At 48.9% G+C, this 60,948-nt stretch overlaps 1 protein-coding gene across 1 annotated transcript; it reads left to right on the top strand.

Moving 5' to 3' along the window:
- The first annotated feature begins 4,605 nt into the window (after positions 1-4,605).
- On the top strand, positions 4,606-23,665 carry LOC115129205 (neuroligin-4, X-linked-like). Its single transcript, XM_065018106.1, has 8 exons — positions 4,606-5,245; positions 5,386-5,538; positions 7,841-8,026; positions 8,164-8,444; positions 14,594-14,755; positions 14,916-15,277; positions 15,407-15,553; positions 20,841-23,665. Exons 1-8 carry the CDS (start codon positions 4,759-4,761, stop codon positions 21,658-21,660), a joined length of 2,598 nt encoding a protein of 865 aa, XP_064874178.1. The 5' UTR covers positions 4,606-4,758; the 3' UTR covers positions 21,661-23,665.
- The last annotated feature ends 37,283 nt before the right edge of the window (positions 23,666-60,948 follow it).

Here is a 60,948-nt window from a genome sequence, read left to right as displayed (position 1 = left end):
CGAGTCAATTGTAGGGGTACCTGTGGAGGTATTTCAAGGCCTACCTTCAAACTCAGTGCCTCTTTGCTTGACATCATGGGAAAATCAAAAGAAATAAGCCAAGACCGCAGGAAAAGAATTGTAGACCTCCACAAGTCTGGTTCATCCTTGGGAGAATTTTCCAAATGCCTGAAGGTACCATGTTCATCTGTACAAACAATAATATGCAAGAATAAACACCATGGGACCACGCAGCCGTCATACCGCTCAGGAAGGAGATGTGTTCTGTCTCCTAGAGATGAATGTACTTTGGTGAGAAAAGTGCAAATCAATCCCAGAACAACAGCAAAGGAACTTGTGAAGACGCTGGACGAAACGGTACAAAGGTATCTATATCCACAGTAAAAGTCCTATATCGACATAACCTGAAAGGCCGCTCAGCAAGGAAGAAGCCACTGATTCAAAACCTCCATAAAAAAGCCAGACTACAGTTTGCAGCTGCGCATGGGGACAAAGATCGTACTTTTTGGAGAAATGTCCTCTGGTCTGATGAAACAAAAATAGAACTGTTTGGCCATAGTGACCATCTTTATGTTTGGAGGAAAAAAGGGGAGGCTTGCAAGCCGAAGAACACCATCCCAACCGTGAAGCACGGGGGATGGCAGCATCATGTTGTGGGGGTGCTTTGCTGCTGAAGGGACTGGTGCACTTCACAAAATAGATGGCATCGTGAGGATGGAAAATTCTGTGGCTATATCGAAGCAACATCTCAAGACCTCAGTTAGGGAGTTAAAGATTGGTCGCAAACGGGTCTTCCAAATGGACAATGACCCCAAGCATACTTCCAAAGTTATGACAAAATGGCTTAAGACAACAAAGTCAAGGTATTGGAGTGGCCATCACAAAGCCTTAACCTCTATCCTATAGAAAATCTGTGGGCAGAAATGAGCAAGGAGGCCTACAAACCTGACTCAGTTACACCAGCTCTGTCAGGAGGAATGGGCCAAAATTCACCCAACTTATTGTGGGAAGCTTGTGGAAGGCTACCCAAACGTTTGACCCAAGTTAAACAATTTAAAGGCAATGCTACCAAATAGTAATTGAGTGCATGTAAACTTCTGACCAACTGGTAATGTGAAGAAAGAAATAAAAGCTGAAATAAATCATTCTCTCTACTATTATTTTGACATTTCACATTCCTAAAATAAAGTGGTGATCCTAACTGACCTAAGACAGGGAATTTTTACTCGGATTAAATGTCAGGAATTGTGAAAAATGGAGTATAATGTATTTTGCTAAGGTGTATGTAAACTTCAGACTTCAACTGTATATACAGTGCCTTGCGAAAGTATTCGGCCCCCTTGAACTTTGCGACCTTTTGCCACATTTCAGGCTTCAAACATAAAGATATAAAACTGTAGTTTTTTTGTGAAGAATCAACAACAAGTGGGACACAATCATGAAGTGGAACGACATTTATTGGATATTTCAAACTTTTTTAACAAATCAAAAACTGAAAAATTGGGCGTGCAAAATTATTCATTCCCCTTAAGTTAATACTTTGTAGCGCCACCTTTTGCTGCGATTACAGCTGTAAGTCGCTTGGGGTATGTCTCTATCAGTTTTGCACATCGAGAGACTGACATTTTTTCCCATTCCTCCTTGCAAAACAGCTCGAGCTCAGTGAGGTTGGATGGAGAGCATTTGTGAACAGCAGTTTTCAGTTCATTCCACAGATTCTCGATTGGATTCAGGTCTGGACTTTGACTTGGCCATTCTAACACCTGGATATGGTTATTTTTGAACCATTCCATTGTAGATTTTGCTTTATGTTTTGGATCATTGTCTTGTTGGAAGACAAATCTCCGTCCCAGTCTCAGGTCTTTTGCAGACTCCATCAGGTTTTCTTCCAGAATGGTCCTGTATTTGGCTCCATCCATCTTCCCATCAATTTTAACAATCTTCCCTGTCCCTGCTGAAGAAAAGCAGGCCCAAACCATGATGCTGCCACCACCATGTTTGACAGTGGGGATGGTGTGTTTAGGGTGATGAGCTGTGTTGCTTTTACGCCAAACATAACGTTTTGCATTGTTGCCAAAAATTTCAATTTTGGTTTCATCTGACCAGAGCACCTTCTTCCACATGTTTGGTGTGTCTCCCAGGTGGCTTGTGGCAAACTTTAAACAACACTTTTTATGGATATCTTTAAGAAATGGCTTTCTTCTTGCCACTCTTCCATAAAGGCCAGATTCGTGCAATATACGACTGATTGTTGTCCTATGGACAGAGTCTCCCACCTCAGCTGTAGATCTCTGCAGTTCATCCAGAGTGATCATGGGCCTCTTGGCTACATCTCTGATCAGTCTTCTCCTTGTATGAGCTGAAAGTTTAGAGGGACGGCCAGGTCTTGGTAGATTTGCAGTGGTCTGATACTCCTTCCATTTCAGTATTATCGCTTGCACAGTGCTCCTTGGGATGTTTAAAGCTTGGGAAATCTTTTTGCATCCAAATCCGGCTTTAAACTTCTTCACAACAGTATCTCGGACCTGCCTGGTGTGTTCCTTGTTCTTCATGATGCTCTCTGCGCTTTTAACGGACCTCTGAGACAGTGCAGGTGCATTTATACGGAGACTTGATTACACATAGGTGGATTGTATTTATCATCATTAGTCATTTAGGTCAACATTGGATCATTCAGAGATCCTCACTGAACTTCTGGAGAGAGTTTGCTGCACTGAAAGGAAAGGGGGTGAATAATTTTGCACGCCCAATTTTTCAGTTTTTGATTTGTTAAAAAAGTTTGAAATATCCAATAAATGTCGTTCCACTTCATGAATGTGTCCCACTTGTTGTTGATTTTTCACAAAAAAATACAGTTTTATATCTTTATGTTTGAAGCCTGAAATGTGGCAAAAGGTCGCAAAGTTCAAGGGGGGCGAATACTTTCGCAAGGCACTGTATTCAGTGGGGCAAAAAAGTATTTGGTCAGCCACCAATTGTGCAAGTTCTCCCACTTAAAGAGATGAGAGAGGCCTGTAATTTTCATCATAGCTACACTTCAACTATGACAGACAAATTGAGAGAAAAAAATCCAGAAAATCACATTCTGGATTTTTAATGAATTTATTTGCAAATGATGGTGGAAAATAAGCATTTGGTCAATAACAAAAGTTTATCTCAATACTTTGTTATATATACCCTTTGTTGGCAATGACAGAGGTCAAACGTTTTCTGTAAGTCTTCACAAGGTTTTCACACACTGTTGCTGGTATTTTGGCCCATTCCTCCATGCAGATCTCCTCTAGAGCAGTGATGTTTTGGGGCTGTTGCTGGGCAACACGGACTTTCAACTCCCTCCAAAGATTTTCTATGGGGTTGAGATCTGGAGACTGGCTAGGCCACTCCAGGACCTTGAAATGCTTCTTACGAAGCCACTCCTTCATTGCCCGGGCGGTGTGTTTGGGATCATTGTCATGCTGAAATACCCAGCCACGTTTCATCTTCAATGCCCTTGCTGATGGAAGGAGGTTTTCACTCAAAATCTCACAATACATGGCCCCATTCATTCTTTCCTTTACACGGATCAGTCGTCCTGGTCCCTTTGCAGAAAAACAGCCCAAAAGCATGATGTTTCCACCCCCATTCTTCACAGTAGGTATGGTGTTCTTTGGATGCAACTCAGCATTCTTTGTCCTCTAAACACGACGAGTTGAGTTTTTACCAAAAAGTTATATTTTGGTTTCATCTGACCATATGACATTCTCCCAATCTTCTTTTGGATCATCCAAATGCTCTCTAGCAAACTTCAGACGGGCCTGGACATGTACTGGCTTAAGCAGGGGGACACGTCTGGTACTGCATGATTTGAGTCCCTGGCGGCGGAGTGTGTTACTAATGGTAGGCTTTGTTACTTTGGTCCCAGCTCTCTGCAGGTCATTCCCTAGGTCCCCCCGTGTGGTTCTGGGATTTTTGCTCACCGTTCTTGTGATCATTTTGACCCTACGGGGTGAGATCTTGCGTGGGGACCCAGATCGAGGGAGATTATCAGTGGTCTTGTATGTCTTCCATTTCCTAATAATTGCTCCCACAGTTGATTTCTTCAAACCAAGCTGCTTACCTATTGCAGATTCAGTCTTTCCAGCCTGGTGCAGGTCTACAATTTTGTTTCTGGTGTTCTTTGACAGCTCTTTGGTCTGGGCCATAGTGGAGTTTGGAGTGTGACTGTTTGAGGTTGTGGACAGGTGTCTTTTATGCTGATAACAAGTTCAAACAGGTGCCATTAATACAGGTAACGAGTGGAGGACAGAGGAGCCTCTTAAAGAAGAAGTTACAGGTCTGTGAGAGCCAGAAATCTTGCTTGTTTGTAGGTGACTAAATACTTGTTTTCCACCATAATTTGCAAATAAATTCATAAAAAATCCTACAATGTGATTTTCTGGATATTTTTTCTCATTTTGTCTGTCATAGTTTAAGTGTACCTATGAAGATAATTACAGGCCTCTCTCGTCTTTTTAAGTAGGAGAACTTGCACAATTGGTGTCTGAATAAATACTTTTTTGCCCCACTGTAATTCAAGGTTTGTCTTTCCATCTTTGTCTGTCTCTATCTCTCTCCCTCCAGGCAGAGCAGTGTGACTGTGCGGAGAGAACTGGGAGGTGAGTGGCTGACCCAGGGAGGAGAAAGACATATTCTGAAACCATCGCTGTTTGAGTGTGTGCTAGACTCACAGTCGGAGTCCTGATCTAAACCAAACACCAACGCTCCCACCGTCCCTCCCACATGTCTCCCCCGACTCCCCCCATCCCTCTCCTCTTTCTCCCCTCCTCTCTACTGTGTGTCCTCTCCATGCTCCTGTCCCTGTCCAAACTGAGGGGCATCCTCCCCCCTCTCCTCTCCCTTATCCTGTCCCTCCCCCCTGCTGCTAGCCAGTCAGTCATCACCACGTCCCAGGGCAGACTGAGGGGTCAGTTGACCCCCATGCCCTCTGACCTGCTGGGCCCTGTGGTCCAGTACTTGGGGGTCCCCTACGCCCGCCCCCCCACCGGGGAGCGACGCTTCCAGCCCCCTGAGCCCCCCCTGTCCTGGCCGGGGGTGAGAAACGCCACCCAGTTCTCCCCCGTCTGCCCCCAGCCTGTAGAGGAACACAGCCTGTTGACAGAGATGTTACCTCTCTGGTACTCTGCCAATCTGGACATAGCCAGCGCATACCTGGCACAGCAGAGTGAAGACTGCCTCTACCTCAATATATACGTCCCTACTGAGGAAGGTATGTAGTATGTACAAACACACACACACCAATGCACTACATCTACCTCAACTTATATTATGCATGCACCCACATGTTTCTTTGCTATCTGCAAGAGCTGTTTAGCGCTCTGAAAATATGGCTTGTGTGTGTGTTTCCAGACATCCATGATGAGGGCGGTCTGCGGCCGGTGATGGTGTATGTCCACGGAGGTTCCTACTCAGAGGGGAGCGGCAGCATGATGGACGGCAGTGTCCTGGCTAGCTATGGAAATGTCATCGTCATCACAATCAACTACAGACTGGGAGTACTGGGTTAGTCACTTTCATCATCATCATTGTCGTCATCATCACCATCATCACATCGTTGTCATCATCATCATCATCATCACCGTTAAATTCTGCCTAATCACCTTTCTGTTACTCTCTCACTGGTTGAAATGTCACATTTCTGTGTTAACACTGGAAATCTAGCAGCCTGTACACAGCCAGATTCATCTCTTGTGTGTGTGTGTGTATGCCTGGTTAGAGGGGAGCCATCAGCTCTGTGTTTATGGCTCACAGTAGGTGGAGTTCAATTAAACTTATGAGAGAAGGATGAGAGAGGAGAAGTAGGGGTGAGAGAGTAGAGGAGAGAGAGAAGAGAGGCAGGGTGAGAGGCAAGAAGGTGAAGGGAATGGGAGAGAGGGTGAGGGAAGGGGGAGAGAGGAGTGGAGAGGAAAGTATAAACTGAAAGAGGTAGTGAGGGAGGGGAGGAGGAAAAGAGGGGCGGAGGAAAAGAGAGGAGGGGTGGGGTGGGGAAGAGGGGGAGGAGGAGGAAAAGAGGGGCGGAGGAGGAAAAGAGGGGAGGAGGAAAAGAGGGGAGGGGAGGAGGAGGAAAAGAGGGGCGGAGGAAAAGAGAGGAGGGGTGGGGTGGGGAAGAGGGGGAGGAGGAGGAAAAGAGGGGGGCGGAGGAGGAAAGAGGGGCGGAGGAAAAGAGGGGGAGGGGAGGAGGAGGAAAAGAGGGGCGGAGGAAAAGAGAGGAGGGGTGGGGTGGGGAAGAGGGGAGGAGGAGGAAAAGAGGGGCGGAGGAGGAAAAGAGGGGCGGAGGAAAAGAGGGGGAGGGGAGGAGAAGGAAAGAGGGGCGGAGGAAAAGAGGGGAGAGGGGGAGGAGGAGGAAAATAGGGGCGGAGGAGGAAAAGAGGGGCGGAGGAGGAAAAGAGGGGCGGAGGAGGAAAAGAGGGGAGGGGAGGAGGAGGAAAAGAGGGGCGGAGGAAAAGAGGGGGAGGAGGAGGAAAATAGGGGCGGAGGAGGAAAAGAGGGGCGGAGGAGGAAAAGAGGGGAGGGGAGGAGGAGGAAAAGAGGGGTGGAGGAAAAGAGGGGGAGAAGAGGAGGAGGAAAAGAGGGGTGGAGGAAAAGAGGGGGAGGGGAAGATGAGCAAAAGAGGGGAGGGGAGGAGGAGGAAAAGAGGGGGGAGGAGGAGGAGGAAAAGAGGGGAGGGGAGGAGGAGGAAAAGAGGGGCGGAGGAGGAAAAGAGGGGAGGGGAGGAGGAGGAAAAGAGGGTAGTGGAGGAGGAGGAAAAGAGGGGGAGGAGGAGGAGGAAAAGAGGGGAGTGGAGGAGGAGGAAAAGAGGGGAGGGGAGGGGAGGAGGAAAAGAGGGGCGGAGGAGGAAAAGAGGGGAGGGGAGGAGGAGGAAAAGAGGGGAGGGGAGGAGGAGGAAAAGAGGGGAGGGGAGGAGGAGGAAAAGAGGGGCGGAGGAGGAAAAGAGGGGAGTGGAGGATGAGGAAAAGAGGGGAGGGGAGGAGGAAAAGGGGATGAGAGGAGGAGGAAAAGAGGGCAGTGGAGGAGAACGAAAGAGGGGGAGGGGAGGAGGAGGAAAAGATGGGAGTGGAGGATGAGGAAAAGGGGAAAAGGAAGGTGGGGAGAGGAGGGTTGAAGTGATCTGACATGATCATTTAAGGTCACATGTATCTTGTGGCACAGCCCTCAGTGACACCCACACGCTCCAGCTCATCATGTATATGTCTGTTAGTGACACACTCATGTCCCTAGTGTGGTGTGTGAATTAGTGACACACTCATTTTGCGTCTGTGCATGTCTTCAGTGACACGCAGATGTTCTGGTGTCCCAGGTCTACCCCAGGTCTGACTGAGGGTGGTGAGCCACGGTCACATGACATCATTAGTCACTGAGTCCTCAGGGTTTGGCTACACTGCAAAACATGTCTGTCAATCTCACCAAGTTTTTTCTTGTGTTAAGACAATGAATATTGTCTACAGTAAGGCTTCACAACTGCAGCCACATACTGGGTTAGCGTTAGGCTTAGGTTGTAACAACATACTGTAATACTTGTTATTATTGATTTATTAAAATCATTAATGAGAGATTTACAAGTATCTGCCGGAGTAGCCAATCCCTAGTGAGCCGACTACATGTAGTCCCCGTAAGGAATAAAAACCTAGTGTTTCCCTTTAGTTCCTAGCCCATATTTACATCCTGCTGTTCATATCATTGATGAAAAGTATTTTTAAACATGATATTCCTGTTTGATGTGTTATTTTTAAATATAATTTTACTTTTGATATTTACTAGACTTTCCTTTTATATTTTTGTGTATTTTTACGTGTTATTTCTTCAGGTTTCCTCAGTACGGGTGACCAGGCAGCTAAAGGCAACTATGGTCTGTTGGACCAGATCCAGGCTCTGCGCTGGGTGAAGGAGAACATTGCTGCATTCAGCGGAGACCCAGACAGAGTCACTGTGTTTGGCTCTGGGGCTGGAGCCTCCTGTGTCAGCCTGCTAACTCTGTCCCACTACTCTGAGGGTAAGTAACCTCTTACCCCTGAACCCAACCTCTGAACCCTTACCCATGACCTCTTAACTTCTGTCAGCCTGGTCACACTTCTCAAAGAGTCACCTCCAATTCCTGACCTAAAACCTCTGAACTCTAACCTCTGTCAGCATGCTGTGTATCAGATCTGTTCCAGAAGGCGATCATCCAGAGTGGGACAGCCCTGTCCAGCTGGGCGGTCAACTACCAGCCAGGGAAGTATGCAAAGCTGCTGGGGGACAAGGTGGGCTGCAGCCTGGAGGACTCATCAGAGCTGATCGTCTGTCTGCAGGGGAAGACCTACCAGGAGCTGCTGGAACAGAACATCACCCCAGCTAAATACCACACCGCCTTCGGACCTGTCATCGACGGTGATGTCATCCCTGATGACCCCCAGATACTCATGGAGCAGGTGAGAAAACACTCTATGGTTTATATACACTGTGTATACCAAACATTAAGAACACCTTCCTAATACTGAGTTGCATCTTGATACACACAGGAAACCGTTGAGCAGTTGCAGTTCTTGACACAAACCGGTCAAACCGCCTGGCACCTACTACCATACCCTGTTCAAAGGCATCTTTTGTCTTGCCCATTTCCCCTTTGAATGGCACTCATACACATCTACACTGATTGAAGTGGATTTAAGTGATATCAATAAGGGATCATAGCTGTCACCTGGATTCACCTGGTCAGTCTATGTCTTGTAAAGAGAAGTTGTTTTTAATGTTTTGTATATTACTCAGTGTAGATTATACATGTATTACAAGTTATATGGTTTATTCGTTTTGGCAAGATTTCATTTTGGGTTCTGAGATGAGGGTTAAGGATGCATTATATATATATACAGTGGGGAGAACAAGTATTTGATACACTGCCGATTTTGCAGGTTTTCCTACTTACAAAGCATGTAGAGGTCTGTCATTTTGATCATAGGTACACTTCAACTGTGAGAGACGGAATCTAAAACAAAAATCCAGAAAATCACATTGTATGATTTTTAAGTAATTAATATGCATTTTGATTTAAGGACATAACTCTACCAATCCAATTTACAATATCATTTAAGAACAAAATACCCTTTTCAAATAACTTTCCCATAAATACAGGTATTTTATCAACCAGCACATTTGAGTTCAGCCATAATATTTGATCTATCTTTTCAGGGGGATGAAATTGAAATTGTAGCCAGCTCTGCAATGATTGTTTGAAAAAGACAGATACTTTGAAAAAAGTATTATTTTCAATTAATCGAAAATGAGACATGGCAATCTGCACAAAGGCAAAATGGATGAGCTTTTCTTAGTAATCTACTTGAGAACCATTTAGGGTTCAAATAAAACTTTTGAATTAATAAACTTTTGAGTGAAGCTTTTAGAGAGAGGTTTAGTGCTTTTGTCACGATTGTTGTTGTATGAATCGGACCAAAATGCAGCGTGGTATGGTTCCATCATCTTTTATTAGAAGTGAAACACACAGAAAACAGTAAAGCACAAAAACGAAACATGAAGCTAATGTAGTGCTCACAGGCAACTATACAAAGACCATATCCCACAATGCACAATGGGGAAATGGCTGCCTAAATATGATCCCCAATCAGAGACAAAGCTAAACAGCTGCCTCTGATTGGGAACCATACCATGCCAACATAGATATATAATAACCTAGATAACCCACCGTAGTCACACCCTGACCTAACCAACTTAGAGAATAAAAAGCTCTCTATGGTCAGGGCGTGACAGGTTTTATATTTTATCATCTCAACCCACCCAATTCATATTCATTATATAGATAGGCACGTTATATTTATCTGGTTTAGCATCCCAGATAAAGCAAAATAGTTTTCGCTCATATGATTTGAAAAACGAATCCTCGGGAGTAAGTGAGTAAACTGAGATATGACTATGGAGTTAATCAGGGCAATTTTTCCATAAATAGACAGGTATATATACCTCTCCATGGTTGCAGGAGCTTGTCTATATTTTTTACAAGTTTTCTATTGAAATTCATTGCGGAGAGCTTATTTATATATTTTGTGATATGAATACCGAGTATGTCTACTTCACCATCAGGCCATTTTATAGGTAAACTGCAGGGTAATGTAAAAGTTATATTTTTTAAGGATCCAATACGTAATATTGCACACTTATCATAATTAGGTTTTAGTCCAGAGAGTACAGAAAAGTTATCTTCAATGAGACATTGCAGGGATCTAGCTTGCGGACTTAATATAAAACTTGAGTCATCAGCATACATGAACACCTTTGTTTTCAAGCCTTGGATTTCGAATCCTCTAATGTTGTTATTGGATCTGCTTTTAATAGCTAGCATTTCGATGGCCACAACGAATAGATATGGTGACAGCGGACACCCTTGTTTAACTCCTCTTGGCAATTCAAAACTCTCTGAGAAGTAGCCGTTATAAATAAAATCCAGTCCTACTTTATCAAATGCCTTTTCAAAATCCGCTATAAATACCATTCCAGGATAGTTATATGTTTCATGATGTTCTATTATTTCTAGTAGTTGTTGTATATTATCGTAAATGTATCGTCCATGTAAAAAACCTGTCTGATCAGGATGAACAATACCTGTTAAAACTGTTTTTAATTCTGAGTGCTATGCATTTTGCTAGTATTTTTGCATTACAACATTGAAGTGTTAGGGGCCTCCAGTTTTTTAGATAGACTGGAAAAGACCCATATCTGCCATCTGGGTCTTGTTTTAATAATAGAGAAATCAGACCTTCCTGCTGAGTACCTGACAGACTACCGTTTCTATGGGAGTAGTTAAAACAATCTAACAATGGAGCTTTTAGTATATCAAAAAATACTTGATATACCTCTACCGGTATGCCATCAAGCCCTGAGGTTTTTCCAGACTGAAAGGATTTAATAGCCTCAAAAAGTTATTTCTCTGTCATTTGGTCTTCTCACTGATCTTTCTGTACATTTGTTAATTTTCCATTTTTTATGTTATTTGGGAAGAATTCCTTACCATAATTTTCATTCAGTGGGAGAGGATGAGACGGAAAAGAGAACATCTGCCTAAAATAATTATCTTCCTCTTTTAAAATATCATTCGGAGAATCATAGATGACTCTGTCTTCAGTAACGAGTTTGTGCAAATTATTTTTTGTTAGCGTCCCTGTATTGGAGATTCAGGAAGAATTTTGTCCATATTCCATCCAGTTTGCTTTATTTTTGTAATAGATTACATTAGATCGTTCTTGAATAAGTTCCTCGAGTTCTTTTTGTTTTTCCTCTACCTTATTTTGTATCTCTGTAGTATTGTTTTTATTGCTATCTACCTGTACTATGAGTTCATGGACTTCCCTTGTTAGTCTTGTCTCTTTAGCCAGAAACTTTTTTATTATTGATGAATATTGAATTGAATGACCCCTGAAGGTACATTTAAAGGTATCCCAAACAATAAGGGGATTTATATTATTATACCTATATTATAGGTTCAGTTATAAATTATTTTGTCTTAGTTAAAAATAAGTTGTTCTCCAGTAAACTTTGATTAAATTTCCAATATCCCCGTCCACGTTGAAAATCTATAAGAGTTATGTGAAGGCCAATTAGATGATGATCCGATTGCATTCTGTCTCCTATTAAAACTATTTTAACCTTTGATGCAAGAGAGAAAGAGACAAGAAAGTAGTCCAGACGACTAAGCTTGATTAAGTCTCCTCCATGTATATCTCACTAGGTCTGGGTTTTTTAGTCTCCAAATATCCACTATTTCTAATGTGTCCATAATATTTGTGATTTCCTTAAGGGCCCTGTGATGATAGTTTGTAGAGTGATTACCTTTACGGTCCATTGAGGTACTTAACACTGTGTTATAGTCTCCTACCATAATGATTAGATCATTTGTTGCCTGTAAGTTCAATAAATTGGTATAAATGTTTTCGAAGAAGTGTGGATCATCCTGGTTTGGATTATATAGATTAATGAGCCAAATCTCTTTTTCATCCACTTGCGAATCATTCCTGACTATTTGCACATTCAGATGGAAATTTGTGTTAATTAATATCATCACACCTTTTGAGTTCCTTTGTCCATGACAGAAAATTATTTCACCACCCCATTCCTTTTTCCATGCAACTTCATCTCAGGATGTAGAGTGAGTTTCCTGTAAACAGTATATGTTATATTCCTTTTGTTTTAGCCATGTAAAGACTGATCTTCTTTTATAATCTGCTAAACCGTTACAATTATAACTGGCTATACTTATTTCACCCTGTATCATAACTAGATACTATTCTCAGGCTAAATTGACCATAATTAGTGCTTGTAAAGTTACTGCCATCAGAGGTATTATGAAGGTCAAAACTAGAGCTTTCAAATGTCTGATATTTAGAATTCAAGAAATAGGTTCTAGCAATATTTGTTTTATTCCCTTGCCTGTGAGCCAATGCCACAGATGTTAGAACATTGTGACAAGATATTATGTGTGTAGCAAATCTGAATCTGATGTGTATGATATTGGATGTGATATAGGGAGAGTGTGTACGATGTCTGTAAAGTGTAAGGCTATAATGTGTGATGTCCAAATAAATAATAACTCTGTCCATTTGCATGGTTGAGTGTCTATGTGTGTAACATGTAGTGCGTAGAGCCTTAATATTCATGATGATAATTGTAATCCATATCGTATCACCATCATAGTTGCATCATAATTATCTTTAACATAATTGAAAAACACATCCTAGCATTTCCATAGCAATTGACGTTTCACATGATCATGAAAAAGACCTTGCATTACTCTAGAGACGGCTTCACTACAGTACAAATGTGTTCCGTACAATATATTATTATTCCCCAATGCCCCTATTCTGATATCTTCCCCTTGCTTGTTGTAAACAAATAAACTTGTAGACAAATACATAAAAAGATAGACAAACAATAAACATATTAATGGGGCGGCAGGGTAGCCTAGTGCTTAGAGCGTTGGACTAGTAACCGAAAGATTGCAAGTTCAAATCCCCGAGCTGACAAGGTTCAAATCCCCGAGCTGACAAGGTACAAATCTGTCATTCTGAACAGGCAGTTAACCCACTGTTCCTAGGCTGTCATTGAAAATAAGAATTTGTTCTTAACTGACTTGCCTAGTTAAAAAAAAATAGAGGAGAGAAAGGGAGAGCGAGATCAGGTGTGTGTGTGTATGTATAAGTCCCTATGTGTAAGCAATCATGTAATTGAGTATGTGTGTGTTCATATCCACTTCATAATGTTCTGGTATTTTTACAGTTTCCATTCCTTCTTTTTTTCGCAACCTGAAGTCCCTGTAGAATTTAGTACAGCCACGGTGTTATGGAGCTGTCTGGGAATAGCTGTACATCTATAAAGAGTTTGTTCACAATGATAAAGGCACGCCTACCATCCTCCCTTTGTTGTCTTTGTACCGGATACAGTCTCTTACGACGTTTGTTTATCTCCCTTGGAAATTGGTAATTGAGACCGAATTTGGTCCCTTTAAGCTCCCTTCCCCTGCTTTTGAGCATCTCCTTTTGTAGGTAGTGTTCAAATGATCGGTTGGGGACCCCTGGTCTTGTCGCTCTGAGCTCCAAGTCTGTGTACTCGGTGGAAAGCCACCTTGTTTACAGTCTCTGTAGGAAGTTTCAAGTCGGATTGCATGAATGTTCTGATCGCGCCTGGATTATTGGATGCGTCCTCAGGAATCCCAGAAAAAAAACGATTTTCATGCATGCCACGACTTTGTATGTCTACTAGTGACTCCTTCATCACCCTGTTTTTCCTGAGTAGACAATCCATGTTGGAATCGTGTATTTTTACCTTGGCTATGAGTGTCTTGTTTTCTCTTTGGAGCGTGAGAATGTCACTCTGGCTGAACTCCAAACTCCCCCTCAGCCCTGCTACCTCCTCACACAACCTTTTACAGTGTTGCATGGAGTCCAGCCCTGCTACCTCCTCACACAACCTTTTACAGTGTTGCATGGAGTCCAGCCCTGCTACCTCCTCACACAACCTTTTACAGTGTTGCATGGAGTCCAGCCCTGCTACCTCCTCACACAACCTTTTACAGTGTTGCATGGAGTCCAGCCCTGCTACCTCCTCACACAACTTGTCCAGTGTTGCATAGATTCCAGCCAGAGCACTAGCCTCTACCTCAATGGTAAATCGTCCGTGTCTGTAGATTAGTTTTTCTTTTTTTTGTCTGGTTAAAGTTATTTTGTGAGGTGGTCGGGTCTTTCCATGATGGAGTATGTTGTTCCTCCATAGCGTAAAGCTGTTGGTACCTGTCGATTTCCCTCAGGATGAGTCTTTCCCACGACAACGACAGGTGTCTGTAGTACAGCCATCTAGCACTCGCGGAATCCACGCAAAAAAATGAACACAAACTTGCAGTCCCAGCCGTAAAGGCTAACCGTGTCGTGGAATCCTTAGCAACAAAACTTTAGTTCGGATTAAAATCGATTTAATGAAAATGTTTTAATATAAACAACAAACCAAGTGTAGACAGTACAATGTTCTGTTGCGCATAATATTGCATAATATTGTTATTGACAACCCTGTTCTTCACACACAGGGGGAGTTCCTCAACTATGACATCATGCTGGGTGTGAACCAGGGGGAGGGGCTTAAGTTTGTTGACGGGATGGTCAATGGGGAGGATGGCGTCTCCGGCGACGATTTTGACTTTGCAGTGTCAGACTTCGTGGACAGTCTCTACGGCTACCCGGAGGGGAAGGTAGGCTGCAGGAAAATGTCTATCCACATCCAGTGCTTCTATGCAGTTGCTGGAGGGCAAAGAATATGTTCAGCAAAAAGTAAAAATAGACTCTGCCTACTGCAATCCATCTATGCTCCCATGTGCTTTATTGACAAGGTATTTTTTATCCTTGCGGTAGGACACGTTGAGAGAGAGCATCAAGTTCATGTACACAGACTGGGCCGACCGGGAGAACCCTGAAACCCGGCGGAAGACGCTAGTCGCTCTGTTCACTGATCACCAGTGGGTGGCGCCGGCGGTGGCCACAGCAGACCTCCACGCCCAGTATGGATCGCCAACATACTTCTACTCCTTCTACCACCACTGTCAGAGTGACGTGTCGCCCGCCTGGGCTGACTCCGCCCATGGAGATGAGGTGCCGTATGTGTTCGGTCTGCCGCTGATCGGACCCACGGACCTCTTCAACTGTAACTTCTCTAAAAACGACGTGATGCTCAGCGCCGTGGTCATGACATACTGGACCAACTTCGCCAAGACAGGGTGAGATAAATGTCTTGTATAACTCTTTCTCTAAGAAACATCTCTTACTTTCCTCTAATGAATGGTAAAGTAACTATGATTAACCTTTAAGCTAACTTTTCCTGACTGTGTTTTTCTTCTCTGTCTCAGAGATCCTAACCAGCCAGTGCCCCAGGACACCAAGTTCATCCACACCAAACCCAACCGCTTTGAGGAGGTGGCCTGGGCCAAGTATACCCCCAAGGAACAGCTTTACCTGCACATCGGCCTGAAGCCACGCGTCAGAGACCACTACAGGTAGATACGATAATCACAGACCATTACAGACCACTACAGGTAGATACAATAATCACAGACCACTACAGGTAGATCAAATTATCATAGACCACTACAGCTAGATCAGATCACCACAGACCATTACAGACCACTACAGGTAGATCAGATCATCACAGACCATTACAGACCACTACATGTAGATCAGATCATCACAGACCATTACAGACAACTGCATGTAGATCAGATCATCACAGACCACTACAGGTATATCAGATCATCACAGACCATTACAGACCACTACAGATAGATCAGATAATCACAAACCACTACAGGTAGATCAGATCATCACAGACCACTACAGGTAGATCAGATCATCACAGACCACTACAGGTATATCAGATCATCACAGACCATTACAGACCACTACAGATAGATCAGATAATCACAAACCACTACAGGTAGATCAGATCATCACAAACCACTACAGGTAGATCAGATCATCACAGACCACTACAGGTAGATCAGATCATTACAGACCACTACAGGTAGATCAGATAATCACAAACCACTACAGGTAGATCAGATCATCACAAACCACTACAGGTAGATCAGATCATCACAGACCACTACAGGTAGATCAGATCATCACAGACCACTACAGGTAGATCAGATCATCACAGACCACTACAGGTAGATCAGATCATCACAAACCACTACAGGTAGATCAGATCATCACAGACCACTACAGGTAGATCAGATCATCACAGACCACTACAGGTAGATCAGATCATCACAGACCACTACAGGTAGATCAGATCATCACAGACCACTACCGGTAGATCAGATCATCACAGACCACTACAGGTAGATCAGATCATCACAAACCACTACAGGTAGATCAGATCATCACAAACCACTACAGATAGATCAGATAATCACAAACCACTACAGGTAGATCAGATCATCACAGACCACTACAGGTAGATCAGATCATCACAGACCACTACAGGTAGATCAGATCATCACAGACCACTACAGGTAGATCAGATCATCACAGACCACTACAGGTAGATCAGATCATCACAGACCACTACAGGTAGATCAGATCATTACAGACCACTACAGGTAGATCAGATAATCACAAACCACTACAGGTAGATCAGATCATCACAAACCACTACAGGTAGATCAGATCATCACAGACCACTACAGGTAGATGAGATCATCACAGACCACTACAGGTAGATCAGATCATCACAGACCACTACAGGTAGATCAGATCATCACAGACGACTACAGGTAGATCAGATCATCACAGACCACTACAGGTAGATCAGATCATCACAGACCACTACAGGTAGATCAGATCATCACAGACCACTACAGACCACTACAGTTAGATCAGATCATCACAGACCACTACAGGTAGATCAGATCATCACAGACCACTACAGATAGATCAGATAATCACAAACCACTACAGGTAGATCAGATCATCACAGACCACTACAGGTAGATCAGATCATCACAGACCACTACAGGTAGATCAGATCATCACAGACCACTACAGGTAGATCAGATCATCACAGACCACTACAGGTAGATCAGATCATCACAGACCACTACAGGTAGATCAGATCATCACAGACCACTACAGGTAGATCAGATCATCACAGACCACTACAGGTAGATCAGATCATCACATACCACTACAGGTAGATCAGATCATTACAGACCACTACAGATAGATCAGATCATCACAGACCACTACAGGTAGATCAGATCATCACAAACCACTACAGGTAGATCAGATCATCACAAACCACTACAGATAGATCAGATAATCACAAACCACTACAGGTAGATCAGATCATCACAGACCACTACAGGTAGATCAGATCATCACAGACCACTACAGGTAGATCAGATCATCACAGACCACTACAGGTAGATCAGATCATCACAGACCACTACAGGTAGATCAGATCATCACAGACCACTACAGGTAGATCAGATCATCACAGACCACTACAGGTAGATCAGATCATCACAGACCACTACAGGTAGATCAGATCATCACAGACCACTACAGGTAGATCAGATCATCACAGACCACTACAGGTAGATCAGATCATCACAGACCATTACAGACCACTACAGATAGATCAGATAATCACAAACCACTACAGGTAGATCAGATCATCACAGACCACTACAGGTAGATCAGATCATCACAGACCACTACAGGTAGATCAGATCATCACAGACCACTACAGGTAGATCAGATCATCACAGACCACTACAGGTAGATCAGATCATCACAGACCACTACAGGTAGATCAGATCATCACAGACCACTACAGGTAGATCAGATCATTACAGACCACTACAGATAGATCAGATAATCACAAACCACTACAGGTAGATCAGATCATCACAGACCACTACAGGTAGATCAGATCATCACAGACCACTACAGACCACTACAGTTAGATCAGATCATCACAGACCACTACAGGTAGATCAGATCATCACAGACCACTACAGATAGATCAGATAATCACAAACCACTACAGGTAGATCAGATCATCACAGACCACTACAGGTAGATCAGATCATCATAGACCACTACAGGTAGATCAGATCATCACAGACCACTACAGGTAGATCAGATCATCACAGACCACTACAGGTAGATCAGATCATCACAGACCACTACAGGTAGATCAGATCATCACAAACCACTACAGGTAGATCAGATCATCACAGACCACTACAGGTAGATCAGATCATCACAGACCACTACAGGTAGATCAGATCATCACAGACCACTACAGGTAGATCAGATCATCACAGACCACTACAGGTAGATCAGATCATCACAGACCACTACAGGTAGATCAGATCATCACAGACCACTACAGGTAGATCAGATCATCACAGACCACTACAGGTAGATCAGATCATCACAGACCACTACAGGTAGATCAGATCATCACAGACCACTACAGGTAGATCAGATCATCACAGACCACTATAGGTAGATCAGATCATCACAGACCACTACAGGTAGATCAGATCATCACAGACCACTACAGATAGATCAGATCATCACATACCACTACAGACCACTACAGGTAGATCAGATCATCACAGACCACTACAGGTAGATCAGATCATCACAGACCACTACAGATAGATCAGATAATCACAAACCACTACAGGTAGATCAGATCATCACAGACCACTACAGGTAGATCAGATCATCACAGACCACTACAGGTAGATCATATCATCACAGACCACTACAGGTAGATCAGATCATCACAGACCACTACAGGTAGATCAGATCATCACAGACCACTACAGGTAGATCAGATCATCACAGACCACTACAGGTAGATCAGATCATCACAGACCACTACAGGTAGATCAGATCATCACAGACCACTACAGGTAGATCAGATCATCACAGACCACTACAGGTAGATCAGATCATCATAGACCACTACAGGTAGATCAGATCATCACAGACCACTACAGGTAGATCAGATCATCACAGACCACTACAGGTAGATCAGATCATCAGATCATCACAGACCACTACAGGTAGATCAGATCATCACAGACCACTACAGGTAGATCAGATCATCACAGACCACTACAGGTAGATCAGATCATCACAGACCACTACAGGTAGATCAGATCATCACAGACCACTACAGGTAGATCAGATCATTACAGACCACTACAGGTAGATCAGATCATCACAGACCACTACAGGTAGATCAGATCATCACAAACCACTACAGGTAGATCAGATCATCACAAACCACTACAGATAGATCAGATAATCACAAACCACTACAGGTAGATCAGATCATCACAGACCACTACAGGTAGATCAGATCATCACAGACCACTACAGGTAGATCAGATCATCACAGACCACTACAGGTAGATCAGATCATCACAGACCACTACAGGTAGATCAGATCATCACAGACCACTACAGGTAGATCAGATCATTACAGACCACTACAGGTAGATCAGATAATCACAAACCACTACAGGTAGATCAGATCATCACAAACCACTACAGGTAGATCAGATCATCACAGACCACTACAGGTAGATCAGATCATCACAGACCACTACAGGTAGATCAGATCATCACAGACCACTACAGGTAGATCAGATCATCACAGACCACTACAGGTAGATCAGATCATCACAGACCACTACAGGTATATCAGATCATCACAGACCACTACAGGTAGATCAGATCATCACATACCACTACAGACCACTACAGGTAGATCAGATCATCACAGACCACTACAGGTAGATCAGATCATCACAGACCACTACAGATAGATCAGATAATCACAGACCACTACAGGTAGATCAGATCATCACAGACCACTACAGGTAGATCAGATCATCACAGACCACTACAGGTAGATCAGATCATCACAGACCACTACAGGTAGATCAGATCATCACAGACCACTACAGGTAGATCAGATCATTACAGACCACTACAGATAGATCAGATCATCACAGACCATTACAGACCACTACAGGTAGATCAGATCATCACAGACCACTACAGGTAGATCAGATCATCACAGACCACTACAGGTAGATCAGATCATCACAGACCACTACAGGTAGATCAGATCATCACAGACCACTACAGGTAGATCAGATCATCACAGACCATTACAGACCACTACAGATAGATCAGATAATCACAAACCACTACAGGTAGATCAGATCATCACAGACCACTACAGGTAGATCAGATCATCACAGACCACTACAGGTAGATCAGATCATCACAGACCACTACAGGTAGATCAGATCATCACAGACCACTACAGGTAGATCAGATCATCACAGACCACTACAGGTAGATCAGATCATCACAGACCATTACAGACCACTACAGATAGATCAGATAATCACAAACCACTACAGGTAGATCAGATCATCACAGACCACTACAGGTAGATCAGATCATCACAGACCACTACATGTAGATGTTTCCCTGCCTGCTTTTCTTGCTGCTGCCATATCTTGTTGAATAATGTATAATGAACCACTTTGCACTATTAGCACTTCATGCTAGCAGCACTTGCCACTTTCCCCTTCTATCTGTTTAATGTATAATAACTATAATTTATAATGTATGATGTTATCTTATGTTATTGGGTATATTTTGTCAGATTCCTTGTGAAATGTAGTTTTTCTTGTTATGGATGATGATTCTGCTGCAAAACAAAAAACTTTTCTCTACCTCCAGAGCCACCAAGACAGCGTTCTGGCTGCAGCTGGTTCCCCACCTCCACAACATCAACGAGTTGCTGCAGTACGTGTCCTCTGCAACCCACAGTCCTCCCCAGGACACAACTCCTCACTCCTACACCAAGCGGCTGTCTAAAGGCCTGGGCTTGGGAAGCACGCGCCACCCCAACCCCCCGTCCACACCCCAGGCTCCGGCACTGCAGGGGGAGGAGCTGCAGGTCCCCCACCCCGTCATGGAGGACTACTCCACTGAGCTGAGCGTTACCATCGCAGTGGGAGCCTCACTCCTCTTCCTCAACATCCTGGCCTTCGCTGCTCTGCTCTACAAGAAAGACAAGCGCAAGATGGAACATCGCAGGCCGCCACGCCCACCTCCACGCCATGATATCATCAATGCTGACATCACACACCAGCTGCAGGGGGAGGGGCTTCTGAAGCAGCTGGAGGCTGAGGCCCTGCATCAACACAACACCCTGGAGATACACGACACACACAACATACACCACACGCTGGAGGCTCTTGACACGCTGGACACACAGGACATCTACAACACTCTGGACACCCTGCGACTGACCTGTCCACCAGACTACACCCTGACCCTGAGACGCTCCCCTGACGATGTGCCCCTGATGACTCCCAGGTCTCTGCCCATGACCCCTGGCTCTCACCCCGCCACCCCCATGACCCCCATGACACCTGGATCTGTTGTGGGGATGCAGCCCATGCAGGGCTTTAGTCCTTACAGTAACACACACTTGCCCCATACGCACACGCACACACACCCCAACACACACACACACTCCACCACACGCGTATAACCACAGACAGAGATGGAGCAGGACAGTTTCTCCAGTCCAACTAAGACGACGATCCAGTCTGCCGTGTTGCATGTGTAGAACACTGAGGGAGTGGAAGTGATGAACTCTGAGAGAGGGAGTAATGTGCATCAGTAAATGGAACATTATAAATGGGAACATCCAGAATGGCTGCCAATATGGTCCATACATCATGGAAACATTGCTTGTCTATAAGCTGCATCAAAAATGGTCTGGGTTGCCGTGTGACTTGCTCTGGAGTGGTGCTTCTGGGTTGTGCAGCTCAGATCAGACTACTGACTGAACCACTCTGGGAAAAACTTGAAGAACCAGTGAAATTTGAATGTAGAATTTTTCAATTGCAATGAAATCCTTCAGAGGCTCAACGTTCCCTGCAGCTCTGTGCTCAGCCTGGCCATAGATGTGGTCTGAAGGATAGGAAAAGACAGACAGTGTGAACAACAGACAGACGGGGAAAGATTCAGACTCTATTCCTGGCCTTTAGGTCAAAGGCCTCTGAAGGGTTCAACAATAACAACTTCAACAGACCAAAGGTCACATCTACCAACCAGCAGTCTGTTCAAATATGTAAATAACTTGTAAACATGATGGAGAAAAGATTGTAAGATTTAAAGGTTTTACTGTTTTATCGCATCAAAATATGTTATTTAAGGCTTTAATTTGAGTTGATTATAAATGTATAGGTCCTCAGAACAAGATGTCATTTTATGCTTACTTCTGACATCTTAACCCTGACCCTAATCCTAACCCTGATTATATCTATGCCCATCCTCTTCTCTGATCCAAGACTTGTACTTGGACATGGAACTGGGTCTGTCCTTGGCCCTCTCTCTGTCATGGTCCCTTACCTTTGTCCTTAGGCTAAAGGCGTCAGCATGCTTTAGTTCGAATGAGGGTGCTCGCATAATCCCTTAAAATACCTTTGTTTGAAAAATTAAAAATAAGCGTCAATAGTACTGTTTGTCCATTTTGAGATGCCGTAGCCACTTCCCCAAAATAGTCAAGAAATCTTTCATTAATTTTGACGTTTTTTGTCAAGGAGATCTAATTCACGCAATTTGACATCTAACTAAAATGTATGGTGCAGTATTTCTCAAGTGAAAAAATCTGCATCAGAACGAGTCGTTTCGAGTTGAATGACAACAGACACTTCATTGAACAATTCCGACGAGGGGGCGTAGACTTCGGCTTGCCTCGCGAAAAACATTTAGTGTGCCTGAACAGTTGAAAAAACCCTTGCCAAAGTCCAAAACAAACAAAAACATTGCAAAGTGTTGTTATAATATATGTACAAACTGTTCTGAACTGTTCTGGAAGCATGCGGACGCCTTAACCCCTGACCTGTAACCACGGACCCTGACTTCTAACCCTGATCCACATCCTAACCTCGACCCTCATCCTAACCTCAACCTGTCTATGAACCCTTATTTCAGTCCCATACCCTAGACCCTTTACCCGAAACGCTGACTTCTAACCCAGAAACTTAACTGATCAGTTGACCTGAAACCGGAATTCAATCATGCTGAAGTCTAAAACGTTACGATTGAATTCCGTCCCGACACATATTCTGCATTTGTGAGCTTTTTGAACCACAAACGTAACCTAAGTAATATCATATACTGTATTGTATTTAAAGAAAGCTGAAACAGTGGATCTGAAACGAGGAATCTTATTTGAAATGCTACCATAGGCTAGATTAGAAGATGTCTTTTTATAGAATTATTTTCAGTTTCTGCGTAAACGGATGGAAGGAGTCTTTGCTGTATGAGAACTTTCTGCTGCATTTTGTTAAATAAAATATATCTGTATCTGACCATTTATATGCTTCTCATATACAGTGCCTTCAGAAAGAATTCACACCCCTTGACTGTTTCCATTTTTTGGTGTTACAGCCTGAATTTAAAATAGATTAAATTGAGATGTTGTGTCACTGGCCTACACATAATACCCCATAATGTCAAAGTGGAATTATGTTTTTAGAAATGTTTACAAAATAATTAAAAATTAAAAGCTGAAATGTCTTGAGTCAATAACTATTCAACCTCTTTGTTATGGCAAGCCTAAATAAGTTCAAGATTGAAAATGTGCTTAACAAGTCACATAATAAGTTGCATGGACTCACTCTGTGTGCAATAATAGTGCTTAACATGATTTTTGAATGACTACCTCATCTCTGTACCCCACACATACAGGGGCTTCTGAAGCAGCTGGAGGCTGAGGCCCTGCATCAACACAACACCCTGGAGATACACGACACACACAACATACACCACACGCTGGAGGCTCTTGACACGCTGGACACACAGGACATCTACAACACTCTGGACACCCTGCGACTGACCTGTCCACCAGACTACACCCTGACCCTGAGACGCTCCCCTGATGATGTGCCCCTGATGACTCCCAGGTCTCTGCCCATGACCCCTGGCGCTCACCCCACCACCCCCATGAACCCATGACACCTGGATCTGTTGTGGGCGTGCATCCCAACTAAGACGACGATCCAGTCTGCCGTGTAGAACACTGAGGGAGTGGAAGTGATGAACTCTGAGAGAGGGAGTAATGTGCATCAGTAAATGGAACATTATAAATGGGAACATCCAGAATGGCTGCCAATATGGTCCACACATCATGGAAACATTGCTTGTCTATAAGCTGCATCAAAAATGGTCTGGGTTGCCGTGTGACTTGCTCTGGAGTGGTGCTTCTGGGTTGTGCAGCTCAGATCAGACTACTGACTGAACCACTCTGGGAAAAACTTGAAGAACCAGTGAAGTTTGAATGTAGACATTTTCAATTGCAATGAAATCCTTCAGAGAATCAATGTTCCCTGCAGCTCTGTGCTCAGCCTGGCCATAGATGTGGTCTGAAGGATAGGAAAAGACAGACAGTGTGAACAACAGACAGACGGGGAAAGATTCAGACTCTATTCCTGGCCTTTAGGTCAAAGGCCTCTGAAGGGTTCAACAATAACAACTTCAACAGACCAAAGGTCACATCTACCAACCAGCAGTCTGTTCAAATATGTAAATAACTTGTAAACATGATGGAGAAAAGATTGTAAGATTTAAAGGTTTTACTGTTTTATCGCATCAAAATATGTTATTTAAGGCTTTAATTGGAGTTGACTATAAATGTATAGGTCCTCAGAACAAGATGTCATTTTACACTTACTTCTGACATCTTAACCCTGATCCTAATCCTAACCCTGATTATATCTATGCCCATCCTCTTCTCTGATCCGAGACTTGTACTTGGACATGGAACTGGGTCTGTCCTTGGCCCTCTCTCTGTCATGGTCCCTTACCTTTGTCCTTAGGCTAAAGGCGTCAGCATGCTTTAGTTCGAATGAGGGTGCTCGCATAATCCCTTAAAATACCTTTGTTTGAAAAATAAAAAATAAGCGGCAATAGTACGGTTTGTCCATTTTGAGATGCCGTAGCCACTTCCCCAAAATAGTCCATTTTGAATGACTACCTCATCTCTGTACCCCACACATACAATTATCTGTAAGATCCCTCAGTCGAGCAGTGAATTTCAAACACAGATTCAACCACAAAGACCAGGGAGGTTTTCCAATGCCTCGCAAAGAAGGGCACCTATTGGTAAATGTGTAAAAATGTCAAAAGCAGACGTATATCCCTTTGAGCATGGTGAAGTTATTCATTACACTTTGGATGGTGAATCAATACACCCAGTCACTACAAAGATGCAGGCGCCCTTCTTAACTCAGTTGCCGGAGAGGAAGGAAACTGCTCAGGGATTTCACCACGAGGCCAATGGTGACTTTAGAACAGTTACAGAGTTTAATGGCTGTGATGGGAGAAAACTGATGATGGATCAACAACATTGTAGTTACTCCACAATACTAACATAAATGACAGAGTGAAAAGAAGGAAGCCTGTACATCATACAAATATTCCAAAACATGCATATTGTTTCCAAAAAGGCACTAAAGTAAAATGTAACTTTATGTCCTGAATACAAGGCATTATGTTTGTGGCAAATCCAACACATCACTGAGTACCACTCTTCATATTTTCAAGCATGGTGGTGACGGCATAATATTGTGTGCTTATATTCGGGAAGGACGAGGGAGTTTTTTGGATTAAACAAATCAGAATAGAATTAAGCACAGGAAAATCTGTTGCTCAAGGTGATTCTAACATGTATTGACTCAGGGGTGTGAATACTTATGCAAATTGGATATTTCTGAATTTAATATTCAATAAATTTGCAAACATTTCAAAAAAACATGTTTTCACTTTGTCATTATTGTGTGTAGGTGAGACTTTTTTTTTTAAATCAATTTTGAATTCCGTCTGTAAAACAACAAAATGTGGAATAAGTCAAGGGTTCTGAATAGTTTCTGAAGGCACTGCATCTACTGTACTCTCATAGGTTTACTGTCTTCTGGGATAAAAAAATCCTGATGTTCCTAAACAAAACCACTGTTTCTATCCCCAGGACGGACACGCACACATGTTTTGCTCTTGTCACGCCCTGATCTGTTTCACCTGTCCTTGTGCTTGTCTCCATCCCCTCCTCCCCTCCCATCTTCCCCACTTATCCAATGGGTATTTATACCTGTGTTTACTGTCTGTCTGGGCCAGTTTGTCTTGTTTGTTCAAGTCAACCAGCGTTTTGTGTTTCTCAGCTCAGCCCTTGCCTGTCTTGACCCTGTACCCAGCCGCCTGACCACTCTGCCTGTCCCTGACCCTGCCTGCCTGCAGTCCTGTGCCTTTGCTCCACCTCTGGATTACCGACCTCTGCCAGACCTGACTCTGAGCTTGCCTGTCGTCCTGTACCTTGGCCTCTACTCTGGATTATCGACCCCTTCCTGCCTTGACCTGTTGTTTGCCTGTCCCTGTTGTTACAATAAACATTTTTACCTCACACAGTCTGCACTTGGGTCTTACCTTGATTCCTGATAGTACGAACTGGCCATGACTGACCCAGCAGACTTGGACCAGCTCCGCAACATCATCTCCTCCCAAGGAGCCACCATTGGTAGGCACGAGGAGTTGCTTTGCGATCTGATGGAAGGGTTCCAGGACATGGCCGAACGTCACGACGTAGCCTTGGACACATTGTGGGAACAATTCCGTGGGTTGCTTAAGACGCAGCCTACCACGATGGTAACCTCCCAACCCCTCAGTAACCCAGCTGGTAGCGGCGCCGTCACCCCGGTTTACCGGGAACCCCGCTTACCTCCCCCGGAGCGCTACGACGGAGATTCCAGAACCTGACAGGCCTTTCTCTCCCAGTGCTAACTCGTTTTTGAGCTGGAGCCTTTTTCGTTCCCCTCGGACTGCTTGAAGATAGTGTACATTTTTATGCTGATGTCCGGGAGGGCACTCGCCTGAGCCACGGTGGTGTGGGAGCAACAGTCTGCCTCAGTCTGGAGGTATTCGTGGCGGAGATGAGAAGTTTTCGAGGCTCCGGTGTCCGGGAGAGAGGCTGCCTGGAAGTTACTCCAGCTTCGGCAGGACGCCCTCAGTGCGGCAGACTATGTGGTGGAGTTCCGCACGCTAGCAGCAGAGGGTACCTGGAACCCGGAAACGCTGTTCAACATGTTCCTGCACAGATTATCGGAGGAGGTAAAGGATGAGCTGGCAGCCCGAGAACTACCGACGGATCTCGACTCACTCATCGCTCTAACCATCCGGATCGATGGTCGGCTATGGGAACATAGGAGGGAGAAGAGGACCGATTGCGGTCCCAATCGCTCACTCAGGGATCCCACCTTGCATCTGATGAACCCGGGCGTCTATGTCCCCGAGAGAATCCAAGCTTACCCGAGTCCCTCCAAGAGCCTCCGGAGACTGCCGATTCACCTCTTCCCGAGCCGATGCAGCTAGGCTGTCTCCATTCAACCGTGTACGCAGACATGAGACCCAGAGTTGTCTGTATTGCTGTACTGCCAGTCATTTTGTATCTACCTGTCCCTTCAAGAGACCTAGCTCATTCGTTGGAGTGAGTACACTGGTGGGTCTTAAAGATAATTGTTATTCTCCCCTTACTCGCCCCTCTCTCCATGCCACCTTGCTGTGGGGCGACCAGTCCGAGTCTCTCCAGGTACTGATTGACTCGTGGGCCGATGTGAGTCTCATGGATGTTACCCTTGCGTCCGACCTGGGCATTCCTACTCAACCCCTCTCCATTCCCATTGGTGTTAGAGCGCTGGACGGGCGCTCTATAGGTCAGGTCACCCACCAGACCACCCCCGTCGACCTACGAGTGTCGGAGAACCACAGCAAGACAATCCAATTCCTGCTGGTTGAGTCTCTGCAGGTTCCTGTGGTATTGAGATTCTCTTGGCTCCAGCGATACAATCCCTCCATTGACTGGGCTACTTGTGCCATCGTGGGCTGGAACCCATCCTGCCACACTCACTGCCTGAAGTCAGCTCTGCCTGCCCAGGGACGTCTTCCTGGGGGCTTGGAAATTGTCCCGGACCTGTCCGCCAGCTCCGCAGAGTACCATGCCCACCGGGAGTAGTTCAGTAAGGCCCTGGCCACTTCGCTTCAACAGCACCGACCGGTATTCAAGAAGGTCAAGCCTGAGGTGCTGGCACGCCGCTATAGTGCTGAGCTAAACGACTACCGCCCCGTAGCACTCACTTCCGTCATCATGAAGTGCTTTGAGAGACTAGTCAAGGACCATATCACCTCCACCCTAGCTGACACCCTAGACCCACTCCAATTTGCTTACTGCCCAAATAGGTCCACAGACGATGCAATCTCAACCACACTGCCCTAACCCATCTGGACAAGAGGAATACCTATGTGAGAATGCTGTTCATCGACTACAGCTCGGCATTCAACACCATAGTACCCTCCAAGCTCGTCATCAAGCTCGAGACCCTGGGTCTCGACCCCGCCCTGTGCAACTGGGTACTGGACTTCCTGACGGGCCGCCCCCAGGTGGTGAGGGTAGGCAACAACATCTCCACCCCGCTGATCCTCAACACTGGGGCCCCACAAGGGTGCGTTCTGAGCCCTCTCCTGTACTCCCTGTTCACCCACGACTGCGTGGCCACGCACGCCTCCAACTCAATCATCAAGTTTGCGGACGACACAACAGTGGTAGGCTTGATTACCAACAACGATGAGACGGCCTACAGGGAGGAGGTGAGGGCCCTCGGAGTGTGGTGTCAGGAAAATAACCTCACACTCAACGTCCACAAAACTAAGGAGATGATTGTGGACTTCAGGAAACAGCAGAGGGAACACCCCCCTATCCACATCGATGGAACAGTAGTGGAGAGGGTAGTAAGTTTTAAGTTCCTCGGCATACACATCACAGACAAACTGAATTGGTCCACTCACACAGACAGCATCGTGAAGAAGGCGCAGCAGCGCCTCTTCAACCTCAGGAGGCTGAAGAAATTCGGCTTGTCACCAAAAGCACTCACAAACTTCTACAGATGCACAATCGAGAGCATCCTGGCGGGCTGTATCACCGCCTGGTACGGCAACTGCTCCGCCCACAACCGTAAGGCTCTCCAGAGGGTAGTGAGGTCTGCACAACGCATCACCGGGGCAAACTACCTGCCCTCCAGGACACCTACACCACCCGATGTTACAGGAAGGCCATAAAGATCATCAAGGACAACAACCACCCGAGCCACTGCCTGTTCACCCCGCTATCATCCAGAAGGCGAGGTCAGTACAGGTGCATCAAAGCTGGGACCGAGAGACTGAAAAACAGCTTCTATCTCAAGGCCATCAGACTGTTAAACAGCCACCACTAACATTGAGTGGCTGCTGCCAACACACTGACACTGACTCAACTCCAGCCACTTTAATAATGGGAATTGATGGGAAATGATGTAAAATATATCACTAGCCACTTTAAACAATGCTACCTAATATAATGTTACATACCCTACATTATTAATCTCATATGTATACGTATATACTGTACTCTATATCATCTACTGCATCCTTATGTAATACATGTATCACTAGCCACTTTAACTATGCCACTTTGTTTACATACTCATCTCATATGTATATACTGTAATCGATACCATCTACTGTATCTTGCCTATGCTGCTCTGTACCATCACTCATTCATATATCTTTATGTACATATTATTTATCCCCTTACACTGTGTATAAGACAGTAGTTTTGGAATTGTTAGTTAGATTACTTGTTGGTTATTACTGCATTGTCGGAACTAGAAGCACAAGCATTTCGCTACACTCGCATTAACATCTGCTAACCATGTGTATGTGACAAATAAAATTTGATTTGAAACCTTCCGTATTCCTCCAACTTTTTCTGTGTCTAGAGTCAAAACCATGTCTGACTGCCCCTTGTCTTTTGTTTCTAGGCCCACCCCCCCTTATCATCGATGGCCAGCCAGCATACACGGTGAGACACCTCCTGGGGGTTCGACCACGGGGCAGGGGTTTCCAGTACCTGGTTGACTGGGAGGGTTATGGCCCAGAGGAGAGGTGCTGGGTGTCCTCTAAAGACATCCTGGACCTGGCCCTCATCGCCGGCACCCCAGTCAACCAGGTATTTGCCCAGGCGTCCTTTTAAGGGAGGAGTGTGTTTTCTGTCTGTCTGGGCCAGTTCTTCTTGTTTGTTCAAGTCAACCAGTGTTTTGTGTCTCAGCTCCTGTTTTTACAGTCTCTCTTTTCTCGCCCTCCTGGTTTTGACCCTTGCCTGTCCTGACCCTGTACCCGCCCGCCTGACCACTCTGCCTATCCCTGAGCCTGCCTGCCGTTCTGTACCTTTGGTCCACCTCTGGATTACCGACCTCTGCCTGACCTGACCCTGAGCCTGCCTGTCATCCTGTACCTTGGCCTCTACACTGGATTATCTACCCCTGCCTGCCTTGACCTGTCATTTGCCTGCCCCTGTTACAATAAACATTGTTACTTCACACATTCTGTACTTGGGTCTTACCTTGATTACTTATAGTTCACTTTAGATCCTCATGGGGAGTTATGAGAAGAAAATCATCAGTGCTCTTTCTGATGGAAATTAAATTGTCGTTCTGGAGAGGAATTTTGAGGGAAAATGTGAAGCTGGAGATTAAGTGATTAAGCATTCGCTCTACATCCAACGAACAATAGCTCACAAGGGCTGAATTACAATGACTCTCTTCTCCTCTTTCTCATTCATCACTAGCCACTCCACCCCCTTTTTGCATCGCTATTTTCGGATTGTGCTCTCCTTTGAATGGGAGCATGATGCTGTAACCTTGCAGAATAATACCTTATTTTCCTTCTGACACACTAAAGGGGAGTTTTTCTATTTACAGAGATGAAATAATAGGAGGCTTTTCACAATGCACATTTTCCTGCTTAGGCCAGATCTAAAAGCTAAGCTGCCCTGGTCTGGAGCAGGGTCACTGTCTGTTTGGTGTTAGCCCCAGAAATGTCCCCAAATTTCCAGTGTGAAATGTAAAAATATTTAGTAGGCATCAACATTTATTTAGTTTCTCGTGGACGTAACTGATACCGTAGAATCTGTTAATTATGGAATGGAATGTGTGGGATAACAAGCAGCAGTAATTCTGGTGTATGGGTTTTTCTTCACTGGTTATTTGGACAAATCATAATTTCGCAGGTGTTAGCATCTTTTGAATTTCTGAAGGGGAGGGGATATTCACCTGTAAGTTACAAAGAGAGAGGGTGAAGCTCCTCATTCTGGTTCCGGTCCTTGTTCTAGCATTTCTTGATCCCCTCTCTTAACATGTATAGAGCCACAACTTCATTGAGAAGCTGACCAATTACGTGAGACTTTAGTTCTGGGTTAACCCGAGATTAACATTTATTCTCCAATTACACTGCATCACCATTACTACATTTGGATATTTTCTCTAAGTAATTTGTTTGTTCTGGTGCCTAGAAAGGCTGGAGTTGTCACAAAATACTAAAAAAAACAATATAGGGTTCTTGAAACTTCATGATTTATACTTATTTCTTTCTCTCTCTCCATCTCTTCCTTCTCTCACATCCTGGCAACAGTAATTACACTAAGGGACCTGAACAGAATGCCTTTTCCCATGGAGCCCTTCTCTGCCCTAGATAGATACTGTTGCCCATGCCGCACGCATGCGCACGCATGCGCACGCACGCACGCACGCACGCACGCACGCACGCACGCACGCACGCACACACACACACACACACACACAACTATATATACATACAGGTCAGGTGAAGGTGCTGAATGTTTTCTGAGAACCGAAGTGAAACTCGGAAATACGTTATTATATCTGAGATTACATTTTCATTATGTATGAAACGGTAATAGAGTAATTCCATGTTAAATCCTTTAAGAAGCCTTATTCCCTTATTCTGAGTTTGTGTTTAATTGTTGCCTGAGGCTTAGTGACCAAGCTGTGCTTTGATGCTGGAGTTTGTTTATCTTTAAAACTGCATCTCTGTTCTATTTCTGTTCTGCTGCCGCAGCTGATACAAGAACTAAACAGATTTTTTAAAGATGAAATGAAACTGCAGCCAAAGCTCTTGGTGCTGTGCATCTGGCTTATAGGGCCTTTATTGAGATACTCAATAGTCCATCGGGTCTACAGACAATTTTATTAATATAGGCATTAGTCCTTCAAAGCTAACTCAGTAGTTATGACATTTATGAACCATTAGGCCATCAGACATAATCTTTCTGCAGGGATAATGTAGTTTATTAGTCCATTAGAGACAAATCCACCAAATAGAAATACACAAAGACAGAAAACGTAGGTCTGAAATAATATCCTTAAACAGCGACTGCCTTTAAAAAGCAACTAATCCCTTTGAAAAGGGCCTATGTGGCATTGACATGAGTCAGAAAACACTTATTCCAGTGTCAAAATTGACTACAAAGTGTAAATAGGATAATTTTGGTCATAAAGTCAGTCTCGCCTAAAACTGAGTTTGGAGCATCTGTGAGTCACGACAAATAAATTAAGGCTGGGTTTTGATTCGAAGATGTTCAGTTGCCCACTAATATGGGGTGAACAGCTGCAAGATTGCCTTTTTAAGTTGAGAAATACTACATCAAAGATAGATAGATGTAGAACTGCACAGCTAAAATGTCCAAATTAATTACAGATTGCTTGAGTTATCTTAGAGTCATTCTGGGGATTTTGAGGAAGTGAAATAGGCTTCCGCGTGCGTCTACAGTGTCTCATGGGGGACAAACATCATTAACCAAACACGGAATAGGTCAAGAAACACTCCTGCAAGACTGAAATCTCCTTTTTCAAATAAGCAACAGAAAAACACACGTGACAATTGGCGTGTTCAGTGGCACTTTAACTGTACTGTACATAACAATCCCCAACTCTCACACATTGAGAAAAAGCTCCATAGTCCAAATATGTAGGGCTAAAGTATACTCTATTGTATTAACAATGTATGAGGGGACACTATGGTCTAAGTGCTATATGTTTGGACTTCGGAGTCAAAATGAATGAATAAACCATTCAAGTGGTTGTCCAACTATCTGTGTGCTAATATCAACAAATGCCACTAGGTGTCCGTCTTGCTTCATATTCCCAAGAGGATAATAATAAAGCAGGTGAAATGTAGCCTGATGACTCACACTAAATTATTCTGTTGCTCTGTCTGAGACTGCCATCATTGGTCGATTGTGGTGACCAGGGGCGTTGTACAAAACAAAGTCATCAGCGATTGGATCGGCTCGAACCAATCAGAGTATTAAAGCCAATGATGAATTTTCAAACTACCGCATTACCAAACTTTGTTCTGGCTCTTGACCAACCCATCGTTTTGTGGACCAATCAGACGGCCCTGAATGTGTTCGTACTTAAATGTAAATGTATTTGGTGAAGGGTCAGGAAGGTACTCAGATCCAGACTCATTGCAGAGAAGAAACTAATGTTTGCGGGTGTGGCGTAGCATTTGACCGGAGCACGGAGTCTGGGTAGCCAGGCAAAGTGAAATGTTGAATAAACGGACAATTGCACAAGAGTACAATATAAAAAATCTGTGAAAATATTTTTTAATTTTTTATTGTACCCTAAATCTCTCCAGCTGAGCCTAAATGTTTGATAACTATTCAGTAACAGGTCACACTTTATACAAATGAGCCCAAAAGGGTTTATATCAACAACAAAAAAAACAACAAAAAAGTACAGTAGGATCTACTGCTTCACAGATCATGTGTGTCTATGTTCAGTTCACAGGGCCCTGTGTGGGTGTGACTGATGTGTGTGTGTGTGTTCTGGCTGGTGTACGTGTGTACCATTCACATTGCCTGTCCTCTGGTGGATGAGTGTGTGTGTGTGTGTGTGTGTGTGTGTGTGTGTGTGTGTGTGTGTGTGTGTGTGTGTGTGTGTGTGTGTGTGTGTGTGTGTGTGTGTTTGTGTGTGTGTCATTCAGGCAGGAAGGAAGTTTGGCTTTAAAAGCTTTTACTGTTCTCAAGGCAAACACTCACTGTCCAAGTGAAGAAACACACACTTCCCATCTGAATAAAGAGAGTGGACCTCTACAGCAGTGGGGAAACTGTCAGTGAGGAAGATAGAGTAACTGGGTTTACAGAGATCAGAGGTGATGACCTCTAGACAGACAGAGTAACTCCACCCACTGAGGTCAGCCTCTATAACTTCCACCTCTTTGATGTCTCAGCTACGTGTGTGGGTGTTTGTGTGTGTTTGTGTGTGTCAGTCAGTCAAGTCAGTCAGTCAGTCCTCTTCTCCCAGGGCCCCTTGGTTTAGTGGGCTGCTCACCCACTCTGGAGGGGCTGTGGCATTAGGGGTAGTTTTAGTGTTAGGGGTCCTGGAAAGTGGTCAGCTCTAATGTGGGGCATCATTCAGATGGTGTGTGTTGCAACTTTACTAAACAGCTGTAAACAGAGTAACTGTAAGTGATTATAGACTCTGAGGTGGTTTCACTCACTAAATCACCACACACAGGCTTGTGTGTACAGTAATCTTCTAGGGTCAGGACTCAGGAGAGGAGAGAATCACTCTCCTTGCTCCAAAGACATACGACAGCTGTAGCAGTAGAGAGAGTCGGTGTGTGACATGTGCTGACAGGTCCTGCAAAGCCTCTGGTTGTTTTTATCTTTTTACCGTCAGTGACCAGCAGCCCTGCTTTCTCCTGCACACACCCTCCTCTTTCTCATGCATACACCCTTTTCTTTCTCCTGCAGAAACCCTCCTCTTTCTCCTGCAGAAACCCTCCTCTTTCTCCTGCACACACCCTCCTCTTTCTCCTGCAGAAACCCTCCTCTTTCTCCCGCAGAAACCCTCCTCTTTCTCCTGCACACACCCTCCTCTTTCTCCTGCAGACACCCTCCTCTTTCTCCTGCAGAAACCCTCCTATTTCTCCTGCAGACACCCTCCTCTTTCTCCTGCAGACACCCTCCTCTTTCCCCTGCAGAAACCCTCCTCTTTCTCCTGCAGACACCCTCCTCTTTCCCCTGCAGACACTCTCCTCTTTCTCCTGCAGACACCCTTCTCTTTCTCCTGCAGAAATCCTCCTCTTTCTCCTACAGAAACCCTCAGCTTAATCCTGCAGAAACCCTCCTCTTTCTCCTGCAGAAACCCTGCGCTTTTTCCTGCAGACACCCTCCTCTTCTCCTGCAGACACCCTCCTCTTTCCCCTGCAGAAACCCTGCTCTTTCTCCCGCAGAAACCCTCCTCTTTCCCCTGCAGACACTCTCCTCTTCTCCTGCAGACACCCTCCTCTTTCCCCTGCAGACACTCTCCTCTTTCCCCTGCAGACACTCTCCTCTTCTCCTGCAGACACCCTCCTCTTTCCCCTGCAGACACCCTCCTCTTTCTCCTGCAGACACTCTCCTCTTCTCCTGCAGACACCCTCCTCTTTCCCCTGCAGACACTCTCCTCTTTCCCCTGCAGACACTCTCCTCTTCTCCTGCAGACACCCTCCTCTTTCCCCTGCAGACACCCTCCTCTTTCTCCTGCAGACACTCTCCTCTTTCTCCTGCAGACACCCTCCTCTTTCTCCTGCAGACACGCCCCTCTTTCTCCTACAGACACCCTCATATTTCTCCTGCAGAAACCCTCCTCTTTCTCCTGCAGACACCCTCCTCTTTCTCCTGCAGACACTCCCCTCTTTCTCCTGCAGACACCCTCCTCTTTCTCCTGCAGACACCCTCCTCTTTCTCCTGCAGACACTCTCCTCTTTTTCCTGCAGACACTCTCCTCTTTTTCCTGCAGAAACCCTTCGCTTTCTCCTGCAGACACCCTCATATTTCTCCTGCAGACACCCTCCTCTTTCTCCTGCAGACACCCTCCTCTTTCCCCTGCAGACACTCTCCTCTTTCTCCTGCAGACACCCTCCTCTTCTCCTGCAGACACCCTCCTCTTTCCCCTGCAGACACTCTCCTCTTTCCCCTGCAGACACTCTCCTCTTTCCCCAGGAGACACTCTCCTCTTCTCCTGCAGACACCCTCCTCTTTCCCCTGCAGACACCCTCCTCTTTCTCCTGCAGACACTCTCCTCTTTCTCCTGCAGACACCCTCCTCTTTCTCCTACATACACTCTCCTCTTTCCCCTGCAGAAACCCTGCTCTTTCTCCTGCAGAAACCCTCCTCTTTCCCCTGCAGACACTCTACTCTTCTCCTGCAGACACCCTCCTCTTTCCCCTGCAGACACTCTCCTCTTCTCCTGCAGACACCCTCCTCTTTCCCCTGCAGACACTCTACTCTTCTCCTGCAGACACCCTCCTCTTTCCCCTGCAGACACTCTCCTCTTCTCCTGCAGACACCCTTCTCTTTCTCCACCAGAAACCCTCCTCTTTCTCCTGCAGACACCCTCCTCTTTCTCCTGCAGACACTCCCCTCTTTCTCCTGCAGACACCCTCCTCTTCTCCTGCAGACACCCTCCTCTTTCCCCTGCAGACACTCTCCTCTTTCTCCTGCAGACACCCTCCTCTTCTCCTGCAGACACCCTCCTCTTTCCCCTGCAGACACTCTCCTCTTTCCCCTGCAGACACTCTCCTCTTCTCCTGCAGACACCCTCCTCTTTCCCCTGCAGACACCCTCCTCTTTCTCCTGCAGACACTCTCCTCTTTCTCCTGCAGACACCCTCCTCTTTCTCCTACATACACTCTCCTCTTTCCCCTGCAGAAACCCTGCTCTTTCTCCCGCAGAAACCCTCCTCTTTCCCCTGCAGACACTCTACTCTTCTCCTGCAGACACCCTCCTCTTTCCCCTGCAGACACTCTCCTCTTTCCCCTGCAGACACTCTCCTCTTCTCCTGCAGACACCCCCTCTTTCCCCTGCAGACACCCTCCTCTTTCTCCTGCAGACACTCTCCTCTTTCTCCTGCAGACACCCTCCTCTTTCTCCTGCAGACACGCCCCTCTTTCTCCTACAGACACCCTCATATTTCTCCTGCAGACACCCTTATCTTTCTCCTGCAGAAACCCTCCTCTTTCTCCTGCAGACACCCTCCTCTTTCTCCTGCAGACACTCCCCTCTTTCTCCTGCAGACACCCTCCTCTTTCTCCTGGAGACACCGTCCTCTTTCTCCTGCAGACACTCTCCTCTTTTTCCTGCAGACACTCTCCTCTTTTTCCTGCAGAACCCTTCGCTTTCTCCTGCAGACACCCTCATATTTCTCCTGCAGACACCCTCCTCTTTCTCCTGCAGACACCCTTCGCTTTCTCCTGAAGAAACCATCCTCTTTCTCCTGCAGAAACCCTGCGCTTTTTCCTTCAGACACCCTCCTCTTCTCCTGCAGACACCCTCCTCTTTCCCCTGCAGACACTCTCCTCTTTCTCCTGCAGACACCCTCCTCTTCTCCTGCAGACACCCTCCTCTTTCCCCTGCAGACACTCTCCTCTTTCCCCTGCAGACACTCTCCTCTTCTCCTGCAGACACCCTCCTCTTTCCCCTGCAGACACCCTCCTCTTTCTCCTGCAGACACTCTCCTCTTTCTCCTGCAGACACCCTCCTCTTTCTCCTACATACACTCTCCTCTTTCTCCTGCAGAAACCCTTCGCTTTCTCCTGCAGACACCCTCCTCTTTCCCCTGCAGAAACCCTGCTCTTTCTCCCGCAGAAACCCTCCTCTTTCTCCTGCAGACACCCTCCTCTTTCCCCTGCAGACACTCTCCTCTTTCTCCTGCAGACACCCTTCTCTTTCTCCTGCAGAAACCCTCCTCTTTCTCCTACAGAAACCCTCAGCTTAATCCTGCAGAAACCCTCCTCTTTCTCCTGCAGAAACCCTGCGCTTTTTCCTGCAGACACCCTCCTCTTCTCCTGCAGACACCCTCCTCTTTCCCCTGCAGACACTCTCCTCTTCTCCTGCAGACACCCTCCTCTTTCCCCAACAGACACCCTCCTCTTTCTCCTGCAGACACTCTCCTCTTTCTCCTGCAGACACCCTCCTCTTTCTCCTACATACACTCTCCTCTTTCTCCTGCAGAAACCCTTCGCTTTCTCCTGCAGACACCCTCCTCTTTCCCCTGCAGAAACCCTGCTCTTTCTCCCGCATAAACCCTCCTATTTCTCCTGCAGACACCCTCCTCTTTCCCCTGCAGACACTCTCCTCTTTCTCCTGCAGACACCCTTCTCTTTCTCCTGCAGAAACCCTCCTCTTTCTCCAACAGAAACCCTTCGCTTTCTCCTGCAGACACCCTCATATTTCTCCTGCAGACACCCTCCTCTTTCTCCTGCAGACACGCCCCTCTTTCTCCTACAGACACCCTCATATTTCTCCTGCAGACACCCTTCTCTTTCTCCTGCAGAAACCCTCCTCTTTCTCCTGCAGACACTCTCCTCTTTCTCCTGCAGACACCCTCCTCTTCTCCTGCAGACACCCTCCTCTTTCCCCTGCAGACACTCTGCTCTTTCCCCTGCAGACACTCTCCTCTTCTCCTGCAGACACCCTCCTCTTTCCCCTGCAGACACCCTCCTCTTTCTCCTGCAGACACTCTCCTCTTTCTCCTGCAGACACCCTCCTCTTTCTCCTACATACACTCTCCTCTTTCCCCTGCAGAAACCCTGCTCTTTCTCATGCAGAAACCCTCCTCTTTCCCCTGCAGACACTCTACTCTTCTCCTGCAGACACCCTCCTCTTTCCCCTGCAGACACCCTCCTCTTTCTCCTGCAGACACTCTCCTCTTTCTCCTGCAGACACCCTCCTCTTTCTCCTGCAGACACGCCCCTCTTTCTCCTACAGACACCCTCATATTTCTCCTGCAGACACCCTTCTCTTTCTCCTGCAGAAACCCTCCTCTTTCTCCTGCAGACACCCTCCTCTTTCTCCTGCAGACACTCCCCTCTTTCTCCTGCAGACACCCTCCTCTTCTCCTGCAGACACCCTCCTCTTTCCCCTGCAGACACTCTCCTCTTTCTCCTGCAGACACCCTCCTCTTCTCCTGCAGACACCCTCCTCTTTCCCCTGCAGACACTCTCCTCTTTCCCCTGCAGACACTCTCCTCTTCTCCTGCAGACACCCTCCTCTTTCCCCTGCAGACACCCTCCTCTTTCTCCTGCAGACGCTCTCCTCTTTCTCCTGCAGACACCCTCCTCTTTCTCCTACATACACTCTCCTCTTTCCCCTGCAGAAACCCTGCTCTTTCTCCCGCAGAAACCCTCCTCTTTCCCCTGCAGACACTCTACTCTTCTCCTGCAGACACCCTCCTCTTTCCCCTGCAGACACTCTCCTCTTTCCCCTGCAGACACTCTCCTCTTCTCCTGCAGACACCCTCCTCTTTCCCCTGCAGACACCCTCCTCTTTCTCCTGCAGACACTGTCCTCTTTCTCCTGCAGACACCCTCCTCTTTCTCCTGCAGACACGCCCCTCTTTCTCCTACAGACACCCTCATATTTCTCCTGCAGACACCCTTCTCTTTCTCCTGCAGACACCCTCCTCTTTCTCCTGCAGACACTCCCCTCTTTCTCCTGCAGACACCCTCCTCTTTCTCCTGCAGACACCCTCCTCTTTCTCCTGCAGACACTCTCCTCTTTTTCCTGCAGACACTCTCCTCTTTTTCCTGCAGAAACCCTTCGCTTTCTCCTGCAGACACCCTCATATTTCTCCTGCAGACACCCTCCTCTTTCTCCTGCAGACACCCTTCGCTTTCTCCTGAAGAAACCATCCTCTTTCTCCTGCAGAAACCCTACTCTTTCTCCTACAGAAACCCTCAGCTTAATCCTGCAGAAACCCTCCTCTTTCTCCTGCAGAAACCCTGCGCTTTTTCCTGCAGACACCCTCCTCTTCTCCTGCAGACACCCTCCTCTTTCCCCTGCAGAAACCCTGCTCTTTCTCCCGCAGAAACCCTACTCTTTCTCCTACAGAAACCCTCAGCTTAATCCTGCAGAAACCCTCCTCTTTCCCCTGCAGACACTCTCCTCTTTCTCCTGCATACACTCTCCTCTTTCTCCTGCAGAAACCCTTCGCTTTCTCCTGCAGACACCCTCCTCTTTCCCCTGCAGAAACCCTGCTCTTTCTCCCGCAGAAACCCTCCTCTTTCTCCTGCAGACACCCTCCTCTTTCCCCTGCAGACACTCTCCTCTTTCTCCTGCAGACACCCTTCTCTTTCTCCTGCAGAAACCCTCCTCTTTCTCCTACAGAAACCCTCAGCTTAATCCTGCAGAAACCCTCCTCTTTCTCCTGCAGAAACCCTGCGCTTTTTCCTGCAGACACCCTCCTCTTCTCCTGCAGACACCCTCCTCTTTCCCCTGCAGACACTCTCCTCTTCTCCTGCAGACACCCTCCTCTTTCCCCAACAGACACCCTCCTCTTTCTCCTGCAGACACTCTCCTCTTTCTCCTGCAGACACCCTCCTCTTTCTCCTACATACACTCTCCTCTTTCTCCTGCAGAAACCCTTCGCTTTCTCCTGCAGACACCCTCCTCTTTCCCCTGCAGAAACCCTGCTCTTTCTCCCGCATAAACCCTCCTCTTTCTCCTGCAGACACCCTCCTCTTTCCCCTGCAGACACTCTCCTCTTTCTCCTGCAGACACCCTTCTCTTTCTCCTGCAGAAACCCTCCTCTTTCTCCAACAGAAACCCTTCGCTTTCTCCTGCAGACACTCTCCTCTTCTCCTGCAGACACCCTCCTCTTTCCCCAACAGACACCCTCCTCTTTCTCCTGCAGACACTCTCCTCTTTCTCCTGCAGACACCCTCCTCTTTCTCCTACATACACTCTCCTCTTTCTCCTGCAGAAACCCTTCGCTTTCTCCTGCAGACACCCTCCTCTTTCCCCTGCAGAAACCCTGCTCTTTCTCCCGCAGAAACCCTCCTCTTTCTCCTGCAGACACCCTCCTCTTTCCCCTGCAGACACTCTCCTCTTTCTCCTGCAGACACCCTTCTCTTTCTCCTGCAGAAACCCTCCTCTTTCTCCAACAGAAACCCTTCGCTTTCTCCTGCAGACACCCTCATATTTCTCCTGCAGACACCCTCCTCTTTCTCCTGCAGACACGCCCCTCTTTCTCCTACAGACACCCTCATATTTCTCCTGCAGACACCCTTCTCTTTCTCCTGCAGAAACCCTCCTCTTTCTCCTGCAGACACTCTCCTCTTTCTCCTGCAGACACCCTCCTCTTCTCCTGCAGACACCCTCCTCTTTCCCCTGCAGACACTCTGCTCTTTCCCCTGCAGACACTCTCCTCTTCTCCTGCAGACACCCTCCTCTTTCCCCTGCAGACACCCTCCTCTTTCTCCTGCAGACACTCTCCTCTTTCTCCTGCAGACACCCTCCTCTTTCTCCTACATACACTCTCCTCTTTCCCCTGCAGAAACCCTGCTCTTTCTCATGCAGAAACCCTCCTCTTTCCCCTGCAGACACTCTACTCTTCTCCTGCAGACACCCTCCTCTTTCCCCTGCAGACACCCTCCTCTTTCTCCTGCAGACACTCTCCTCTTTCTCCTGCAGACACCCTCCTCTTTCTCCTGCAGACACGCCCCTCTTTCTCCTACAGACACCCTCATATTTCTCCTGCAGACACCCTTCTCTTTCTCCTGCAGAAACCCTCCTCTTTCTCCTGCAGACACCCTCCTCTTTCTCCTGCAGACACTCCCCTCTTTTCTCCTGCAGACACCCTCCTCTTCTCCTGCAGACACCCTCCTCTTTCCCCTGCAGACACTCTCCTCTTTCTCCTGCAGACACCCTCCTCCTCCTGCAGACACCCTCCTCTTTCCCCTGCAGACACTCTCCTCTTTCCCCTGCAGACACTCTCCTCTTTCTCCTGCAGACACCCTCCTCTTCTCCTTCCCCCTGCAGACACCCTCCTCTTTCTCCTGCAGACGCTCTCCTCTTTCTCCTGCAGACACCCTCCTCTTTCTCCTACATACACTCTCCTCTTTCCCCTGCAGAAACCCTGCTCTTTCTCCTGCAGAAACCCTCCTCTTTCCCCTGCAGACACTCTCCTCTTCTCCTGCAGACACCCTCCTCTTTCCCCTGCAGACACTCTCCTCTTTCCCCTGCAGACACTCTCCTCTTCTCCTGCAGACACCCTCCTCTTTCCCCTGCAGACACCCTCCTCTTTCTCCTGCAGACACTGTCCTCTTTCTCCTGCAGACACCCTCCTCTTTCTCCTGCAGACACGCCCCTCTTTCTCCTACAGACACCCTCATATTTCTCCTGCAGACACCCTTCTCTTTCTCCTGCAGACACCCTCCTCTTTCTCCTGCAGACACTCCCCTCTTTCTCCTGCAGACACCCTCCTCTTTCTCCTGCAGACACCCTCCTCTTTCTCCTGCAGACACTCTCCTCTTTTTCCTGCAGACACTCTCCTCTTTTTCCTGCAGAAACCCTTCGCTTTCTCCTGCAGACACCCTCATATTTCTCCTGCAGACACCCTCCTCTTTCTCCTGCAGACACCCTTCGCTTTCTCCTGAAGAAACCATCCTCTTTCTTTCCCTGCAGAAACCCTACTCTTTCTCCTGCAGAAACCCTCCTCTTTCCCTGCAGAAACCCTCCTCTTTCTCCTGCAGAAACCCTCCTCTTCTCTCCTGCAGACACCCTCCTCTTTCTCCTGCAGAAACCCTCTCTTTTCTCCTGCAGACACCCTCCTCTTTCTCCTGCAGACACCCTCCTCTTTCTCCTGCAGACACCCTCCTCTTTCTCCTGCAGACACCCTTTCTTTCTCCTGCAGACACCCTCCTCTTTCTCCTGCAGACACCCTCCTCTTTCTCCTGCAGACACCCTCCTCTTTCTCCTGCAGACACTTTCTCCTCCTCTTTCTCCTGCAGACACCCTCCTCTTTCTCCTGCAGACACTCTCCTCTTTCTCCTGCAGAAACCCTTCTCTTTCTCCTGCAGACACCCTCCTCTTTCCCCTGCAGAAACCCTGCTCTTTCTCCTGCAGAAACCCTCCTTTCTCTTTCTCAGACACCCTCCTCAGACACCCTCCTCTTTCCCTGCAGACACCTCCTCTTTCTCCTGCAGACACCCTTCCTCTTTCTCCCTGCAGAACCCTCCTGCAGACACCCTTTCTCCTACAGAAACCCTCAGCTTAATCCTGCAGAAACCCTCCTCTTTCTCCTGCAGACACCCTCCTCTTTCCCCTGCAGACACTCTCCTCTTCTCCTGCAGACACCCTCCTCTTTCCCCTGCAGAAACCCTCCTCTTTCTCCTGCAGACACTCCTCCTCTTTCTCCTGCAGAAACCCTCCTCTTTCTCCTGCAGACACCCTCCTCTTTCTCCTGCAGAAACCCTGCTCTTTCTCCTGCAGAACCCTCCTCTTTCTCCTGCAGAAACCCTCAGCTTCTCCTGCAGACACCCTCCTCTTTCTCCTGCAGAAACCCTCCTCTTTCTCCTGCAGACACCCTCCTCTTTCTCCTGCAGACACCCTCCTCTTTCCCCTGCAGAAACCCTGCTCTTTCTCCCGCAGAAACCCTCCTCTTTCTCCTACAGAAACCCTCAGCTTAATCCTGCAGACACCCTCCTCTTTCTCCTGCAGACACCCTCCTCTTTCCCCTGCAGAAACCCTCTCTTTCTCCTGCAGAAACCCTCCTCTTTCTCCTGCAGACACCCTCCTCTTCTCCTGCAGACACCCTCCTCTTTCCCCTGCAGACACCCTCCTCTTTCTCCTGCAGACACTCTCCTCTTTCTCCTGCAGACACCCTCCTCTTTCTCCTGCAGACACTCTCCTCTTTCTCCTGCAGACACCCTCCTCTTTCTCCTGCAGACACCCTCCTCTTTCTCCTGCAGACACCCTCCTCTTTCTCCTGCAGACACCCTCCTCTTTCTCCTGCAGACACTCTCCTCTTTTTCCTGCAGACACCCTCCTCTTTCCCCTGCAGACACTCTCCTCTTTCTCCTGCAGACACCCTCCTCTTCTCCTGCAGACACCCTCCTCTTTCCCCTGCAGACACTCTCCTCTTTCCCCTGCAGACACTCTCCTCTTCTCCTGCAGACACCCTCCTCTTTCCCCTGCAGACACCCTCCTCTTTCTCCTGCAGACACTCTCCTCTTTCTCCTGCAGACACCCTCCTCTTTCTCCTACATACACTCTCCTCTTTCTCCTGCAGAAACCCTTCGCTTTCTCCTGCAGACACCCTCCTCTTTCCCCTGCAGAAACCCTGCTCTTTCTCCCGCAGAAACCCTCCTCTTTCTCCTGCAGACACCCTCCTCTTTCCCCTGCAGACACTCTCCTCTTTCTCCTGCAGACACCCTTCTCTTTCTCCTGCAGAAACCCTCCTCTTTCTCCTACAGAAACCCTCAGCTTAATCCTGCAGAAACCCTCCTCTTTCTCCTGCAGACACCCTCCTCTTTCCCCTGCAGACACTCTCCTCTTCTCCTGCAGACACCCTCCTCTTTCCCCTGCAGAAACCCTGCTCTTTCTCCCGCAGAAACCCTACTCTTTCTCCTACAGAAACCCTCAGCTTAATCCTGCAGAAACCCTCCTCTTTCTCCTGCAGAAACCCTGCGCTTTTTCCTGCAGACACCCTCCTCTTCTCCTGCAGACACCCTCCTCTTTCCCCTGCAGACACTCTCCTCTTTCCCCTGCAGACACTCTCCTCTTCTCCTGCAGACACCCTCCTCTTTCCCCTGCAGACACCCTCCTCTTTCTCCTGCAGACACTCTCCTCTTTCTCCTGCAGACACCCTCCTCTTTCTCCTGCAGACACTCTCCTCTTTCTCCTGCAGACACCCTTCTCTTTCTCCTGCAGACACCCTCCTCTTTCCCCTGCAGAAACCCTGCTCTTTCTCCCGCAGAAACCCTCCTCTTTCTCCTGCAGACACCCTCCTCTTTCCCCTGCAGACACTCTCCTCTTTCTCCTGCAGACACCCTTCTCTTTCTCCTGCAGAAACCCTCCTCTTTCTCCAACAGAAACCCTTCGCTTTCTCCTGCAGACACCCTCCTCTTTCCCCTGCAGACACCCTCCTCTTTCTCCTGCAGACACCCTCCTCTTTCTCCTGCAGACACCCTCCTCTTTCTCCTGCAGACACCCCCTCTTTCTCCTACAGACACCCTCATTGCAGACACCCTTCTCTTTCTCCTGCAGAAACCCTCCTCTTTCTCCTGCAGACACCCTCCTCTTTCTCCTGCAGACACTCCTCTTTCTCCTCTTTCTCCCTGCAGACACCCTCCTCTTTCTCCTGCAGACACCCTCCTCTTTCCCCTGCAGACACTTCCTCTTTCTCCTGCAGACACCCTCCTCTTCTCCTGCAGACACCCTCCTCTTTCCCCTGCAGACACTCTCCTCTTTCTCCTGCAGACACCTCCTCTTCTCCTGCAGACACCCTCCTCTTTCCCCTGCAGACACCCTCCTCTTTCTCCTGCAGACCTCTCCTCTTTCTCCTGCAGACACCCTCCTCTTTCTCCTGCATACACTCTCCTCTTTCCCTGCAGAAACCCTGCTCTTTCTCCCCAGAAACCCTCCTCTTTCCCCTGCAGACACCCTACTCTTTCTCCTGCAGACACCCTCCTCTTTCTCCTGCAGACACCCTCCTCTTTCTCCTGCAGACACTCTCCTCTTCTCCTGCAGACACCCTCCTCTTTCCCCTGCAGACACCCTCCTCTTTCTCCTGCAGACACTGTCCTCTTTCTCCTGCAGACACCCTCCTCTTTCTCCTGCAGACACGCCCCTCTTTCTCCTACAGACACCCTCCTCTTTCTCCTGCAGACACCCTCCTCTTTCTCCTGCAGACACCCTCCTCTTTCTCCTGCAGACACTCCCCTCTTTCTCCTGCAGACACCCTCCTCTTTCTCCCTGCAGACACCCTCCTCTTTCTCCTGCAGACACTCTCCTCTTTCTCCTTCTCCTTTTCCTGCAGAAACCCTCCTTTTCTCCTGCAGACACCCTCATCTTTCTCCTGCAGACACCCTCCTCTTTCTCCTGCAGACACCCTCCTCTTTCTCCTGCAGACACCCTCCTCTTTCTCCTGCAGAAACCCTCCTCTTTCTCCTGCAGACACCCTCCTCTTTCTCCTGCAGAAACCCTCCTCTTTCTCCTGCAGACACCCTCCCCTTTCTTTCTCCTGCAGACCCTCCTCCCTCCTCTTTTCTCCTGCAGAAACCCTCCTCTTTCTCCCTGCTTCTCCTGCAGACACCCTCCTCTTTCTCCTGCAGACACCCTCCTCTTTCCCTGCAGACACCCTCCTCTTTCTCCTGCAGACACCCTCCTCTTTCTCCTGCAGACACCCTTTTTCTCCTACAGAAACCCTCCTCTTTCTCCTGCAGACACCCTCCTCTTTCTCCTGCAGACACCCTCCTCTTTCTCCTGCAGACACCCTCTCTTTCTCCTGCAGACACCCTCCTCTTTCTCCTGCAGACACCCTCCTCTTTCTCCTGCAGAAACCCTCCTCTTTCTCCTGCAGACACCCTCCTCTTTCTCCTGCAGACACCCTCCTCTTTCTCCTGCAGAAACCCTCCTCTTTCTCCTGCAGAAACCCTCCTCTTTCTCCTGCAGACACCCTCCTCTTTCTCCTGCAGACACCCTCCTCTTTCCTCCTCTTTCTCCTGCAGACACCCTCCTCTTTCTCCTTCTCCTGCAGACACCCTCCTCTTTCTCCTGCAGACACCCTCAGCAGAAACCCTCCTCTTTCTCCTGCAGAACCCTCCTCTTTCTCCTGCAGAAACCCTCCTCTTTCTCCTGCAGACACCCTCCTCTTTCTCCTGCAGACACCCTCCTCTTTCCTGCAGACACCCTCCTCTTTCTCCTGCAGAAACCCTCCTCTTTCTCCTGCAGACACCCTCCTCTTTCTCCTGCAGACACCCTCCTCTTTCTCCTGCAGACACCCTCCTCTTTCTCCTGCAGACACCCTCTCTTTCCCTGCAGACACCCTCCTCTTTCTCCTGAGACACCCTCCTCTTTCTCCTGCAGACACCCTCCTCTTTCTCCTGCAGACACCCTCCTCTTTCTCCTGCAGACACCCTCCTCTTTCTCCTGCAGACACCCCTCCTCTTTCTCCTGCAGACACCCTCCTCTTTCTCCTGCAGAAACCCTCCTCTTTCTCCTGCAGACACCCTCCTCTTTCTCCTGCAGACACCCTCCTCTTTCTCCTGCAGACACCCTCCTCTTTCTCCTGCAGACACCCTCCTCTTTCTCCTGCAGACACCCTCCTCTTTCTCCTGCAGACACCTCCTCTTTCTCCTGCAGACACCCTCCTCTTTCTCCTGCAGACACCCTCCTCTTTCTCCTGCAGACACCCTCCTCTTTCTCCTGCAGACACCCTCCTCTTTCTCCTGCAGACACCCTCCTCTTTCTCCTGCAGACACCCTCCTCTTTCTCCTGCAGACACCCTCCTCTTTCTCCTGCAGACACCCTCCTCTTTCTCCTGCAGACACCCTCCTCTTTCTCCTGCAGACACCCTCCTCTTTCTCCTGCAGACACCCTCCTCTTTCTCCTGCAGACACCCTCCTCTTTCTCCTGCAGACACCCTCCTCTTTCTCCTGCAGACACCCTCCTCTTTCTCCTGCAGACACCCTCCTCTTTCTCCCTGCAGACACCTCCTCTTTCTCCTGCAGAAACCCTCCTTTCTCCTGCAGACACCCTCCTCTTTCTCCTGCAGACACCCTCCTCTTTCTCCTGCAGAAACCCTCCTCTTTCTCCTGCAGAAACCCTCTCTTTCTCCTGCAGACACCCTCCTCTTTCTCCTGAGACACCCTCCTCTTTCTCCTGCAGACACCCTCCTCTTTCTCCTGCAGACACCCTTCTCTTTCTCCTGCAGAAACCCTCCTCTTTCTCCTACAGAAACCCTCCTCTTTCTCCTACAGAACCCTCCTCTTTCTCCTGCAGAAACCCTCCTCTTTCTCCTGCAGACACCCTCCTCTTTCTCCTGCAGACACCCTCCTCTTTCTCCTGCAGACACCCTCCTCTTTCTCCTGCAGAAACCCTCCTCTTTCTCCTGCAGAAACCCTCCTCTTTCTCCTGCAGACACCCTTCTCTTTCTCCTGCAGAAACCCTCTCCTGCAGACACCCTCCTCTTTCTCCTGCAGACACTCCCCTCTTTATCCTGCAGACACCCTCCTCTTTCTCCCTGCAGACACCCTCCTCTTTCTCCTGCAGAAACCCTCCTCTTTCTCCTGCAGACACCCTCCTCTTTCTCCTGCAGACACCCTCATCTTTCTCCTGCAGACACCCTCCTCTTTCTCCTGCAGACACCCTCCTCTTTCGCCTGCAGACACTCTCCTCTTTCTCCTGCAGAAACCCTTCGCTTTCTCCTGCAGACACCCTCCTCTTTCTCCTGCAGAAACCCTCCTCTTTCTCCTGCAGAAACCCTCCTCTTTCTCTTTCTCCTGCAGACACCCTCCTCTTTCTCCTGCAGACACCCTCCTCTCCCCTGCAGACACCCTCCTCTTTCTCCTGCAGACACCCTCCTCTTTCTCCTGCAGACACCCTCCTCTTTCTCCTGCAGACACCCTCCGCTTTCTCCTGCAGACACCCTCCTCTTTCTCCTGCAGACACCCTCCTCTTTCTCCTGCAGACACCCTCCTCTTTCTCCTGCAGACACCCTCCTCTTTCTCCTGCAGACACCTCCTCTTTCTCCTGCAGACACCCTCCTCTTTCTCCTGCAGACACCCTCCTCTTTCTCCTGCAGACACCCTTTCTCCTGCTCTTTCTCCTGCAGACACCCTCCTCTTTCTCCTGCAGACACCCTCCTCTTTCTCCTGCAGACACCCTCCTCTTTCTCCTGCAGACACTCTCCTCTTTCCCTGCAGACACCCTCCTCTTTTCTCCTGCAGACACCCTCCTCTTTCCTCCTGCAGAAACCCTTCTTTCTCCTGCAGACACCCTCCTCTTTCTCCTGCAGAAACCCTCCTCTTTCTCCTGCAGACACCCTCTCTTTCTCCTGCAGACACCCTCCTCTTTCTCCTGCAGACACCCTCCTCTTTCTCCTGCAGACACCCTCCTCTTTCTCCTGCAGACACCCTCCTCTTTCTCCTGCAGACACCCTCCTCTTTCTCCTGCAGACACCCTCCTCTTTCCCTGCAGACACCCTCCTCTTTCTCCTGCAGACACCCTCCTCTTTCTCCTGCAGACACCCTCCTCTTTCTCCTGCAGACACTCTCCTCCTCCTTCCCTGCAGACACCCTCCTCTTTCTCCTGCAGACACCTCCTCTTTCTCCTGCAGACACCCTCCTCTTTCTCCTGCAGACACCCTCCTCTTTCTCCTGCAGACACCTCCTCCTCTTTCTCCTGCAGACACCCTCCTCTTTCCCTGCAGACACCCTCCTCTTTCTCCTGCAGACACCCTCCTCTTTCTCCTGCAGACACCCTCCTCTTTCTCCTGCAGACACCCTCCTCTTTCTCCTGCAGACACCCTCCTCTTTCTCCTGCAGACACCCTCCTCTTTCTCCTGCAGACACCCTCCTCTTTCTCCTGCAGACACCCTCCTCTTTCTCCTGCAGAAACCCTCCTCTTTCTCCTGCAGACACCCTCCTCTTTCTCCTGCAGACACCCTCCTCTTTCTCCTGCAGACACCCTCCTCTTTTCTCCTGCAGACACCCTCCTCTTTCTCCTGCAGACACCCTCCTCTTTCTCCTGCAGACACCCTCCTCTTTCTCCTGCAGACACCCTCCTCTTTCTCCTGCAGAACCCTCCTCTTTCTCCTGCAGACACCCTCCTCTTTCTCCTGCAGACACCCTCCTCTTTCTCCTGCAGACACCCTCCCTCCTCCTGCAGACACCCTCTTTTCTCCTGCAGACACTCTCCTCTTTCTCCTGCAGACACCCTCCAGAGACACCCTCCTCTTTCTCCTGCAGACACCTGCTTTCTCTTTTTCTCCTGCAGACACCCTCCTCTTTCTCCTGCAGACACCCTCCTCTTTCTCCTGCAGACACCCTCCTCTTTCTCCTGCAGACCCTCCTCTTTCTCCTGCAGACACCCTCCTCTTTCCCTGCAGACACCCTCCTCTTTCTCCTGCAGACACCTCTCTTCTTTCTCCTGCAGACACCCTCTTTCTCCTGCAGACACCCTTCTTTCCCTGCAGACACCCTCCTCTTTCTCCTGCAGACACCCTCCTCTTTCTCCTGCAGACACCCTCCTCTTTCTCCTGCAGAAACCCTCCTCTTTCTCCTGCAGACACCCTCCTCTTTCTCCTGCAGACACCCTCCTCTTTCTCCTGCAGACACCCTCCTCTTTCTCCTGCAGACACCCTCCTCTTTCTCCTGCAGACACCCTCCTCTTTCTCCTGCAGACACCCTCCTCTTTCTCCTGCAGACACCCTCCTCTTTCTCCTGAAACAGACACCTGCTCCTCTTTCTCCTGCAGACACCCTCCTCTTTCTCCTGCAGACACTCTCCTCTTTCTCCTGCAGACACCCTCCTCTTTCTCCTGCAGACACCCTCCTCTTTCTCCTGCAGACACCCTCTTTCTCCTCTTTCTCCCTGCAGACACCCTCCTCTTTCTCCTGCAGACACCCTCCTCTTTCTCCTGCAGAACCCTCCTCTTTCTCCTGCAGACACCCTCCTCTTTCTCCTGCAGACACCCTCCTCTTTCCCTGCAGACACCCTTCTCTTTCTCCTGCAGAAACCCTCTCTTTCTCCTGCAGACACCCTCATCTTTCTCCTGCAGACACCCTCCTCTTTCTCCTGCAGACACCCTCCTCTTTCTCCTGCAGACACCCTCTTTCTCCTGCAGACACCCTCCTCTTTCTCCTGCAGACACCCTCCTCTTTCTCCTGCAGACACCCTCTCTTTCTCCTGCAGACACCCTCCTCTTTCTCCTGCAGACACCCTCCTCTTTCTCCTGCAGACACCCTCCTCTTTCTCCCTGCAGACACCCTCTTTCTCCTGCTTTCTCTCCTGCAGAACCCTCCTCTTTCCCTCAGACACCCTCCTCTTTCTCCTGCAGACACCTCCTCTTTCTCCTGCAGACACCCTCCTCTTTCTCCTGCAGAAACCCTCCTGCAGACACCCTCCTCTTTCTCCTGCAGACACCCTCCTCTTTCTCCTGCAGACACCTCCTCTTTCTCCTGCAGACACTCTCCTCTTTCTCCTGCAGACACCCTCCTCTTTCTCCTGCAGACACCCTCCTCTTTCTCCTGCAGACACCCTCCTCTTTCTCCTGCAGACTTTCTTTCCCTGCAGACACCCTCCTCTTTCTCCTGCAGACACCCCTCTTTCTCCTGCAGACACCCTCCTCCTCTTTCCCTGCAGACACCCTCCTCTTTCTCCTGCAGACACCCTCCTCTTTCTCCTGCAGACACCCTCCTCCTGCAGACACCCTCTCTCCTGCAGACACCCTCCTCTTTCTCCTGCAGACACCCTCCTCTTTCTCCTGCAGAAACCCTCCTCTTTCTCCTGCAGACACCCTCCTCTTTCTCCTGCAGACACTTCCTCTCTCCTGCAGACACCCTCCTCTTCTCCTGCAGCAGACACCCTCCTCTTTCTCCTGCAGACACCCTCCTTTCTCCTGCAGACACCCTCCTCTTTCTCTTTCCTGCAGACACCCTCCTCTTTCTCCTGCAGACACCCTCCTCTTTTCTCCTGCAGACACCCTCCTCTTTCTCCTGCAGACACCCTCCTCTTTCTCCTGCAGAAACCCTCCTCTTTCTCCTGCAGACACCCTCCTCTTTCTCCTGCAGACACCCTCCTCTTTCTCCTGCAGACACCCTCCTCTTTCTCCTGCAGACACCCTCCTCTTTCTCCTGCAGACACCCTCCTCTTTCTCCTGCAGACACCCTCTCTTTCTCCTGCAGACACCCTCCTCTTTCTCCTGCAGACACCCTCCTCTTTCTCCTGCAGACACCCTCCTCTTTCTCCTGCAGACACCCTCCTCTTTCTCCTGCAGACACCCTCAGACTCTTTCTCCTGCAGACACCCTCCTCTTTCTCCTGCAGACACCCTCTTTCTCCTCAGACACCCTTTCTCCTGCAGACACCCTCCTCTTTCTCCTGCAGACACCCTCCTCTTTCTCCTGCAGACACCTCTCTCCTTCTTTCCCTGCAGACACCCTCCTCTTTCTCCTTCTCCTCCTGCAGACACCCTCCTCTTTCTCCTGCAGACACCCTCCTCTTTCCCCTGCAGACACCCTCCTCTTTCTCCTGCAGACACCCTCCTCTTTCTCCTGCAGACACCCTCCTCTTTCTCCTGCAGACACCCTCCTCTTTCTCCTGCAGACACCCTCCTCTTTCTCCTGCAGACACCCTCCTCTTTCTCCTGCAGACACCCTCTCTCTTTCTCCTGCAGACACCCTCCTCTTTCTCTTTCTCCTGCAGACACCCTCCTCTTTCTCCTGCAGACACCCTCCTCTTTCTCCTGCAGACACCCTCCTCTTTCTCCTGCAGACACCCTCCTCTTTCTCTGCAGACACTCTCCTCTTTCTCCTGCAGACACCTCCTCTTTCTCCTGCAGACACCCTCCTCTTTCTCCTGCAGACACCCTCCTCTTTCTCCTGCAGACACCCTCCTCTTTCTCCTGCAGACACCCTCCTCTTTCTCCCTGCAGACACCCTCCTCTTTCTCCTGCAGACACCCTCTCTTTCTCCTGCAGACACCCTCTCTTTCTCCTTCTCTTTCTCCTGCAGACACCCTCCTCTTTCTCCTGCAGAAACCCTCCTCTTTCTCCTGCAGACACCCTCCTCTTTCTCCTGCAGACACCTTTCTCCTCAGACTCTTCTTTCTCCTGCAGACACCCTCCTCTTTCTCCTGCAGACACCCTCCTCTTTCTCCTGCAGACACCCTCCTCTTTCTCCTGCAGACACCCTCCTCTTTCTCCTGCAGACACCTCCTCTTTCTCCTGCAGAAACCCTCCTTTCTCCTGCAGACACCCTCTCTTTCTCCTGCAGACACCCTCCTCTTTCTCCTGCAGACACCCTTCTCTTTCTCCTGCAGAAACCCTCCTCTTTCTCCTACAGAAACCCTCCTCTTTCTCCTGCAGACACCCTCCTCTTTCTCCTGCAGACACCCTCCTCTTTCTCCTGCAGACACCCTCCTCTTTCTTTCTCCTGCAGACACCCTCCTCTTTCCCTGCAGACACCCTCCTCTTTCTCCTGCAGACACTCTCCTCTTTCTCCTGCAGACACCCTCCTCTTTCTCCTGCAGACACCCTCCTCTTTCTCCTGCAGACACCCTCCTCTTTCTCCTGCAGACACCCCCTCCTCCTCTTCTCTCCTGCAGAAACCCTCCTCTTTCTCCTGCAGACACCCTCCTCTTTCTCCTGCAGACACCCTCCTCTTTCTCCTGCAGAAACCCTCCTCTTTCTCCTGCAGACACCCTCCTCTTTCTCCTCTTTCTCCTGCAGACACCCTCCTCTTTCTCCTCCTGCAGACACCCTCCTCTTTCTCCTGCAGAAACCCTTCTCTCCTGCAGACACCCTCCTCTTTCTCCTGCAGACACCCTCCTCTTTCCCCTGCAGACACCCTCTCTTTCTCCTGCAGACACCCTCCTCTCCTTTCTCCTCTTTCTCCTGCAGACACCCTCCTCTTTCTCCTGCAGACACCCTCCTCTTTCTCCTGCAGACACCCTCCTCTTTCTCCTGCAGACACCCTCCTCCTCCTGCAGACACCCTCTCTTTCTCCTGCAGACACCCTTCTCTTTCTCCTGCAGACACCCTCCTCTTTCTCCTGCAGAAACCCCTCTTTCTCCTGCAGACACCCTCCTCTTTCTCCTGCAGACACCCTCCTCTTTCTCCTGCAGACACCCTCCTCTTTCTCCTGCAGACACCCTCCTCTTTCTCCTGCAGAACCCTCCTCTTTCTCCTGCAGACACCCTCCTCTTTCCTGAACACCCTCCTCTTTCTCCTGCAGACACCCTCCTCTTTCTCCTGCAGACACCTCCTCTTTCTCCTGCAGACACCCTCCTCTTTCTCCTGCAGACACCCTCTCCTCTTTCTCCTCCTGCAGACACCCTCCTCTTTCTCCTTCTTTCTCCTGCAGAAACCCTCCTCTTTCTCCTGCAGACACCTCCTCTTTCTCCTGCAGACACCCTCCTCTTTCTCCTGCAGACACCCTCCTCTTTCCCCTGCAGACACCCTCCTCTTTCCCCTGCAGACACTCTCCTCTTCTCCTGCAGACACCCTCCTCTTTCTCCTGCAGACACCCTCCTCTTTCTCCTGCAGACACTCTCCTCTTTCTCCTGCAGACACCCTCCTCTTTCTCCTGCAGAGAACCCTCCTCTTTCTCCTGCAGACACCCTCCTCTTTCTCCTGCAGACACCCTCCTCTTTCTCCTGCACAGACACCCTCCTCTTTCTCCTGCAGACACCCTCCTCTTTCCCCTGCAGACACTCTCCTCTTTCTCCTCAGACACCCTCAGACACCCTCCTGCAGACACCCTCCTCTTTCTCCTGCAGACACCCTCCTCTTTTCTCCTGCAGACACCCCTCCTCTTTCTCCTGCAGACACTCCTCTCTTTCTCCTGCAGAAACCCCCTCTTTCTCCTGCAGACACCCTCCTCTTTCTCCTGCAGACACCCTCCTCTTTCTCCTGCAGACACCCTCCTCTTTCTCCTGCAGACACCCTCCTCTTTCTCCTGCAGAAACCCTCTCCTTTCTCCTTCAGACACCCTCCTCTTTCTCCTGCAGACACCCTCCTCTTTCTCCTGCAGACACCCTCCTCTTTCTCCTGCAGACACCCTCCTCTTCTCCTGCAGACACCCTCCTCTTTCTCCTGCAGACACTCTCTCTTTCTCCTGCAGACACCCTCCTCTTCTCCTGCAGACACCCTCCTCTTTCTCCTGCAGACACCCTCCTCTTTCTCCTGCAGACACCCTCCTCTTTCTCCTGCAGACACCCTCCTCTTTCTCCTGCAGACACCCTCCTCTTTCCCTGCAGAAACCCTGCTCTTTCTCCTGCAGAAACCCTCCTCTTTCCCCTGCAGACACCCTCTCTCTTTCCTGCAGACACCCTCCTCTTTCCCCTGCAGACACCCTCCTCTTTCTCCTGCAGACACCTCCTCTTTCTCCTGCAGACACCCTCCTCTTTCTCCTGCAGACACCCTCCTCTTTCTCCTGCAGACACCCTCCTCTCTTTCTCCTGCAGACACCCTCCTCTTTCTCCTGCAGACACCCTCCTCTTTCTCCTGCAGACACCCTCCTCTTTCTCCTGCAGACACCCTCCTCTTTCTCCTGCAGACACCCTTCTCTTTCTCCTGCAGACACCCTCCTCTTTCTCCTGCAGACACCCTCCTTTCTCCTGCAGACACCCTCCTCTTTCTCCTGCAGACACCCTCCTCTTTCTCCTGCAGACACCCTCCTCTTTCTCCTGCAGACACCCTCCTCTTTCTCCTGCAGACACCCTCCTCTTTCTCCTGCAGACACCCTCTCTTTCTCCTGCAGAAACCTCTTCTTTCTCCTGCAGACACCCTCCTCTTTCTCCTGCAGACACCCCTCTTTCTCCTGCAGACACCCTCCTCTTTCTCCTGCAGACACCCTCCTCTTTCTCCTGCAGAAACCCTCCTCTTTCTCCTGCAGACACCCTCCTCTTTCTCCTGCAGACACCCTCCTCTTTCTCCTTCTCCTCTTTCTCCTGCAGACACCCTCCTCTTTCCTGCAGACACCCTCCTCTTTCCCCTGCAGACACCCTCCTCTTTCTCCTGCAGACACCCTCCTCTTTCTCCTGCAGACACCCTCCTCTTTCTCCTGCAGACACCCTCCTCTTTCTCCTGCAGACACTCTCCTCTTTCTCCTGCCACCCTCCTCTTTCTCCTGCAGACACCCTCCTCTTTCTCCTGCAGAAACCCTCCACTTTCTCCTGCAGAAACCCCCTCTTTCTCCTGCAGAAACCCTCCTCTTTCTCCTGCAGACACCCTCCTCTTTCTCCTGCAGACACCCCTCTTTCTCCTGCAGACACCCTTCTCTTTCTCCTGCAGACACCCTCCTCTTTCTCCTACAGAAACCCTCCTCTTTCTCCTGAGACACCCTCCTCTTTCTCCTGCAGAAACCCTCCTTTTTCTCCTGCAGACACCCTCCTCTTTCTCCTGCAGACACCCTCCTCTTTCTCCTGCAGAAACCCTCCTCTTTCTCCTGCAGAAACCCTCCACTTTCTCCTGCAGACACCCTCCTCTTTCTCCTGCAGACACCCTCCTCTTTCTCCTGCAGACACCCTCCTCTTTCTCCTGCAGACACCCTCCTCTTTTGCCTGCAGACACTCTCCTCTTTCTCCTGCAGACACCCTCTTTCTCCTGCAGACACCCTCTCCTCCTGCAGACACCCTCTCTTTCTCTTTCTCCTGCAGACACCCTCCTCTTTCCCCTGCAGACACCTCCTCTTTCTCCTGCAGACACCCTTCTCTTTCTCCTGCAGAAACCCTCCTCTTTCTCCTACAGAAACCCTCAGCTTAATCCTGCAGAAACCCTCCTCTTTCTCCTGCAGAAACCCTCCTCTTTCTCCTGCAGACACCCTCCTCTTTCTCCTGCAGACACCCTCCTCTTTCTCCTGCAGACACCCTCCTCTTTCTCCTGCAGACACCCTCCTCTTTCTCCTGCAGACACCCTCCTCTTTCTCCTGCAGACACCCTCCTCTTTCTCCTGCAGACACTCTCCTCTTTCTCCTGCAGACACCCTCCTCTTTCTCCTGCAGAAACCCTTCGCTTTCTCCTGCAGACACCCTCCTCTTTCTCCTGCAGACACCCTTCTCTTTCTCCTGCAGAAACCCTCCTCTTTCTCCTACAGAAACCCTTAACTTTCTCCTGCAGACACCCTCCTCTTTCTCCTGCAGACACCCTCCTCTTTCCCCTGCAGACACCTCCTCTTTCTCCTGCAGACACCCTCCTCTTCTCCTGCAGACACCCTCCTCTTTCCCTGCAGACACTCTCCTCTTTCTCCTGCAGACACTCTCCTCTTCTCCTGCAGACACCCTCCTCTTTCTCCTGCAGACACCCTCCTCTTTCTCCTGCAGACACTCTCCTCTTTCTCCTGCAGACACCCTCCTCTTTCTCCTGCAGACACTCTCCTCTTTCTCCTGCAGACACCCTCTCCTGCAGACACCCTCCTCTTTCTCCTGCAGACACCCTCTCTTTCTCCTGCTTTCTCCTGCAGAAACCCTCCTCTTTCTCCTGCAGACACCCTCCTCTTTCTCCTGCAGACACTCCCCTCTTACTCCTGCAGACACCCTTCTCTTTCTCCTGCAGAAACCCTCTCCTGCAGACACCCTCCTCTTTCTCCTGCAGACACTCCCCTCTTTATCCTGCAGACACCCTCCTCTTTCTCCTGCAGACACTCTCCTCTTTTTCCTGCAGAAACCCTTCGCTTTCTCCTGCAGACACCCTCATATTTCTCCTGCAGACACCCTCCTCTTTCTCCTGCAGACACCCTCCTCTTTCGCCTGCAGACACTCTCCTCTTTCTCCTGCAGAAACCCTTCACTTTCTCCTGCAGACACCCTCCTCTTTCTCCTGCAGACACCCTCCTCTTTCTCCTGCAGAAACCCTCCTCTTTCTCCTGCAGACACCCTCCTCTTTCTCCTGCAGACACCTTCTCTTTCTCCTGCAGACACCCTCCTCTTTCTCCTGCAGACACCCTCCTCTTTCTCCTGCAGACACCCTCCTCTTTCTCCTGCAGACACCCTCCTCTTTCTCCTGCAGACACCCTCCTCTTTCTCCTGCAGACACCCTCTCTTTCTCCTGAGACACCCTGCAGAACCCTCCTCTTTCTCCTGCAGACACCCTCCTCTTTCTCCTGCAGACACCCTCCTTTTCTCCTGCAGACACCCTTCCTTTCTCCTGCAGAAACCCTCCTCTTTCTCCTGCAGAAACCCTCAGCTTTCTCCTGCAGACACCCTCCTCTTTCTCCTGCAGAAACCCTCTTTTCTCCCTGCAGACACCCTCCTCTTTCTCCTGCAGACACCCTCCTCTTTCTCCTGCAGAACCCTCCTCTTTCTCCTGCAGAAACCCTCTCCCCTGCAGACACCTCCTCTTTCTCCTGCAGACACCCTCCTCTTTTCCCTGCAGACACCCTCCTCTTTCTCCTGCAGACACCCTCCTCTTTCTCCTGCAGACACCCTCCTCTTTCTCCTGCAGACACCCTCCTCTTTCTCCTGCAGAAACCCTCCTCTTTCTCCTGCAGACACCCTCCTCTTTCTCCTGCAGACACCCTCCTCTTTCTCCTGCAGACACCCTCCTCTTTCTGCAGAAACCCTGCTCTTTCTCCTGCAGACACCCTCCTCTTTCTCCTGCAGACACCCTCCTCTTTCTCCTGCAGACACCCTCCTCTTTCTCCTGCAGACACCCTCTTCTTTCCCTGCAGAAACCCTCCTCTTTCTCCTGCAGACACCCTCCTCTTTCTCCTGCAGACACCCTCCTCTTTCTCCTGCAGACACCCTCCTCTTTCTCCTGCAGACACTCCTCTTTCTCCTGCAGACACCCTCCTCTTTCTCCTGCAGACACCTCCTCTTTCTCCTGCAGAAACCCTTCCTTTCTCCTGCAGACACCCTCCTCTTTCTCCTGCAGACACCCTCTTTCTCCTGCAGAAACCCTCCTCTTTCTCCTGCAGACACCCTCCTCTTTCTCCTGCAGACACCCTCCTCTTTCTCCTGCAGACACCCTTCTCTTTCTCCTGCAGAAACCCTCCTCTTTCTCCTGCAGAAACCCTCCTTTCTCCTGCAGACACCCTCCTCTTTCTCCTGCAGAAACCTTCTCTTTTCCTGCAGACACCCTCCTCTTTCTCCTGCAGACACCCTCCTCTTTCTCCTGCAGACACCCTCCTCTTTCCCTGCAGACACTCTCCTCTTTCTCCTGCAGACACCCTCCTCTTTCCCCCTGCAGACACCCTCCTCTTTCTCCTGCAGACACCTCCTCTTTCTCCTGCAGACACCCTCCTCTTTCTCCTGCAGACACTCTCCTCTTTCTCCTGCAGAAACCCTCCTTTCTCCTGCAGACACCCTCCTCTTTCTCCTGCAGAAACCCTCCTCTTTCTCCTGCAGAAACCCTCCTCTTTCTCCTGCAGACACCCTCCTCTTTCTCCTGCAGACACCCTCCTCTTTCTCCTGCAGACACCCTTCTCTTTCTCCTGCAGAAACCCTCCTCTTTCTCCTGCAGACACCCTCAGCTTTCCCCTGCAGAAACCCTCCTCTTTCTCCTGCAGAAACCCTCCTCTTTCCCTGCAGACACCCTCCTCTTTCTCCTGCAGACACCCTCCTCTTTCTCCCTGCAGACACCCTTCTCTTTCTCCTGCAGACACCCTCCTCTTTCTCCTGCAGACACCCTCCTCTTTCTCCTGCAGACACCCTCCTCTTTCTCCTGCAGACACCCTCCTCTTTCTCCTGCAGACACTCTCCTCTTTCTCCTGCAGAAACCCTTCACTTTCTCCTGCAGACACCCTCCTCTTTCTCCTGCAGACACCCTTCTCTTTCTCCTGCAGAAACCCTCCTCTTTCTCCTACAGAAACCCTCCTCTTTCTCCTGCAGACACTCTCCTCTTTCTCCTGCAGACACCCTCCTCTTTCTCCTGCAGACACCCTCCTCTTTCTCCTGCAGACACTCTCCTCTTTCTCCTGCAGACACCCTCCTCTTTCTCCTGCAGACACCCTCCTCTTTCCCCTGCAGACACCCTCCTCTTTCCTGCAGACACTCTCCTCTTCTCCTGCAGACACCCTCCTCTTTCTCCTGCAGACACCCTCCTCTTTCTCCTGCAGACACCCTCCTCTTTCTCCTGCAGACACCCTCCTCTTTCTCCTGCAGACACCCTTCTCTTTCTCCTGCAGAAACCCTCCTCTTTCTCCTACAGAAACCCTCAGCTTAATCCTGCAGACACCCTCCTCTTTCCCCTGCAGAAACCCTCCTCTTTCTCCTGCATAAACCCACCTCTTTCTCCTGCAGACACTCTCCTCTTTCTCCTGCAGACACCCTCCTCTTTCGCCTGCAGACACCCTTCTCTTTCTCCTGCAGACACCTCACCCTCTTTTCTCCTGCAGACACTCTCCTCTTTCTCCTGCAGACACCCTCCTCTTTCTCCTGCAGACACCCTCCTCTTTCTCCTGCAGAAACCCTTCACTTTCTCTGCAGACACCCTCTATTTCTCCTGCAGACACCCTCCTCTTTCTCCTGCAGACACCCTCCTCTTTCTCCTGCAGAAACCCTCCTCTTTCTCCTGCAGACCCTCTCTTTCTCCTGCAGACACCCTCCTCTTTCTCCTGCAGACACCCTCCTCTTTCTCCTGCAGACCCCCTCTCTTTCTCCTGCAGACACCCTCCTCTTTCTCCTGCAGACACCCTCTCTCTTTCTCCTGCAGACACCCTGCTTTCTCCTGCAGACACCCTCCTCTTTCTCCTGCAGACACCCTCCTCTTTCTCCTGCAGACACCCTCCTCTTTCTCCTGCAGACACCCTCCTCTTTCTCCTGCAGACACCCTCCTCTTTCTCCTGCAGAAACCCTCCTCTTTCTCCTGCAGACACCCTCCTCTTTCTCCTGCAGACACTCTCCTCTTTCTCCTGCAGACACCCTTCTCTTTCTCCTGCAGAAACCCTCCTCTTTCTCCTACAGAAACCCTCAGCTTAATCCTGCAGAAACCCTCCTCTTTCTCCTGCAGAAACCCTCCTCTTTCTCCTGCAGACACCCTCCTCTTTCTCCTGCAGACACTCTCTTAGCTCCTGAGACACCCTCCTCTTTCTCCTGCAGAAACCCTCACCCTCCTCTTTCTCCTGCAGACACCCTCCTCTTTCTCCTGCAGACACCCTCCTCTTTCTCCTGCAGACACTCTCCTCTTTCTCCTGCAGAAACCCTCACTTTCTCCTGCAGACACCCTCATCTCCTGCAGACACCCTTCTCTTTCTCCTGCAGACACCCTCTCTTTCTCCTGCAGACACCCTCCTCTTTCTCCTGCAGAAACCCTCCTCTTTCCTGCAGACACCCTCTCTTTCTCCTGCAGACACCCTCCTCTTTCCCCTGCAGAAACCCTCCTCTTTCTCCTGCATAAACCCACCTCTTTCTCCTGCAGACACTCTCCTCTTTCTCCTGCAGACACCCTCCTCTTTCGCCTGCAG

The sequence above is a fragment of the Oncorhynchus nerka genome, linkage group LG1 (genome assembly GCF_034236695.1).
Source record: "Oncorhynchus nerka isolate Pitt River linkage group LG1, Oner_Uvic_2.0, whole genome shotgun sequence".
NCBI lineage: Eukaryota > Metazoa > Chordata > Actinopteri > Salmoniformes > Salmonidae > Oncorhynchus > Oncorhynchus nerka.
This window is presented reverse-complemented; position numbering and strand designations above follow the sequence as displayed.

What these genes read in the sequence shown, in the direction of transcription:
- LOC115129205 (XM_065018106.1), top strand. Translation starts at nt 4,759, where the DNA reads ATGTCTCCCCCGACTCCCCCCATCCCTCTCCTCTTTCTCCCCTCCTCT. An exon ending in ATACGTCCCTACTGAGGAAG is followed by an intron (nt 5,246 to 5,385) that starts GTATGTAGTATG and finishes GTGTGTTTCCAG; the next exon opens with ACATCCATGATGAGGGCGGT. An exon ending in ACGGCTACCCGGAGGGGAAG is followed by an intron (nt 14,756 to 14,915) that starts GTAGGCTGCAGG and finishes TCCTTGCGGTAG; the next exon opens with GACACGTTGAGAGAGAGCAT.